The following is a 72,089-nucleotide window of genomic DNA, read 5'->3' as shown; positions in this document are numbered from 1 at the left end:
CAACACCCACCAACCAGTCCACTACAACAGTGTTCTTGAAAATTGGGTTTTTACTATATTTTATTATATGAAAAAGTGAGGAGTATGTGTGCATCGTAAAGAGACAGCGAAGAATTAAAAAAGTTAAAATAAATTTCATTAAAGAAATGGCACAGCCTCAAATGTTCCCTCAAGGTTAAAAGGAAACAGACACTGCCTGAATTGAGTTTTTAAAATTTCTGCTACATTGCAAGTGCATATAGATAAGAACAAGCTATAATAATAATAATACATTTGAAGATATTCTAAAATATATTACTATTGTAGACAAACAGGACTTTGATTGATTCTGTTTGTATACTTAAATTTTCCATCAAGAAAATTAAAGTCATTTGTCTTTCACAGCAAAATCTTTAAATTATCAGTGGATGATGATGTTTACTTCTCATAGGGAATTTTTCAAATTCAAAGCAATGACTTTAAAATGTAATATTGATCTAACTTTTAACAGCAACTGTTATCTGTAGCAGTTCTGAATAACCTTGGTTATGCAGCCAATTTGCATGCTGGGCTTTTGAAGCAGACACTGTTGGAGGTAAGGCAACAGCGAACCATGCTAAGTTGATCAGTGAGAAACTATAAATGCTGCTTTTTGGTTATGAAGGTATTTGTGCATGTTTTACATTAGGCATTACAATTTCAATTAAATAAAAGATATTTGTTCTCTACTCACAACACTTCATTCCTGGCATGGGGTATCTTCTGCATCAAATCTGAATGTTTTCCGTGTGTCTAAAGAAAATATTGAAATAATTTGTTATTAAAAATCAGCACAAATGATGCATTTGTATTTATTTATAGTACACCTTTGTTTATAGAAAAGCACAGAATATATATAATATAATTACAGTTGCTGAAGTAAAATGGCTTTACTTTTAAAGTTGGGAGCATGCACTGATGAAAGTGTGTTGCCACACCCACCACTAAAGACAGTGGATTTAACGATAAAAAGCAACTGGCTGACAAACTGTATAAAAATTATCAGCCAGTGATGTCAGTAGATTATTAGCAGCGTACATGGTAGATGATTGACATGCACCTCTCCCACATTCTAATACTTCTGGTGCCACTAATAAACATAATGAATTTTATTTTTCATTTTAGAATACAGTAATCCCTCCTCCATCGCGGGGGTTGCGTTCCAGAGCCACCCGCGAAATAAGAAAATCCGCGAAGTAGAAACCATATGTTTATATGGTTATTTTTATATTGTCATGCTTGGGTCACAGATTTGCGCAGAAACACAGGAGGTTGTAGAGAGACAGGAACGTTATTCAAACACTGCAAACAAACATTTGTCTCTTTTTCAAAAGTTTAAACTGTGCTCCATGACAAGACAGAGATGACAGTTCCATCTCACAATTAAAAGAATGCAAACATATCTTCCTCTTCAAAGGAGTGCCTGTCAGGAGCACAGAATGTCACATAGATAGAGAAAAGCAAACAAATCAATAGGGTTGTTTGCTTTTAAGTATGCGAAGCACCGCGGCACAAAGCTGTTGAAGGCGGCAGCTCACACCCCCTCCGTCAAGAGCAGACAAAGAGAGAGAGAGACAGAGTTTGTTTTTCAATCAAAAATCAATACGTGCCCTTCGAGCTTTTAAGTATGCGAAGCACTGTGCAGCATGTCGTTTCAGGAAGCAGCTGCACAAAAGATAGCTACGTGAAGATAATCTTTCAGCATTTTTAGACGAGTGTCCGTATCGTCTAGGTGTGCGAACAGCCCCTCTGCTCACACCCCCTACGTCAGGATCACAGATAGTCAGCGCAAGAGAGAGAGAAAAGTAAGTTGGGTAGCTTCTCAGCCATCTGCCAATAGCGTCCCTTGTATGAAATCAACTGGGCAAATCAACTGAGGAAGCATGTACCAGAAATTAAAAGACCCATTGTCCGCAGAAATCTGCGAACCAGCAAAAAATCCGCGATATATATTTAAATATGCTTACATATAAAATCCGCGATGGAGTGAAGCCGCGAAAGGCGAAGCGCGATATAGCGAGGGATCACTGTATAGGAATTTGTCATTTTCAACCCCCCCCCCCCAAATTATTTTAGTTTTACCACCTCCAAAGATAGTTTGGATATTAGTGACAAAGTTGTTTTGAACAAACAGGAAATATCCCATGTTTAGGTGACATGTTGAATGTGAGTAGAGGAAAAGACATAGTGGTGTATGTATTGATGCTACATGAAAAAAGTAAAATGCATTGCTGAAAACAGTCCACTGTTTTGACCTCAAAAAGAATCTTTACAGCACAGAAAAAAATAATTTCAGCTATAGTATGAGGTTTGTCAATTTATTTCCATGTAGTGTCGCCTATGCTAGAAAGTGCTACTGCAATGATGGAGCTGTTGAAAGTGGCATATTGCGAGGATGCTATAAAAAAGACGAGTGTCTTTGAGTGAATATGCCATTTGCCAAAAAGGGACAAGAAGATGTGAATGATGATTCCAGAAGTGGATCATGCATCATGACAATGTCATAAGCCATAATGTGCTCAGTATTTTCTAGCCGCAGATCACTTACCAAATTGGGCCTTCGACACTATTCATCCGCCTTAGCCCCTTGTGATTTCTGGTGCTTCCCAAAAATAAAAACTGGCATGAAAGGATTAAGATTTCCAGATATATCTGATATCGAGCATAACAAAGGAACTTAAGGGTATTCCAGAAACAGAGTTCCAGGTATATTCCCAGAAATGCTAACACCATCTAACCAAATGCATAGCTGCAAAAGGCGATTACTTTGAAAGTGACAGTAGTAACTGTTAGTACACACTAGTGCTGGGCGGTATACCGGTTCATACCGAAAACCGTTTTTTATTTTTTTTATGATATGGATTTTTCTTATACCGCAACACCGGTTTAAATTGCCTAAACGACGTTCGGAACGTGGCAAAGCGGGAAACTGTTCAAGTGGGAACCTTTATCACTGCTACACCGCTAAACACAGATTTGTTGCACATGGGCTCTTTTTTCACTGCTACACCACCAAATAGAGGGCGGTAGCATAGGTATGCCGCGTGGTGAAAATGGACAGAGAGCATTCCGAAACTGAAGCTGACGATAAAGTTAAACATAATGACACAGAAGAAGTTTTGCCGAAAAAAAGGAATCACGTCCGTCGCCTGGAGATACTTTGGTTTTAAAAGGTCAGATGTGTAAATACTGTTTCTATACTACTCGATAACACTGCAAGCCAAGTTGTACTTGTTTTTGTACTTGCTAGTGTATGTTTTGTTTGTATTGATCCTGCGATGTGCTGGCGACTCGTTCAGAGATAGGCGCAACTCTGAATGGATGGCATAATTAAACATGTATAACGAAGATATTTTTAAAGTTCTGAACACTCCGTCGGCTAAGTTAATAACTAGTTTTAATTTCACAAAGATGTTTATCTGTGTGGTGATTGCTGCAGGCGCCTGCTGTTAGTGTGGAGGAAGTCAGTTTAAGAAGCGTAGTGATTAACGACTGGGTCGGGGAACACTTAACACAAAGTATTTGATGTGCTGCATTAACTTGTGACGGGGTTTGAGAAAATCTAGTAAATTAAACATTGATTTTAGGATGAAGTTTAGTTTACAACATTCTACTTTAATTATAAAATAAACTATGAGAATAAAGTGGAAATGTCGACTTTAATCTTGACATAGTCAACATGTCGAATTTATTCTCGACATATAGTTTGTTTTTTTCTTCCGTGTCCATATTTTTTTTTCTTCACAGTGGCCCTAATGCGCTTCCATAGGGCTATACCACAAACAGCATTATAAATGCAAGTTGCAGTTTTTACTATTTATGTATATAGCTTAGCTTGAAGCAAGGTCCATATTAATGCAGTTTGCCTAAATGATGGTACAGTTGGTAAGATGTCATCACCAAGTTGCACTTGTTTTATTTTATTTTAATTTGGTGAATACTGTGTAATGCACCTGGGCTTGAAGCCTTGAAGTAATGGTGCAGCTATCAGTAATACTATTATGCATTTTATTGTTGTCTGCGGTGGGTTGGCACCCTGCCCAGGATTGGTTCCCTGCCTTGTGCCCTGTGTTGGCTGGGATTGGCTCCAGCAGACCCCCGTGACCCTGTGTTCGGATTCAGCGGGTTGGAAAATGGATGGATGGATGGATTTTATTGTTGTTATTTATTAGTTTAAATATTATGCAGTTTAATGATGGTAAAATTGTTTAAAAAGTCACTTAAACGTGTCAGTGGACAGAGATTGTTAACATTAACAGAAAGTGTAGTTGTACAATTCTCATAACAGTCTAATAGGTTATTCTTAGCCAGTCTACTGCAGTAATTGCAGTGGAAAATGTGGTTAACATCCACTCATGCATGGGGAAAAAAATACCGTCTAATACCGTGAAACCGGCAGAATTTAGAAAAATACCGTGATATAGAATTTTGGTCATACCGCCCACCTCTAGTACACACACATTTTTTCTACAGGTTTATTTCAAGAATCCATCTGCCATACCTCAGAAGTTAATTAGCAGCCCAAAACTAGTCAAACTGGGAAAATCCAGTGAGTCAGAATGGTCATTAAGATGGCTATTAGGGGATAGACATATAGTTCAAAGGTTCAGTTGCTTTTAGTGCTTCTCTTCTTTTTATGGTCATTCTAATTGTGTTACTATGTTCCATTCTACCTGGAGATATCACCTTCAGAATAGTCAGTTAATAAGTAATTGATAAGCTATTAAAATTCAAAAAAGTTGTTTTTCCCAGTTATCAGATTTGTTCAATGCATTCTTTAAAGTTTAAAAAAGTGCTCAAGATATTAAATTTACTAGTTAGCCACATATATTATAAAGGTCCTTCCCATAGTAGTACCATACAAATCTTTACAGATGTAATAAAGCATTTGCTATAAAGCCTTTTTTATTGTCTTTGCATGTCTGTTGTATCTTTTGATTTGGATAAGGTTTGTGACAGAGTACCACATAGAGAGGTCTGGAGGTGCAAGAGAGAGAAAAGAGTGCTAGAGAAGTATGTGAGGATTGTCCAAGATATGTATGAAGGAGTGAGGATTCAGTTTAAAAGCAGTATTGGGGTAACAGACAAGATATCAGTTAGAGTAGGTCTACTACTCTAAATGTGGTCCATTCAGTCTCAGCTTTTAAATCCAGACTGAAGACTTACTACTCCAGATTAACATACCCTGACTAGAGCTGCTGATTAGCTGTGCATACTGCACCTCTGTTGTGAGTTATTTGTACTAAAATATAAGTAATATATTTTCAAACTGTTACTAACCCTACCCTATTCTTTTTCTCTTCTCAGTATCCTCATGTGGTGCTTGAAATATCTACCTTATTGCTGCATCTCGGCACTAATGATATTTATTTACAGCAATCTGAGGTACAAATGAGGAACTTCATCTCTCTATGCACCAAAGCTTAAAGAAAATGTCAGAATTTAGTTGTATCTGGCCCCTTACCAGATTATACGGACGGGATGTGATTTATAGCAGATTACATTCCCTTCACTGTTGGCTAGAAACCTGGTGTGCAAATAAAAGCATAGTGTTTGTGAACAATTGGGATGATTTTTGGGAAAGGCTTGGATTTTTCAAAAGAGATAGTCTTCATCCTAAATGGAGGGGATCTTATGTATTATCCCAAATAATGGCAGCAAAACTGCCTGGCTGACTGATTAAAGCACCATCCAGCCTGCAGTCATGCGATCTTAAATCACAGGCTGTTGTTTATCCCACCTTTTACTATCCTGAAGCTGTTACCCATACTCCCTGTTGTGGGGCATCCAGTAAATTTAGTCTTGATGCAAACCTTAAATTACTTCATCCATCCATCCATCCATTATCCAACCCGTTTTATCCTAACTACAGGGTCACGGGGGTCTGCTGGAGCCAATCCCAGCCAACACAGGGCGCAAGGCAGTAAACAAACCCTGGGCAGGGCGCCAGCCCACTGCAGGGCTTAAATTACTTGATAACCAAAAAATAAGGTGTATAATTAGACCAAGAGATAAAACCAGACCCTCCACCAGGGGCATCTGTAATAGAAATTTACTTCAAATAAAAACTAAAAATATATCACCAGTTCAGAAAGAAGCATGCAGTCTTAAATGCTGCTTATTGAACATTTGCTCTCTTGGCAGTAAAGCATTTTTGGTAAATGATATTATATTAAGTACAAAATCTGATCCGTGTCTTCTCACTGAAACCTGGCTTAGTAAATGTGACACTGTTCCCCTAGCTGAGGCGTCACCAGACGGATACTCGTTCCTTCATAAATCTAGAAATTCTGGTCGAGGAGGAGGCCTTGGAATAATTCATTGTAACAAAATGCAAATTACTTCTAAAAGTTTAGGCGACTTTACATCCTTTGAGGCATTCATTTTAAATATTAAAACAGATTCCAACATAATTATTGTGCTAGTCTACAGACCACCAGGGCCATATTCATTGTTCATGACTGAATTTAGCAACCTTTTATCTGATTTGGCTATAAATTATGATCACGTAGTATTGATGGGGAATTTTAATGTACATATTGATGTGGAAACTGACACTTTTAGAAAATGTTTTACTTATTTGTTAAATTCAGTAGGATTTTGTCAGATTGTCAAAAGTCCAACTCATAATCATAATCACACATTAGATTTAATTATAACTTACAAAGTTGAAATTCTAAATTTAATTATTACTCCATTAAATGAAGTTATTTCCGATCACTACTTAATTACATTTGATTTAGTTCTGCCCTTGCCAACATACTCACAGATTAAAACAAAGACAGTGCGACATCTAGATTGTAATTCTGCTTCAAAATTTATAGATACTTTGAGTAAGTCGAGTGTAATTGTGGAAAACCATTTAGATCATTTAACATCAAATGTAAACATGGAAAACAATTTAGATCAGCTAAGTGTGACCTTGAGAGATGCTCTAGACGCAATGGCTCCCCTTAAAACAAAAGTGATCAAAGCACATAGAAACCCTCCCTGGTTTAATGAAAACACTCGAGCTCTTAAATTAAAGTGTCGAAAACTGGAGCGCAGATGGAGAACAACAAAGCTACATCTCTTTCAAATTGCATGGACAGAGAGTGTTAAAAAATAAAAAAAGCTCTCTTTAAAGCTTGCTCAGAATACTATTCTACAATAATAGATAGCAATAATAAAAATCCTTGGGTACTGTTTAGAACAGTGGCTAAATTAACAAATGGGAATTTAGATCTACAGTGCAAAATACCAACAGATATTAGCAGTACAGACTTTATGAACTTCTTCAATGAGAAAATTAAAAATATAAGATCCCAGATCTCAGCATCACAGTACAAACCGCATACTAGCTTAGCAGACCCTGTCTCACATTACATTCAGCACTTTAGTAATTTTAATCCTATAACTGAGCAGGAAGTCTTAACTTTAATTTCTAAAATGAAACCCACTACTTGTTCCCTAGATCCAGCGACAACAAAACTAGTAAAAAGTGCAATGGATGTTCTTGCAGCATCTATTCTAAACATTATCAATAGTTCATTATTGCATGGCACAGTACCTGATGCACTAAAAGTGTCAGTCATTAAACCATTACTTAAAAAGTCAGACCTAGACCCATACACACTTAATAATTACAGACCTATTTCAACTTTACTCTTTCTCTCTAAAATACTAGAAAAAGTAGTCGCCAATCAGCTTCAGTCACACCTTATGCATTACAATTTATTTGAGAAATTCCAGTCTGGTTTCCACACTGGTCATAGTACAGAAACGGCACTAACGTGGGTTGTAAACGACATTTTGATATCCTCTGATAAAGGAAACTCCACTGTAATTATATTGTTAGAGTTAAGCACAGCATTTGACACCATTGACCAGTCTATTTTACTGCACAGGCTAGAAAATGATGTTGGGATTACAGGCACTGTGCTCGCCTGGTTTAGTTATTATTTATCAAATCGATTCCAATATGTACAGAAATGTGCTGACAGTACTCCATCATTATACACAGAACTGAAATATGGTGTCCCGCAGGTCACTACTGGGACTTTTACTGTTTTCACTTTACATACTTCCACTGGATCTATCATTAAGAAACATAACGTTAATTTTCACTCATATGCAGATGAGTGTACATTCTCTTACGTCTATATGAAATAAATGCTTTAAACATTGGCTTTCCTAATCTGAGTAGCATAGTGCTCCTGTGGTTAGTGTTGCAGCCTAATAGCTTCAGAGTCCTGGGCTCAAATCTTAATTCCAGTTGCTGTCAGTGTAGAGGATTGTCTTGAGTCTTAATTTTTTCTTCAGGAACTCTGGTTTTCATCATATATCAGAAAAAAGAAGCATGTGGATTCTAAACCAGGCCAATTCAAGTGTGGGTATGTGCATGTTTGCACGCGAGCGCGGCAATAGACTAGCTAGTGATGCTGCTAGCATAGGCTCTGCCCTCCTGTGAGGTTGCATTTGATTTTTTTTTTAGGTTTAAGAAAGTTATGTTCAAGAGGATAATTTAAAAGTACTTCCTGTATACTTGGCAATAACCATTTATTGCATGAACTAAATTTATTTATGCCTACAGCATTAACAAAACGTGCATTCCACATTTCTAGCTTTTGTCACAATTATTTTTCTATGGGTAAATTCAATAGAGTGATGCTGGTATGTTAATAAGAACAAATAAACAAACACATAAATAATACAGATTACCTTTTTCTGTACAGTACTTGTGGTACTGGAAAAAGTTCAGTGGTGTCACTGTAAAGCAGGAACTCTGTGAGTGACAGAAAACTGGATAATTCAGTATGAAAAATGCAAACCAATGAGATCTAGTAAACACAGTTTAGAGCAAGAGTGGTCACTTGTTCACCCAAAAATTAAAGTTATAGACATGTCAAGCAGAAAAACATTCTCATAACTGAATTTCACAGAAAATACAGTATAATATTGTTATTTGACAAGATAATAAATACTGATAGATTTGTATCTAAACACTGTACTGTAAAACTGAGGTCACTAAAAAGTACATTTTAATTTCAGGTCTGCCTTACTATGGCAGGCACTTGTACAATTTAACCATGTCCACTAGACAGTTGAGAATGGCTGATAAGATCAAGTGTTGCTGTAATGGCAAAGTCAATCAGAAAAATTACACTATGAGTTCATTAAAACAGAAATAAAATTTTAGGCCAAGATAATTTTCTCAGGTGTATAAAAAAGAAAGTGGTCATCCATAGTAAGTGCATTGAAGTCCATCCATCCATTTTCCTGAACCGCTTATCAATGGCAGGGTCATGAGATAGCTGGAGTCTATCCCAGCATTCATTGGGTTTAAGTCAGAAACCACAATTCTAAAACATATAATAAAGGGATCTCAGCAAAATAATTGCAACCCCTTCCTTGATGATGTCTACACAGGCAAACTCTCTTTTTTATTTTTTTGTATTTTAGATACATAAAAGAATGCCCAGCAAGACATGGATGGGTTTTTGGTTGCAGAGTCCCAGAAGTTTTATCTCCATTGTATTTTTTTTTCCAACTGACCATCTGACCCTTAATATAATACTTTATTTGATTATTGCTTTTTCACTTACTAGGGGGTTCTGCCCCCTGCCTGCTTCGCTTGCCCACCCCTGGGTTTGGTTAACCGGATATACAATTTTAAGAGATTGTTATTTTCATGGGAATTGTTACATATGAATTATTTGCACTTTTACTTTAAAACTTTAGTAAAAACAATATTTGGAATTAATTTTTCTTCAAGATCGCATTGAATTTTGATTCTGTGTTTGGACTTACATCATAACAACGCAATGTTTAACTGCCTGTGAATGAATATCGTATCTTTCTCTCTAATAAATAGTACAACTTTTTTGAACGTTTGTTCATGCTCTTTCTCCTTCACTTTGTTGTTGACATGTCATCTAGAACTTATAAAATTATTGTCCTGATAAAACTTATAAGAGCTGAGAGCGCAGGAAGTGTGTCTGACAAAAGCATTCACACGACTGAGGTTAGATGACCGTGGTCTTATTTGAAAATAGTTGTAATTAGGGAGTTACTTGAAAGAATCTCATGTTAAAAGTCTTCGTCTCACAGGACTTCATACCACGCCAATGGTTTAGAATCTTTTAATTCTCGCTGACAACATGAATTAGATGATCTACAAGTCTCTGACTTAAAGTTTAAATCCGAACAATATATTCGATCTCTTTTCGCTGTTCTGTTATTTCACCAAGTAAAAATTTCTGTTTGTTTGCGCCAATGTGATCTTTCCTATCCTTTTTTTTAGACTTTCAAATTTTCGTACTTCCATTATCTCTAACCTGCTCTGCATGTGTACCGCACCAACATTTTTGAATTCTTTATGATGTTCTACTTTGTCATCTACTCTTCATCCTTTATTTCCGGCCCCGGGCATGGACTCGTCTCGTGGGATGTACAAGTGCCTCTCCGAGAAAATCACGTCTTGTCTCCTTACAAGATTTTTTTTTATAATAGAGAGACTACTATTTGTGGAGAACACACACTACCATTTGAAAAGCACCTTGAATTATACTAAGTATTGGTAGGTGCTATATAAATAAAGGTATTTGTTGTTGTTCTCAAAGAAAAATAATTGTATTCAGGCTGGAATTAAACTTTAGCATACACTACCAGTCAAAAGTTTGGACACACTCAAAAATGTTCATTTTTTTTTTATTGAAATTGATTCCTTTTTTATCAAGATACCATTAAATTCATTTAAAAATAAAGCCAAGACATTACTAGTGTTGCTAATGGCTATTACTGCCAGAAATGACTTCTTCTTTAAATACACGCCAAATACCAGTGTCATCTGAAACAGTGAAAAGATGACTCTGGGATGCTGGCCTAAGAGGCAGAGTTTCAAAGAAAAGGTCATATCTGAAACTGACAGATAAAAAGAAAAGATTGAATGAGGAAAAGAACACAGGCATTAGATGAAAGATGATAGGAAAATAATATTATGGTCAGCATCATGGAGTAATCCTTTTGATGTTGCAGGCAACACTAGTATTTGGCACATATTTAAGGAATAAGCCAACTGAGCACCTGTAAGGTGTTTGTTCCTCAAACTACAGACTCTGCTTTACTTGTCCTCGTATTCATCTGGGCCTTACCCCTTTTTTACTATTCTGATTAGATCCAGTTTGCTTTCTTCTCTCAATAAAGTAACAGACACCTTGTATGAAATCTTCAGTTTCTTGGCAATCGGTCACATGAAATAACCTTCATTCTGCAAAAAAACAATAGACAGACATGTCCCTTGAGAAAGCTGTTTCTTTTTGTTCATTTTTGAACCCAGAACTGAACTTTAGAAATGGCAGTACCTTGCAACCCAGGTGAACAGAATAACAGGATTCAGCTTCTAATACAATTAGAAAGGATTCTCTAATAGCCAATTACCATCTAAAATGACCAATTAAGGATAAGTTAAGTGAGTTGACCATTAGGACACTGAAGGAATGCCTCTGCTGTAAACAGGGCTTTGCAATCACATACTGTATTAATAATATATTAACAATAGGTCATTTAAAGCAGTAATTGCCATTAACAACATTAGTAATGTAAAAAGGATATCAATTTCTATAAAAAACTAAATTTCTGGGTGTCTAAAGTTTTGACTAGCAGTCCCCTGTGAAATATACTGCAATATACCACAAATTATGTGGACAGATCTTTCAATACAATGTAACATATACTGTATGTATTTCAAAAATATTTTTGTAAGATTGTATTTGAAATATAAAGAATCATACAGTTCCCCTAAAATACTGTAACAAGCACATTTCCAAATATACTGTGTATAAGACAGGCAATAAACTTTGCATCCAGGTCCTTGGTAGATATTTCATGGCCTATGTTTTTACCTTGAAAACCCTAAATGCAATCTTCCCAATGATTCTAATTTATTTTTACCTCCTGTAACTGACTAATAGTTGTTCAAGTCAGTTGCCCCACCACAGTTATGCTAGGCAGAATGACCACTGGGGGCTGGTGGTCTTTTTGCCTTGTTTTTGTCTACAGCTTATCTGGAGTTTTTTTTTTTTTTTCTCTCTCTTCCATGTCCATCTGACCTTATCATTGTACGCATCTCTAGAGACTTAAAAAAATTATTCTGTACATAAAGACTCTACTTCTCCATTAACTTCATATCTATCTTATGTGTGTATTATTATTTTTGTATGTAATTTATTAATTATTATTCTTATCTAATTCTATTTTTAATTTGTGTTTGAAGGAATTTCTTTGACATCTTGTAAAGCACTTTGAGTTCATCCTGTGTATTACCTTGTACTATAATGAGAAGTCAACCAAAATGCCACCTTTTACTGCCTAACTGAACATATTACCATAAGCAAGCTTTCAAGGCAGCTCAGGGCGCTTCTTCAGGCAGGTTGTAACACAGTACAACACACACACGTTGTACTATACAAATAAATATTGCTGTTGCTGTATTTGGTTAATAAGTTTATAATTTGTGCTGTGTTTCTATGTGATTTGGTGTAGAACACATCTCAATATCAGAAGGACCTTGGAGATACCTACTGGCTATTTTCAATCTCAGGTTAATATATATTTTAAAAGTATTTAAAAAAATAGATTGTGAAATACACTCTGAAATATATTGTGCAGTAGACTTGATAGTATATTTAAAAATATATTATAAATTTTCTAAAATATATCTTTCATCATTCCTATTATTTAAAAATATAATATGCAATATATTTTTATATTTTGGAAATTACAGTACAAAAACGGCAATAACGCGTATTTTACAATACATTTCAGTACTGTATACTACAAGAATTGTGTAATATATTTACTCTTTAGGTATTTCATAACATTTTTTAAAATTATAATAATCTAACATTTTTTTTAAAATATATTTTAGATTATGTCATTTTTGTAAGGGGTGTAAGCCTGCAAAATATGGGTTAATTATTTTTATTTCAGTTTTTCTTTGTTTTGTTTAATCATTTATATAAGCATTCAATTACTTATACTGTATATTACTCTTTCTATTTCACTTCTACATCATGTTTTCCTAAGATGTAATTTGTAAATGATTATAAAAAGATAATCTTCAGGTGTCAACGCAGTACCAGTTCGCAACAGGGTGCAGACGTTCATTTCGTCCGACAGCGTGGACCTTATTATACCGCAGTTTCCCATTTCGTGAACGTGCCTGTCAAGCATTGTGTCGCCGATACTTTGTTCCTTTTTCTTAAATCTTCACAAGGGAGCGGCCCTGTGCCAAGAATAGACTCTCACGCAACTTTGTATTCTCCTTCACTTCTCTTCCCTCCCTCCTACCGTTCAAGCAGCCGTACCCAATTGCTCCCTCCCCGCCTCCTTCCAAACTCCCATGATCCTCGCTGTCGAATGATGTCATTATTTTTTAACCCGAGAAAAGGGGTGGAGATTTAAGTAATTTCAACAGCTGCACCCCGCCCCTCCCCTTCGGACCCCTGCGGTAGCGAAAAAGGCAGGAGGGCGGGAAGGCGTGAGCGTGGAAAGAAGACGGGGAGGTTCCAAGGAGCGCGAGAGTCGTGTGTGCCTGGTTTCTGTGGTACTCTGTCACCCCAAGAGACTGCACCAGCGGGAGACATTGAAGTGTGAGCTGCCGTAGGATCCCAAGGAGTACAGGTAAAACAAGTCTTGGTCTTGGATGGGATAGTGTCTTGTGGGAAAGGACCTTGACGACGCCCCAAGCCGGACAAGTTTCCGTGTACTTTCGGGTCGTTTGACTCGTCATGGTGTACGGCGCGGAGTCGAGCAAAGTTCGCAAATAGGGAGCGTCACAGAGGTGTAGTTGTGCCGCCCAGGCTCGCATGGATTTGGAAGGAGTAGTGTCGGCTCATTTCTGATCCTTCTCCACTCGCCTGTTTCTCTTGTGTTTTGCTAGCGGGGTGTCGAATGACTTGAAAGGTTGGTTTATCGCGATTAATGTAATAGCTGTCCGCGCCCCTTTCCTTGTCCTTTCTAGGTTCCTCTTACTATGTTTCTTTTTTGACCGGTTGATTCACAAGGTTGTCCACCATCTGCGCTGGCTAGATAAAAAAAAAAAAAACACGCGTAGTGCTTCTACTGATAAGAATATATCCGCTTTTTATAGTAAAAAAAGTTTTGTCAGCTGTATTTTATTTTGAGCACTGTGTAATCCATTTCAAAACCGAGTAAAGGCTAGCGATGGTACGTTGCCAACCACCCCCGCCCCACACCGCCACCGCATATACATAGTTGGTCATTTAGTTACCCAGTGTGTTTCAGAACTCTCCAGTACGCTCATGAGCTTGAATACCAGAAGGACGGGGTCACTTATCTCATTAAGAAGATTTTCTTTGTAGATCATCCATCCATTTCCTTAAACCGCTTAATCCTGTTATAGACCACAGATTAATTTTTCTTCTGGGTCGTATTTTATTTTAAATCGAACATCGGTGATATTTATTTGAGAACTTTTACTGGGACTGCGGAATAATTACATCTGCTGTGTAAACCCTTATCCAGTTTTTGAAGCCGGGGCATCCTGCCAGGCAGAGGAGAAAGGAAAGGAACTGAACCTAGACATGGCCCCCGTTTATCCTAGACATAGTTCTTGGTTACACTAATAAATCTGGGTTAAAGTGGACGATTGCAAGCGGTTATTATATACCAATGACCAAGCAACATTGGTTATGTATAACAGTACTAGTAATTTAATATGGGAATATTGATTCATTAATACAAAGTATGATCAAGTTGTAGTTACTGTTTTGTTCATTTTTAATTTGCTTTGCCTGTGCATGTTACAATGACAACAAACCTAATTGGTCCGCTAAGATCTCCAGATCTTTTTTGAATTTCAAGTCTCCCTAAAACAATCTGAGGTAGAAAATCTTTTAAGAGTGTCCTTAGCCTGTTGCAGGTCACTTGCTACTCTGTTTTGCTCCGTCCTCTTCCCATGGCAGGTACTCTGAGCATTCTCTGGACTCTCCAGTGATCTCATCAGACTTTCCTGTTTATGGTAAAGCAGTAACTCTACTTCATAGTCCTCTCATATTGTCAAACCCCCTTTCCCTCCTCACAAAATCTTAAAGATTTAGGCCAGCAGCCCAGTATTACACTCTCATTTTCATATTTTCTATATCTGGTTTTTCATCTGTGTAAAATTTGTAGCAGTGGAAAAGTAGATTGACCTGTAGGCAGAAGGATTTGTCAAAGGGCTTAAACTTCTGCTTCACCATCCAGCAATAACTTTTTTTTTTTTTTTAAAGTCATAGTGTTCAGTTACTTGTAAAGAGAAAACGGAACTAGAGAATGGAAGCTTTCTTATTCTGTCCTTGAGAAAATCTTTCACCAAGCGCTTCAGTTGGATGATTGTAATTAAAAAGCGATGTAACATGCCCAAACACAGACTGCCATGTATTATCTATATTGACCTAGGCAGATGCTTTTAATAAGTTTATATTAATTAAATGGGATAATTACAATATATTAGAATAGCTAGAAAGGTAAATAAACAAAATTCCAGTCTGTACTAAGAACTTTCAAAGTTGTGTTTAACAGTCTGCTCCAGCTACAATATTAAAAAGATACAATAATGTGCAATAAAAATTCATTTTTCCTTTTTTCTGTACCCATTTTGTTCAGTTTATGGTATCTGGGGCTGAAAAATATCCCCACATCAACAGAGAAAATTATGAGGAAAAACGGTCCTAGATGGGGCATTGTAGGGCACTTTTTGTTAAACAAGGACAGTTTATACTTGCCAGTTACCTTAAAGTGCATGACTTTTGGATGAAGAAGTGGTGGATAAAGGCTTGTGCAGAATGGGGACAATACATAAACTGTGTACAGATCATTACCCCGTGTTTAAAATTCAGTCACTTAACAGCTGTTAAACTGTTTCATTTTTTTTTCATTTTTGTTAAGGTTACTTTGAATTTCCTTCATTACAAATTTGAATTTTCACTGATTGTTAGTACTTGTCACCATGTTTATTTCTTACATTATGATCAGAAAGTGATGGTTCTGTGTTGCCATTATGATGCCTTAGCCCCTCAAGAAAGCTCTGCACAATGGTTAGTTAAAACTGCATAATATTTCTAGCATTTTATCTCTCTGTTCAAAACTTTACACTCTGTATTCTCATTTGAAAATCCTCACAGCCAACTCTGTACTGTTTTCCTGGGCTTGCTGTTGCCTCATTTATTGCACTGTACTTTTTCTGGTATTCTTCTTTCTACTCTCTTATGTCATTAAACCACATTCAGAGAGAACTGTTAGGTAAGAGCATAAAAAACATTAGGTTTAAAGACTTGTGTCAGGTGGACACTATCAGGAAGTGAGAAGGGCTACACAATTTTCGTTTTAAATAAACAAAATAAAGTGTTTCATTAAATTCAGAGGACCCCTTGCCACTGTATCTCTGAAAAGGATGGATGTGTAATGATAACATCCATCAATCTAGGGATGTGCCCATTGTAGCATGCATCAGGCTTGAGGCCGAAACAATCCCTAGACAGGGCTTCAGCTCATTGCAGGGTGAGTATAAGCACACACATACACTAGTCATTTTAGCATCAACAAATCCCCAAACTTGCATGTTTTTGGAAGGACTCCAGAGCACACTCTGGAAACCAGGAAAACATGCAAATACCAGGCCGGGAACACCAGGGACATGACTCCCTGCAAGGCAGCAGCGCGATCACTCTGCCACCATGCCACTCCTCAAGTGTAATTATTAACAGTATTCATTATTTAAATGAAGTTAATCATTTATCTGTAAAATGTAATATACATTTAATGCATTTCATCATGAAAGTGATATCAAGTGTACATCTAAGGATTCTAAATGTGCAGAGAGCTAGAATATCATAAATTGAATGTGTTCTGTGTGGCAATTGCTGGTTGTGGCTGCAGTCAGTACAGGAGGAAGCCTCAGAAGCACGTAGCAATTAACAACTGGGTCAGTTTTAAGACAACGTTTACTATGTTGTACTTTAATGACAAAATAAACTACAAGATTAAAGTGGAAATTTCGAGTTTAAAGCCAAAATTTCCACTTTAATCACAAAACAGACCTTTTCTCTGTGTCCCTTATTTGTTTTCGCTGCGGCTCCAGTACACTTCTGTACTTTCTGATGCTGCTGTGAAGGTTTTAAAAAAAAAAAAAAAAAAAGACGGCACAGCAGATGGTATATGAGACCTTTAAAATGTATCGTGTGATTACGATGGGGAATGTGTGATGCTTAAAAAGTACCACAAATACATTTGTATTTCGGCATTTTGCTTCACCATGTCGAACCATTCATCAAACATCAAAGCACGCACATTGATCCTGTAGGATGTGCAAAGTGGCTCGTTGTCATGTTGATAGTAAACGGATACAGTACTCTGACGTCACATTCCAACTTGAATACACTGTGCCCCCCACTTTTTTGTTGGTACTGCCACTCACGCACACAACACGTTAATTTCTGAGGACATGCTCAGAGGACGCGTCAGATGAATGCTGGGAGTGTGTGGTAGCCAGTATCTATCTATCTAGCCATGATATGTGCATATAAGCATTCTGAGCATAAAGTATAAACCGGCCCTAATAAGAAGACTTAATGTTCTGTAATAATCATGACAAAATTTATAAGACAAATTTTAGCAAGCTATTAAGGTCTAATGATCACAATATAATAAGTTTTGTAATATTTTGTAAGAATATAAACTAAATTTTAGCAGTAATAATGTCAAGCAAATGCAACAAAGTCAAAATGAGTACTAAGGTATGTTTTACGAGGATATAATGTAGAACTCCTTACTAGGAGAATAAAGAGTTAAGAAGCAATAATTGCAAAAGAAAAAACAACTATACAACATGTAGCTTATACTTACTCACAGGTGGCACAGTGGTAGTGCTGCTGCTTTGCAGTAAGGAGATTGTGCGTTCGCTTCCCGGGTCCTCCCTGTGTGGCGAGCGCTTTGAGTAGTGAGAAAAGCGCTATATATATATGTAAAGAATTATTATTATTGCATGCATGAGAAGAATGGTTAAAAGTAAAAGTAGAGCTAAAATGTGTTTTCTTCAGAGTTCTGCTCTAACTGTAAGAGTTTATCTGTGGAGGTTCAGTGCTTTATTAGTAAATGAATGGTCAAAGAGGCAATGAAGTGACATTTTGTTTATTACAAATGTAACTGTAGACACAATATACTGTAAAGTAGTGCTGCTGTAATTTAAAAAAAATAAATTCCAATTCACACCTCTAAAGTCATTGGTGTTCATTCCAGTATGGCCTGCTTAGAATAGTTATTTTGAGACAATATTGTTGCAAACAACAGCATAGTAGTTTGTATGACATTTTATTTGTTGTTCTTTGAATTAAAATTAAGGCTAGAGATCCATTATTTTAGCACAGAGGAACACACAGATCATGTTAACAATAATAGGTAATTTTGCACGAAATAACTTTCCATTCCATGTTCAACTAGCTGTAAAATTCCAACAAGTCAAGATAAGACGGTCCCCAAAGTACTGTCTTACTTTGTAATTTCTTCAGCATAATCTTTATTCACCATGCGAGTCACTAGGTTCCAACAGAAACTTCAATCAACATGTCCTCATAACCTCAACTTGCTTAAATGAAAGATGTTCAACCCATATCCTTTCTCATAAGTCATAAAATACTGGTCCTGAAATAAGCCTATAAAGAACTAGAAAGTTTTTGGAACATCCTCTGTCTCACTAAATGTTTCTTATAATATGGAAACAATTACCTTTCTCTACACTATCTGCTTGTTGATGGTTAACAATACAATACACTACTACTCCCAAGTCCGTTTCATGAGGCGTACTTTCAGACTTTTCAAGTTTGAGCTTCACTTTGCATGTTTGACACTTTACTATTGTTTATATTAAATTTTTCTGCCTTTGTCAGCATTCTATAAAGGTACGTTGTAATAATCTGACTCTAGTCTGCTCCTCAAACTAGTTTAATGTCATCTGCATACTAAATCAACCTGTTAGCTACAGGGTATTTACAGAAAAAAAAAAAAAGTCTGAGAACTTACCTTTCAGGGTCAACATTTTTAACATCATTTAATTAAAAAAAAACAAACTTATTTGCACTATTGCAGTTTTTTTGTGTTTTACTTAGTTTTGTACTTATTTAAATAGTATGCTTTGAACTTTTAGTTCTTTCAGTTTGATCAATAGCCTTTTATACAGTACCTTATGAAAAGATTTTTTGAACATCCACATAAATATTGTTTCTAGCCCTTTGGTCAAATGCTTTTGTTGCTTCCTCATTGAATTCAAGAAAAGTAACTCTCCCCATATAAAACCATAATGGCTGTTCTCCAGTACTTTTGTATTGGTGGGATGTTTAGTCTTTGCTTTAATAATTACTTACATTAATTTCTTGGTGAAGCACCTTACTGATAGATGTGCTGGTTGGCCTGATCACCTTTTTTAAATAACAGGTTAAATTGCTAGCTTCCAGTAGGCACTGATTTCTGAAAGGTTTTGTATGCAGATCGGCCACAACATTAAAACCACCTGCATAATGTTGTGTAGGTCCCTTTCATACAACAAAAAAAGTTTTGACCTGTTGAGGCATAGAAGACACCTTCAGATGTTTTGTGGAGTCCATCTGACACCAAGTTTGCAACCGATCCTTTAATCTGCAAGGTGGGGCCTCCATTGATTGAACTTGTTTTTCCTGAACATACAACAGATGCTTGGTCTATTTGAGATGTGGGGAAGTTAGAGGGCAAGTCAACACCTTGAACTATTAGTCATTTTCCTCAAATCATTTCTGAACAATTTTTACAGTGTGACATCATGCTGAAATAGGCCACTGCCATCAGGAAATACCATTGCCACAAAAGAGTGTACATGGTCTGCAATAATTTTTAGGTAGGTGATGCATATCAAAGTAACATCCGCGTGAATGTCAGGAGCCACGGTTTCCCAGCAAAACATTCCCCAGAAAATCACACTGCTGGTACTGGTTGCTTTCTTCCAATATTGCATCCTATTGCCGTCTCTTCCCCAGGTAAACAATGTGCTTGTAACTGGCTGTTCTCCTGATCTGAAACAAAATATGATTCATCAAACCAGGTAACCACCTTCCATTACTCTATGGTCCAGTTCTGACTCTCAAGTGACCACTGTAGATGTTTTTGGCAGTAGACAGGGGTTGGCGTGGGCTCTCTGTTCTGTGGCTACGCAGAAAGCTGCAAAGCCCTGTGAGCTCTGATACCTGTCTGTCATGCTCAAGATTTTTTTTTCCTTTTTCCTCCTCTACTGCGGAATCTTACCAGACCTTTAAAACTGACTCTTAACTTTTGCTGTAAAATATTCCGCCCCTTGACAGGTGCCTTTGTAAATAGATAATGAATGTTATTCACGTCATCTGTCCATGGTTTTAACATTGTGGCTAATTGGTATATATTGATGGTAATTATTGTAATTTGAGTTAGATTCTTTATAGTACAAAGAATATTCATATTAAATGACAATTTTGGCTCTAGCAGACCCCCGTGACCCTGTGTTAGGGTATAGCGGGTTGGAAAATGACTGACTGACTGTTTCCATTCATTTTCTTAACCCTCCTATCCAAGGCAGGGTCACAGTTTAACTGGAGCCTATCCAAGTAGTAATACTTGTACAGTGTACTGGCCCATAATAGGTTGAACACATGTACACATTCTAAGTTCAATTAGTGGTAAAACAGCAATGAGAATAAGAGTCCATAGTAATGCAACATGTTAACAATTCTATTTACAGATCATAAACTTGGATATAGTAAATGAAAGTGTTACTTGATAAAATATTAGCAATGCTGCCTATAAAGAATAATGATGTTGTCATTATTTTTTGGGTAGACTGCAGCAAAATAAGAAGTAAAGGTTCAAATATCTGCAATGTCATGCTGACCTGATTATTAGACAACATGCATGGATTTCTAATCCCTGTAACACTGCATAAACCATTTCACTTCACTAAATATAGCACTGCACCTCCCCAGAAATGTTAAAGTGGGATAATCACATGTAAAGTGCGGTGGTGCAATAACATCTGTAAATTTGGCAGCTATCATTTGTAAGCTAGCAAAGATAAGGAAACAACTTATCACTGGATACTCTGCGGGAAAGAAAACAAACTTTTGTATACCACGCCTACATTCATTTTTGCTGAGCTAAGTTATAGACCATGAAGCTTGATTCTCACCCACCTCTCTTTTGGTCATGGTCAGCTTATCTAAGACCAGACCAGCAGGTTCAGGTATCTGAGAGCAGCCCTTTGCATCCAAATATGTTTAGCTTATATTGGTTAGGGGGGAGATGGTGGGAGTAACGTAAATGTGTACCTTTGCAGGATGACATTTGTTTTCCTATCCTCTACTACTTGTGATCTCTTATCAGAAAAATGTTTATTGCATCAGAATACCTAACTGATCCTGTAAAAAGAAATGACCAAGTAAAATGAATACATAGATTTAATTATGAAATTCTTTGAAAAGGAGAAGATTGACTAAAAAAAGCAGTGTGATACCTTATTTTTATATCCAACAAGCTTACTTGTCCATGGTTTGGATGAAGTTTTATAACTCTAATTGCCCAAATCATAGTTCCATATATGTTAGCCATGTCTATTCCTTCCAAATGAGTAATATCGCTATCTTTACGTTTTTTGACGGCCTGTTTTTTTGCTAACCGCACATAATTATTTCTCAACAGAAGAAGCCATGAAGCCAATTTAATTTTTTTTTTTTTTTTTTTTTTTATGCTCTTAGAACTCATGTCATGCAGGGGAATAGTAGTAAAAGTCAGTATTGGCAATTGAAATGGAGCCCTTCAAAGTTGTTTTACATGGGCCCTAAAAATGATTTTATTTTTTTTTTTTGGTTAATTCAGTTTTTCACCTGTATGCTCCATTATAGTAAAGTCACTAACCAACAGTACTTGCCGATGTAACGTTTAGATGCAAGTGCAATAAATCAAGCCACCATTGATTTGTGGAGTTGGAAACAAGATAAAAATGACACCATAAAAGTAATATTACTGTGAAACAGCTTCTGCAGATTCATGTAAAATATATAGGTAGCAAAATATTTCAGGTTGAGGAAAAAAGGTGGGGATTGACAGTGTGCCTGCTTCAGTAGTGATGTTTTAGAATTCTTCATTCAGTAGACAACGTTGGTAACGACCTGGAATACCTTATTTGACTAGTTGTCTATTTTGTGTTAGCAGGTTTGGCTGGTCATAGTGTCACTGAAGAAATGCATGAAATTTTACCAATACACTGAATGGCTGGAAAGCCACCAGAAGAGGTTTACAAACAAGGCCAACACTTTCTTCCAGTAAAGACAAATACTACAGTGGGTACGGAAAGTATTCAGACCTCCTTCAATTTTTCACTCTGTCATATTGCAGCCATTTGCTAAAATAATTTAAATTAATTTTCCCTCATTAATGTACACACAGCACCCCATATTGACAGACAAAAAAAATAATTTTTGAAATTGTTGCAGATTTATTAAAAAAGAAAAACTGAAATATCACATGGTCCTAAGTATTCAGACCCTTTGCTCAGTATTTAGTAGAAACACCCTTTTGAGCTAATACAGCCATGCATCTTCTTGGGAAAGATGCAACAAGTTTTTCACACCTGGATTTGGGGATCCTCTACCATTCCTCCTTGCAGATCCTCTCCAGTTCTGTCAGGTTGGATGGTAAACGTTGGTGGACAGCCATTTTTAGGTCTCTCCAGAGATGCTCAATTGGGTTTAAGTCAGGGCTGTGGCTGGGCCATTCAAGAACAGTCACAGAGTTGTTGTGAAGCCACTCCTTCGTTATTTTAGCTGTGTGCTTAGGGTCATTGTCTTGTTGGAAGGTAAACCTTCGGCCCAGTCTGAGGTCCTTAGCACTCTGGAGAAGGTTTTTGTCCAGGATATCCCTGTACTTGGTCGCATTCATCTTTCCCTCGATTGCAACCAGTCGTCCTATCCCTGCAGCTGAAAAACACCCCCACAGCATGACGCTGCCACCGCCATGCTTCACTGTGGAGACTGTATTGGACAAGTGATGAGCAGTGCCTGGTTGTCTCCACACATACCGCTTAGAATTAAGGCCAAAAAGTTCTATCTTGGTCTCCTCAGACCAGAGAATCTTATTTCTCACCATCTCAGAGTCCTTCAAGTGTCTTTTAGCAAACTCCATGCGGGAGTTGACCTTAATTCTAAGTGGTATGTGTGGAGACAACCAGGCACTGCTCATCACTTGTCCAATACAGTCTCCACAGTGAAGCATGGCGGTGGCATCATGCTGTGGGGGTGTTTTTCAGCTGCAGGGATAGGACGACTGGTTGCAATTTCAAAAATTCTTTTTTTTGTCTGTCAATATGGGGTGCCGTGTGTACATTAATGAGGGAAAAAATTAATTTAAATGATTTTAGCAAATGGCTGCAATATGACAAAGAGTGAAAAATTGAAGGGGGTCTGAATACTTTCCGTACCCACTGTATATGTGGTACAAGTGGGATGATCTTCCCACAGCAGCCCAAATTAACTTCATCCTGACAAGGATAGCTAATTAAGTTTGTGTCGGAAATGGTAGTCCAATTCTAAAATGCTGGACTAAACTTGGCCTCTAGACCCATCATTCTATTTGTAAAATTTTGAAGGCAGGATCTGCTGGAGGGCATTTAAAACCTGAGCAGATCAATCTATAGAGGAGCCATTACATCAAAAAAATGTGAATGTTAATGAGATTTGGATAACATTCAAAACAACACTTCTTAGTGTAATAGTGCCAACATAAGATAGGGACAGAAAAAAAGACAACTGCATTATGTAAGGATACTGTGAAATAGGCTGTAAAGCAAAGGAAAACCCTTTTTAAGATGTGGAAGTTCAAGAAGGGGGAAGATTGTAGGTTAGTCAGGCCAGAAAGATCAGCTAGCTTTAAGTACAAGCTTCAGAATAATGGGTATTGTTACGAGTATTTGGCAAGATCTGTCTAAACGTTTCAAACAACTGCCAAGTAAGTTTTACAGAAGTGTGAGAGCAATTGGGGATTGAGCTGAATTTTCTGATTCAACAAGGAGGATAACCCCAGATATGAGGCTTGCAGGATCAAAGAAACTCTTGACTCCAGTGGCGGGCCAGCAACATCAGCCTCTGTTCATTCTGAGACATCCAGACCTAAAATAATCAAAAATTCTTAAGACAGGTAATAAACAAAAGTGCCGATAATGAAGCAGCAGTAGTAGATGCAATAACAGGAAGTTTTAAGCTGTGACGAGGCATTCTGCGGCTAACAGATCTCCCAGAAGGCCTGCACAAAAGAAATGAGTACTGGAGGACAGGTAGCTAACCTTGGTTGTCCGAATTTGGAATACAAAGAGAAGCAAAATAAGAACCGGTTGGTTCTGAGATTTCTGTACGCTGTAACAACAATTCTAGTGACTATGAATTTGGGGGGGGGGGGGTGGTTATTGTGGTTTTTTGGATATTCTCATTGTGGGCTATCTGTCAACATTCAAATACAATACAACTGACATTTTATGTCTAGTAACTGAAAAATTAATATAGTTTAAAATAAGTGCTAAAAAGAAACATTATCACTGCCATGTGAATTAGTGATTATCAAGATAATTTAAGATATTTTCATTTGCATAAATTCTTTTAAGTTGCTCTTGTAAGAATACAATTTTCAAGTCTGGTTTAGCCGAAAGCCATTTTTTCTAATGTGTAACTTGTGCTGTTGTGAGATTTATATTTACATTGGCATAGGAGATTAAGAACACTGAATAATAATAATATTTAATAGACAAGTCACATTCAAACTTCTGATGCTTTCATTTTCTAAATCTGTCCCTCTTTGATTCAGTGTTTCCCGCAAATAGAACATTTTGCTGCAGGGTGTTTATAGATTTGTGTTCAAATGCCAACACATCTGAAACTTTATTACATGCAAACTGTTTAGAAACTACAATTTTACAAGTAATTTACCAGTGGCATATGTTATGCAAACTCCAAATGTGCTGTTTATTTTTGAAATTTATAAAATCCTGCTGCATCTTTATTTCATTGTAACATTGCTCCTGCAATGCCAATTAAACAGTCAGAGATGTATTTATTATATTCATAACAAGAGAGAAAATGACACTATGACTTATTACTGCATCAGCTTTTCAAAATGTTGCACCATTGGCAAACATACCTGCTGTATCAAAACATAACTTTTTAGGGTTTGCTTACCTGCCGAGAATGAATGCTGTTTGAGTATGCACCTGCATATATCTGTTACTCACTTTTTGTGCATCATTGTAGCTACAATTTTTAAATTGCTTCTTGTCAAATAAAAGTATTGTACACATACAAAATGACTTTGCAGTGTCAAATTTGATTTCTAAGCTGGGTAAGTAAATTAATTTTCTACTAGATTACTTTTAAGTTGCAAGTTAGCATTTTCCATGAAATAGAAAAGTGTGCCAGTGTACTGTGCACAATGGCTGCTGGTGTACCTCAAATAAGGAAAGAGTTCAGGTTCTGTGTATTATATTTGTTCATTTGTAAGGGTCATATTTAAATTCTTTAGAGAAACAAACGTTTAAATTGAAAATTCCTTTTTGTTTATTGGTTATTAATTATTATGGATTTGTTAGTGGTGCAAAAATCTCTATTTTCTTCTTCTTTTTTTTTTTTTTTTTTTAATTACATCATGATTTACAGTGGGGCAAAAAAGTATTTAGTCAGCCACCAATTGTGCAAGTTCTCCCACTTAAAAAGATGAGAGAGGCCTGTAATTTTCATCATAGGTACAGGTGCTGGTCATAAAATTAGAATATCATGACAAAGTTGATTTATTTCAGTAATTCCATTCAAAAAGTGAAACTTGTATATTAGATTCATTCATTACACACAGACTGATGTATTTCAAGTGTTTATTTCTTTTAATTTTGATGATTATAACTGACAACTAATGAAAGTCCCAAATTCAGTATCTCGGAAAATTAGAATATTGTGAAAAGGTTCAATATTGAAGACACCTGGTGCCACACTCTAATCAGCTAATTAACTGAAAACACCTTGAAAAGCCTTTAAATGGTCTCTCAGTCTAGTTCTGCAGGCTACACAATCATGGGGAAGACTGCTGACTTGACAGTTGTCCAAAAGACGACCATTGACACCTTGCACAAGGAGGGCAAGACACAAAAGGTCATTGCTAAAGAGGCTGGCTGTTCACAGAGCTCTGTGTCCAAGCACATTAATAGAGAGGTGAAGGGAAGAACAAGATGTGGTAGAAAAAAGTGTACAAGTAATAGGGATAACCGCACCCTGGAGAGGATTGTGAAACAAAACCCATTCAAAAATGTGGGGGAGATTCACAAAGAGTGGACTGCAGCTGGAGTCAGTGCTTCAAGAACCACCATGCACAGACGTATGCAAGACATGGGTTTCAGCTGTCGCATTCCTTGTGTCAAGCCACTCTTGATCAAGAGACAGTGTCAGAAGTGTCTCGCCTTTGGACTGCTGCTGAGTGGTCCAAAGTTATGTTCTCTGATGAAAGTAAATTTTGCATTTCCTTTGGAAATCAAGGTCCCAGAGTCTGGAGGAAGAGAGGAGAGGCACAGAATCCACGTTGCTTGAGGTCCAGTGTAAAGTTTCCACAGTCAGTGATGGTTTGGGGTGCCATGTCATCTGCTGGTGTTGGTCCATTGTGTTTTCTGAGGTCCAAGGTCAACGCAGCCGTCTACCAGGAAGTTTTAGAGCACTTCATGCTTCCTGCTGCTGACGAACATTATGGAGATACAGATTTCATTTTCCAACAGGACCTGGCACCTGCACACAGTGCCAAAGCTACCAGTACCTGGTTTAAGGACCATGGTGTCTCTGTTCTTGATTGGCCAGCAAACTCGCCTGACCTTAACCCCATAGAAAATCTATGGGGTATTGTGAAGAGGAAGATGCAATACGCCAGACCCAACAATTCAGAAGAGCTGAAGGCCACTATCGGAGCAACATGGGCTCTCATAACACCTAATCCAGGCCAAAGGAGCCTCAACTAAATATTGAGTGCTGTACATGCTCATACTTTTCTTGTTCATACCTTTCAGTTGGCCAACATTTCCAAAAGTCCTTTTTTTGCATTGGTCTTAATTGATATTCTAATTTTCCGAGATACTGAATTTGGGACTTTCATTAGTTGTCAGTTGTTATCATCAAAATTAAAAGAAATAAACATTTGAAATACATCAGTCTGTGTGAAATGAATGAATCTAATATACAAGTTTCACTTTTTGAATGGAATTACTGAAATAAATCAACTTTGTCATGATATTCTAATTTTATGACCAGCACCTGTATACCTCAACTATGAGAGACAAAATGAGAAAAAAAATCCAGAAAATCACATTGTCTGATTTTTTTTTTTTTTTTTTTTTTTTTTTTTTTTGAAGAATTTATTTGCAAATTATCGTGGAAAAGAAGTATTTGGTCAATAACAAAAGTTCATCTCAATACTTTGTTATATACCCTTTGTTGGCAATGACAGAGGTCAAATGTTTTCTGTAAGTCTTCACAAGGTTTTCACACACTGTTGCTGGTATTTTGGCCCATTCCTCCATGCAGATCTCCTCTAGAGCAGTGATTTTTTGGGGCTGTTGCTGGGCAGCACGGACTTTCAACTCCCTCCAAAGATTTTCTATGGGGTTGAGATCTGGAGACTGGCTAGGCCACTCCAGGACCTTGAAATGCTTCTTACGAAGCCACTCCTTCGTTACCCCGGTGGTCTCTTTGGGATCATTGTCATGCTGAAAGACCCAGCCACGTTTCATCTTCAATGCCCTTGCTGATGGAAGGAGGTTTTCACTCAAAATCTGACGATACATGGCCCCATTCATTCTTTCCTTTACACGGATCAGTCGTCCTGGTCCCTTTGCAGAAAAACAGCCCCAAAGCATGATGTTTCCACCCCCATGCTTTACAGTAGGTATGGTGTTCTTTGGATGCAACTCAGCATTCTTTCTCCTCCAAAAACGACGAGTAGAGTTTTTACCAAAAAGTTCTATTTTGGCTTCATCTGACCATATGACATTCTCCCAGTCCTCTTCTGGATCATCCAAATGCTCTCTAGCAAACTTCAGACGGGCCTGCACATGTACTGGCTTAAGCAGGGGGACACGTCTGGCACTGCAGGATTTGAGTCCCTGGCGGCGTAGTGTGTTACTGATGGTAGCCTTTGTTACTTTGGTCCCAGCTCTCTGCAGGTCATTCACTAGGTCCCCCCAGTGTGGTTCTGGGATTTTTGCTCACCGTTCTTGTGATCATTTTGACCCCACGGGGTGAGATCTTGTGTGGAGCCCCAGATCGAGGGAGATTATCAGTCTTGTATGTCTTCCATTTTCTAATATTTGCTCCCACAGTTGATTTCTTCACCCAGCTGCTTACCTATTGCAGATTCAGTCTTCCCAGCCTCGTGCAGGTCTACAATTTTGTTTCTGGTGTCCTTTGACAGCTCTTTGGTCTTGGCCAAAGTGGAGTTTGGAGTGTGACTGTTTGAGGTTGTGGACAGGTGTCTTTTATATTGATAACGAGTTCAAACAGGTGCCATTAATATAGGTAACGAGTGGAGGACAGAGGAGCCTCTTACAGAAGAAGTTACAGGTCTGTGAAAGCCAGAAATCTTGCTTGTTTGTAGGTGACCAAATACTTATTTTCCATCATAATTTGCAAATAAATTCTGTAAAATCAGACAATTTTTCTGGATGTTTTTTCTCATTTTTTGTCTCATAGTTGAGGTATACCTATGATGAAAATTACAGGCCTCTCATCTTTTTAAGTGGGAGAACTTGCACAATTGGTGGCTGACTAAATACTTTTTTGCCCCACTGTATTTATATAGCACATTTTCATACAAACAATGTAGCTCAGAGTTCTTTACATGATGAAGAAAGAGAAAAAAGACAAAGGGCAGGGACGTAATCCATGCGAGCGTATGACCCGCACTTACTGGGAATTCCCCGTTCATGGGGAACAATTGCAAGCCCCGGTCTCCATCACGATGGGGTTCAACAGCTTACCCACACCTCTCGGTGCCGGGTAGACACACGTTGATCCATTCAGTGTAGCGTGCGTGCAGTACCGGACATCCAAGGGCATAACAGACCTGTTAGTGCTCAATCTCACGTGGCTGAAAGCCACTTGTCCCTCTAAGAAGTCTTGGGTCGCATAACTATTTAGCAGGCGGGAGTCTCATTCGTTTTCGGAATTAACCAGACAAATCGCTCCACCAACTAAGAACGGCCATGCACCACCACCCAGAGAATCGAGAAAGAGCTATCAATCTGTCTATCCTCTCCGTGTCCAGGCCGGGTGAGGTTTCCCGTGTTGAGTCAAATTAAGCGGAAGGCTCCACACCTGGGGCTTCATGTATAATGCCGTGCGTAGAACTCGCACTATAACATGGCGTAAGCACAGAAAAATCCAGATGCAGGAATCTGTGCGCACGCATACTTTCACGTTCTTCCACTACATAAATCCCGATCAGCGTGAAAAGTAACGCACGTGCACGCGCCTTCTGTCCCGCCCCAACTCCTCCCAGAATTACGCCTCTTTGAATATGCAAATCAATATACATAGCCTTCTGTGAAAAGACAATGGGAAAAGCACAGGGGAAAATATAAGAATTTCAGCGAATACCAAGTGGAGGCAAAGGAGAAACGTTCTATTTGTTGGTTTAAACAGTGGTATAATCAACAAAAGAAAGTTGATCGAGTGACAGAGTGTGAATTTGATCTTTCGAGTTTTTCCGACAAAGTCGCACAGTGCCCGAAATAAAAAAGAAATCACATATCAAAGTCGCTGTGAAAAGGCGAGTCGTAGCCCACCGTCTGAGTGTCATATGAAAGCGTATTAGGGTACAAACAAAAAACATAGGCACACAGTGGGGAAAAAAGCACGAAATGTCAACTTTAATCTCGAAATTTCCACTTTAATCACGTAGTTTATTTTGTCATTAAAGTAGAACATCATAAACTTCATCTTAAAATCGTTTATTTTACTAGTTTCTCAAGTAGCATGTTAAATGCTTTGTTCTGTGTTTGATCTTCTATGTGCTCTATGTGTGTGAATCACTACGTGCTTCCGTTCTTTCTCTTTCTCCGACAGGACACAGAATGCATTACATTCGAGTTATTACAGCTCTCTGAATAATTAAAATACTGAGATGTATACGTGATATCATTTTCATGATGATAGGAATGAAAGCATGTTATTAAACATGGGAACACGGTGGCGCAGTGATTGTTCATATCTCACGCATGAGGCTTGCTGCACCATGTGCGACCTTCGATGAAATAATTTATTACAGAAGTACTGTCTCTTTCAAATGTACTAACCTCCAATTCCTGTCCATACTTTTCTTTCTCCAATCGCCACACAATCAGCTCTGTAATAGACGTTAAGCCATTTGTAAGCTTAGAACGCCGATTCTTCGAAACTTTTAAGGAACATTGAAATATCTTTTTAGTACATGTTTAATTATTCTATTCGTCTATCCTTCCAGTGTCGCGTCAGCACCAGCAAGAATACAGCGCAAGGCAGGAGCTATCCGTGAAGTAGCTAGCGCTGCGGCACCGTGTCCTCACATGTTTAATTATTAACAATACAGATTATTTAAATGAAGTTAAAGTTTTATCTGTAAACTATAAGCAACATATTTTGTTGCATTTCATCTTAAAAATGATATTGTCATGATACGCGCTTTATAAAGTAGCGCTAGTTGTGCAATATTATAACTGTAGTGTAAGTTTACAGTGAGGTGATTGTACTTATAAGTACAAACAGTTCTACAAGGAGCACTTGATGGACTGATTGAGTGCGTTTATAGTTCTTGGGATGAAACTGTTTCTGAAACGCGAGGTCCGTACAGGAAAGGCTTTGACGCTTTTTGCCGTGATTGAGGTAGTGTGTACTTGAAACTGTATACCGATAATTCTCTTTCCGATCAGCTGCTGCTGTGATTCACACTCAGATACAGTGATATAAATACTCCGAGTGGTGCAGTGAGAGTAATATGGAAAAAGATGATCTGCAGTGGCAACCCTTAACGGGAACAGCAAAAAGAAGAACAAGATGCAGTGAGCGTAACAACGCTAAAGCAGTTATGGTATTTGGAATACTATGGCTATTCCCTGGCCCCTTATATTGCTAGAGGTTAATTACAATCAGATGCATTACACTAATAAACAATATGCAGTTAATTTCAGTGTATTTATAAAGCCGCGTCAGGAATGTGGAGCTAAGAAAGAAAGGATGAGCACACAGGAACAGTAGTTTGACCATTCTGTGGACCATTATATTGTTACAGGTTAATTACAATCAGATGCATTAAATTTATGAACGATATGCGGTTAATTTCAGTGTATTTGATAAAGTCGCCGGCGTGCATGTGGATCTAAGAAAGGGTAACCACACAGGAACAGTAGCACTGCTTTGACGCTGGGTGCCGCCAGTCTGCAAAATCGAGCGGAGAAATTGCGTACGCCAAGGTATGAGTTACCGTGGAAATGTGCGTGGCTTTACGCCAAGTTTAGGTTTTATACATCGCGATTTGAGCGTGGAAAGGTTCGTACGCAACATTTCTGTGCGTACGCACCGTTTATACATGAGGCCCCTGGTGGTGCCCTTCTGTCAATTCCTTTAAGTTTCAGCTTTGCAACCATACTCCCCCCGGAACCCAAAGACTTTGGTTACCCGGTTGGCTGCCCGGCGGGTCATGAGAATGATGCCGCCAGTCGGCATCGTTTATGGTCGGAAGTACAACGGTATGTGACCGTCTTTGACCCTCCAACTTTCATTCTTGATTAATGAAAACATTCTTGGCAAATGCTTTCGCTCTTGCTCGAATTGTTGGTGGGCGTGGCTCTGTAGTGCGTGTGCCATGGTCAGCTGCTTAGTGAATTGTTGGTGGGCGGGGCTCTGTCTTGCGTGCGTCTTGCTTGCCATGGACTTCGTGAATTCTTAGAGTTGGTGGGCGTGGCTCTGTGTTGTCGACGGGCGTGGCTCTGTGAGGGTCACTGTGAGTTGGGGGGTGTGGCTGTCGTGCGTATCCCATGGTTGTCTTGCTTGTTCTGTCGGCTTAGTGAATTATAAATATAGATAATTAATTGAATATACAAAGTATTAGGATTAAACTAAAATGAAGCTATGAGAAAGCCATGTTAAAGTAATGTGTTTTCAGCAGTTTGTTTGAAGTGCTCCACTGTATTAGCCTGGCGAATTCCTCTTGGCATCTATTCCAGATTTTAGGTGCATAATAGCAGAAGGCCGTCTCACCTCTTCTTTTAAGTTTAGCTCTTGGAATTCTAAGCAGACATTCATTTGAGGATCTAAGCTTACGATTTGGAATGTAAGGTGTAAGACATTCCGAAGTATAAGATGGAGCAATTAGCACACCCGATACTTCTTTGAAAAAACTTGTTGCTATTGGGTCAAGGATGCAGGTGGAGGGTCTCAGTTGAGAAATTATTTTATATACATCAGGCAAATCTATCCTGGTGAAAGAATTAAATTTGTTTAAAATGGAGTATCAGGGTTTAAGAGGTTCAGTATTGGGGAGATGTACTATATTATTTCTAATATCATTAATTTTTTGATTAAAAAATACAGCAAAAGCATAACAAGTTTCACTGGAAGTTTTTTGGAGGCATTCCATTGAGTGACCTGGGTTTAGCAGATGATCAGTTGTAGAGAATAAGACTCTGGGATTACTAGCATTGTTATTTATAATACTAGAGAAATAACACTGTCCACTGTGAAATATTGAAAACAACAACACAGTCCATCTTGAGAGGCAATCGGTTTAGTTTTCTCCATTTATGCTCCACTCTCCACCATGTTCTCTTTAGATCAGACACTTTTTGGGTCTTCCATGGTATAACAGTGCTAGAAGATTTTTTAACTATCTTTTCATGTATGTATAACATTCGATAATCTTGTCAAAGGGGTAATTTTTTCTTTGCCTTGAAAGGGCAAGAGATCTTCTCTTTTGATGAAGTTAAACTATGTGGGATTTTTTTTGTAAATAGCATACCTCCATTAATCCCATGCTGAAATTCAAGCCTTGGGTCCAATCATTGTCATATACATATTTCATTGGAAACCATTATGGTTTGCTTGTTGATTATATAGGTGTGTGGTAGAGGAGCCATGCAGTGTGGGTCAGGGCTGAGTGAAAGAGAGCTCCTCTGATGTCACCAGGAAGCCCTCCATTTTGCATTGCTCACCACTTGTGCTTATGTGAACAGTTGTCCTTTAGCTAACAGTGTAGAAAAACTGCTTTTAAGGGCCGTTTATTCCAGTTGTCATAGATTCATGGTTGATTACCTCAGTACTAAATGTGTTACCTGGCATGCATCATGGTGTGATCCCATGAAAATATAGGTATGTCAAATATCAAGTGTCACAATCGAAGTGTATATTGTACATTGTTTGTTGTCACACCTGTAGTAATGTTGTGTTTTTTTAATAATTATGTTATACCTGTTTGTTTTTGTCAAGAGAGCATGCAACGTCCTTGTTAATTAGTTGTTACTACTTTATCAAAGGCTTCTGAGATTAGAGATCTTTGTCACAAAAAATACAGTGAGAGCATAGTGGAATTCTTGTTCCACATTTGTAGTGATGTATAAATACAGTAAAGTATGGCCTGAGGAAAGAAGCCGTCCCTTAAGTGGGTGGAAAGAATAGTGAGGATTTGATAGTGCTTTCCAGAAGGCAGAAGTGAGAATGGGATGAGCTGGGTGGCTGTCATCAGAGATGATGGATTCAGCTCTCGGACATCTGGTTGAGTAGATGGTATGAAGCTTTTGAAGGGAAGCACCGATTATTTTAGAATTTATACAGACAGTCCTTTGGAGTAGTTTTTTATCATGGAAAGTGAGATTACCAAAATATACCATGGTGCACCTGGTCTGAATATTTTGAATAGTGGAGCAGTAAACGTTCATTACTGTTTTGGTTTTCATCTGAAAGCTCTATAGCTTCCTCGGGGGGAGAGCCTTTTCTGAGACTTTTTCAGGATGCCTGAGTGAGCTTCTCGGAGGCAGGTCTCTGTGCTTTAGTACCAGGCTGGTGGCAAAAATGTTGTGGAAATAGTCAATGAACAGCATACTGACATGGGTGGTTTACCTTTTCTGATATCGCAGAGATGTGTCCAGGTCAAGGGAGATGGCATCATCCGCACATCTGTTACAATGGTATGCAGACAGGGCAGCAGGGATGTTGTAATTAATATGGATCGTGACCAGTTTCCCCAGACACTTCATCACTGTGAAGTTTAACACAATGGACTAATAGTCATTCAGGCAGGAAACTGAAGATTACTTTGGCACAGGTGAAATTGTGTGTGTTTGTTAAAAACACTGTGGCACTGTATATAAAGACGGGTACAAGATGAAGACGTCTGGGCTCACCTGTAACAGTTGGGTGGTGTATGCCTTCAGGTCGAGGGATGGAATGCTGTCTGGGCCAGCAGCTTTGTGGGAACCACTCCACTTGCTGGTACCACTGGAAACATTGCAACACTCATCAGGTCTGAGCTCTGAGGCATAAAATGCTCAAGGCAGTCATTCAGCTCATCCGGGAGTGAGGAGATGTCGTCTCTGGGCATGTTTGGTGAGGTTTTGTAGTCTGTGGTTGCTTGTATACATTTCCACATTCTTCTTCAATTGCTGCTGCTGTACTAACTTTCCAGCCTCCTTCTGAGTCTTTGCCTCTTTGATCGGCCCCCATTGTTTGTACCTGGAGCTCTTGCCATGGCGGGTCATTTGAATTTAAAGCAGCAATCCGGTTCCTCGGGTACATTTGAACAGCGATGTTCACCCAGGGCTTCTGATTAGGGTAGGAACATGCAGTACGGGTAGGCACACACAAGTTGATATAAAACCTCACTTAATCTGTCACCAAGTTTGCGTATTCATCCAGATTCTTTGAAGGATCTTTAGAAGTGGACTAGTAAGTTAAACTCCAAACAATTTTGCAGTTTGGATTCATGCTTGGGATGTTGGTTTTTGACTCTTCAACAGGGATCCATACTATTGGAGCTTCTTGTATTCCTCAGTTTGTATTGTATTCCCCTTATCCCCCTCTCAGCTGCTACCAACTCTTTACTTTTCTCTTCCTGCCTTTTTATTAATCCTATATTCTATAGCCTTTATCATTTTTGTGTTAACTTTTTAAACCACAAAAAAATGTGATGGAGTTGTGGTAAAGTTCCTGGCTGTATGTGGATTTTATTTAGTCATTAGGACATTTTTTGTTTTGATGCCATGAAAGTGATAGTTTACTAAAAAAAAAAAACACTATGAGCTTCAGTAGGCTTAGATTGTCTTTGCAGAACAGTTTATCCTCTACTGTCCTGGACTTTGCACTGCTTCATACCCACAAAAATTATGAATACTTAAGATACTGTCAATTTTTTAAAGGTTTATTCCTTGCATGTAACGGTTACCACACCTAATATGCTTAAAATCATACTAAATAGAAGTTAGTTTCTGTATAGATAATATGGCAATAAACTGTATAGGTGTGTACATTACTCAGCTGTAGTTTTCATTTCAAAAAGCAGAGGTGTGATGAGCAGATCTCTGCTATTTATGAATTATCTGATGTGTTTAAATTTTGGTCCCCTATTTTCTCTCATTGTCGCTGCTTAATGTAGTAGATTGACTTTTGCCAGCCATTATCCCCTGCTCCTGATTCATATTCAAACTTTAGCAGTTCCTTGTTAATGAATCAGGCTTTGAAAAATGCTGTTGTAGGGGGTAAAAATTGTCATATTAAGCTTTTTGCAGGTGTTTGCTTAAACCGGTGATTTTTATACTGATAGATCCTGTATAACAAAAATCTATAAAGCATAATTACAAACATAAAACGTGAAGACAACAGTAACAACAATAAATAATCATTCCCAAAAACTTGCAAGCAGCCAGTTTTTCAAAAATATGTTGAGACTGATGTATTTTTTTGGACTTGCACCTTGTAGGTAAAGTCTGTTGGGAAGCCTGGTGGCCTTGATGTTGATTGACTTAAGCTTATTGGTTGAAAGGAAACTGGGGACAGGGACGGATGGACTGGAAAAGATGTTTACTGTTCCAGAATGAAATGTTGAATGAATCCACAGTGAGAAGGTGTCAGTCCTTGATTTTATTGTGGTAGATACCACTCTGTCTAGCTGCTTTCAGAACTTTGCAAGCATTGAAATATTTAACCTTAATGGAAAGTGTTAACATTTTACTGAAGAGACTAGTTAAAAAAATGGTTACTGCTTCCTGTGATACTCAAATCTTCTTTAGCACGGCTGAGCTATCCTAACCATAAAAGATGTTCTGTAGTGTTAGTGCTAGAAATGGTGGTGGCCAGTAACTTGAAATTCTCCTTTACCTCTGCCCCCAGCTATTAATGTATAGAGGGTAGAGTGATATTTTGCCATGTTTAAAATCCACCATGTATTCTTTTTTCTTAATCTACATTTGAAAACCATTTGTTTGTGGGTAAGGGGGAAAAGGAGCCTTGGTGAGATAGAATACTCTTGTGAATTCTTAATAATTTGGGGGGGGGGGGGGGCATGGACAGAGTCATATACATATTTATTGAATGTTTAAAAACTTAATAGAATAGTTTTGTTAAGGTAAACATAACATAATTAATATTAAGTATTGTGCTAAGAGCCAGCTAAGGTGGTTTGGGCATGTGGAAAAAAAGGCAGACAACTGGGTGAAGAATTGTGGAGGTGAAGAGGATAAGGTTTACACGGAGGCCAAAGATAAGATTGTTGGAGATGGAATGAAAAGAATGAAGTACACAAAGAGAGAAACTTTTACAGGTTAACTGGCTAAATTTAATAAACTATGAAAATATCTGTTAAACCAAAGGCAGTGATGATGGTCAAGATAAAGAACAGCACTGTAGTCAGTAAAGAGTGTGTGGATGTACATGCTGGTTATTGAGTGTCTCAGAGCCTCTTGAACACTGTGTACTCCACAGATTTTGTTAGGTATGAGTCATTCAAATACTTTCAGTATAAGAGTCAATAAAGCAGTACAATGAATATTTTTTTAAACAGATTTTCTAGTTGTCATCTTAACAATTCATGAGTATAGAAACCAGTTGGCTTGTTCAGGACTTAAATACCCATATAGAAATGTGATTGGTTCCTGACAATGTTGTGTATGCTAAAAAGCCACCTTATATAATTTTCTTAAAAAATAAAAGTGGCTGAAGGAACACGTCAGATTATTCCTGGTCCATTCACATCTTCATCTTGTTTTTCACATACAGTAAATCCTGTCATTAATTGACTGTTTCACCTTGTACTCTGTACTTAAGAGAAGATTTTGCCCCCAAAGTCTTGCTAATGGTCCTCATTTTATTTTTTCATTCCTATATTTAACCTTTACCATTTGATATTGGAAAAACACTTTTTAGTGTTTGCTTTAGCCTTAGTATTTTTGAGAAACCTGCTTTTTTGGAAATGGATCAGCTGTGCAAAAGCAGCTGTTTTAATACTATTTTCTAGTAATAGTGATGCCAGTAATCATTTAGTAGTGATCCCATTTCTTCCAAAAGAGAAGAAGAATCCTTCTCTTTAAAAGTTATTGTCATGTAAACACATGAGGGGAAGAGACATGTTTTAATATTGTAAATTGCTAACAATTCTGAGGGTACAAGTATGGTTACATAAAGGATGCATGACATGAACAAGGAAACATTACATTTGGTTATTAAACTGTCATCATCATCAAATAGATTTACACTTCACACTGAGGTGAACATTTGGCTGTTTATTGCAGGACGAATGCACTATCAGTAAAATATGAAGTGCTTGCTCACTGTTTGGAGGATGCCTGTGTATATACTACTTATATCTCAACAGTGCACAAATGGAAGAAGTGGTTTCAGATAATAAATGAGTAGAATTTTTTTTTTTAATATTCTTTCAAAAGAGTGTACTTTTAACTGTCTGTCATCAGTAATTTTCATTCATTTGATTTAAATTCATTTTATAGTTGACACAAACATTTAATGAGTCAGACATGTCTGTCATGCACATAAAAATAGAAGCATTCAGATGGCAATATGTTGTATGACACAGCTTAGGTGGAAGACCTGGTCTATGACAGTTGAATAAAAGAGGTGGTGACTTGCTGTGTGTTCCAGAAAATCAGGTCTAGCATTTTGTACTGAGAGGTCTAATTAATGCCAGGGAGCACATTTTCATATACAAATGAACATGTCTAACTATACCAGCTGTCACACCCAACATCCACCCATTTGTAAGCTCCACAAAAAGCCATTCCATTTTGCTTGTAAATGTTTTATTTTGGTAAGCTATTATCTGTTAAAGATCTACAATGTCCAGTTTAAGTAATAAACACTGATTAGAGGATATGAACTGAGTTATCTGATTTCCTTGGAGCTCTGAATTTTTCAGTACAGTGTTAATGATGCCGAGCATGGGATTTATCAGAAAACTGTAGTAACCAAAAATTAGCTTTTTTCGCATGTACACAGATTTCAGACTTTACAAAATGCAATTTATATGCATACAGGTAAGTAACACTGCAAGTGCAGTGGAAAGAAACTTTTTTAAAGCCTGCGATGTTGAAAACTGTTTTTCTTCCATGAAGAGTGTCAAATTAGGGAATTAGCCATTTTAATGAACAGGATTCAACACATTAGTGTGGACTGAATCTGAGTGCAGGATTATGACAATCATGCATTTTATTTGAAAGTTGTTAGATTTAGCTTAATAAAATGCATTCAAGACTGTTGGAAAAAACACCACATAAACCATCCTAAGAGCTTAAAGCTTACCTGGAGCCACCTAGAATGATAGTTTCAACCCACACACCATTGTTTTGGTGAAGGCCAAGGATTACTCCACTGTTTAAAGACAAACCTAAAACAACACAACTGATCTCTACCAAAGCCTAACTACAGAAACTAAAGTCATTATGACAGAACATTTTGTGGAATGATGAAAACAAACTGCTCTTTAGCAATGTAGACCAGTTGCTTAGTGGCTACAAAATGAAGGTTGTAAAGAAACATGCACTTTATCTTCAATTAAATACAGTGAAGGTTCCATAATTTTGTTTGATTCCTTTTGTGTCTTTGGTGTTAGAGGTCTGGAGAATATTAAAGGAATCATGGAATTGGAAGATTATCTGGGCAATTTTAGAGCAGAGTATGACACCAAGTATCAGATAACTAGGCAAGTGTCAAAGATCCTCTTTCTTCCAGTTGGAAAATGACACAATGATTTAAATTTAAAAAAAAAAATCTGGTAATCTGAATCAAATTGAAAACCTTCGGAAAAAGAGGAAATCTGCAGCTGGTAAGAGATATCCAGCACACATTTAAGAGCTAGGACAATTTTCAATTGAAGTTTGCACAGGCAAACTTGATCTATTTTGAAAAGTGTTACAAGAAAAGATTGAAAGAGGTTTTTGTAAATGAGGTATTGTAAATTAAAACATTGTGCGTAATCTTGGTATTTAGCAATTCATGTAGCACTGATATTTTGTTTATATTTAGTTTTCATTGTGATTTAAGAAGTATTTTTTATTAATGACAGCAAAATGTCAGTGAATATACTTGGTTTGTTCTAAAGTTGAGATCATTCATGATGGTGATAATGTTTCCAAAAAACACTATACAGTATCTCACCCATTTTAAATCAGTAGATTGTTTTTGAATTGGTGCCTCATTTGTTTTGATCAGGAGTACATAGTTGCAGTGAGAACCCCTTTCAGATTATCTTACCTTAAGGTAGATTTTATCCTTACAAAATAAATTGGCCTTAGTTGTGTGCAGGAAGTTGAACTGCTGTAGTGTGTGTATGTCCATCCATTATCCATCCCGCTATATCCTAACTACAGGGTCACAGGGGGCCTGCTGGAGCCAGTCCCAGCCAACACAGGGCGCAAGGTAGGAAACAAACACTGGGCAGGGCTCTAGACCACTGCAGGTTTGTGTGTGTGTGTGTGTGTGTGTTTGTCTGTCTCTGTCTATCAAGTAATTACAAGTTGGGTCTCCCAAACTCTGGATCATTAACTGTCTGGGATGTTACGTTTTAATGGTTATCTCAGTCAAGAATGATGCTCAATTTGTAGGTGTTTGGGAGTTTCTTTTTTTACAAGTTTATTTTTACGATCAATGTAGCCTGTTTAATGCCTTAAAAAATATTATCTCATCCAGGACCAACAATGAGGCAAACGCCTCAGGCAGTGCTTTAGTCAGGGTAGCAAACAATGATACAAAAAAGTTAAGGGTGTACCTAAAGAATTACATGCACACCCAGTACCGTATTTATTTACTACCTTTTGAAATTTTATTAAATAAAATTTTCATTTAAAGGTTTAAAATTTCCTATTCTGCAGTTAACAACGATTTGCCACAGGTCAATCTGTAGCATTGGTGTTCATTTTCTTGATTTATACATGCTGATGTAGGTCCATGCAAGTGGAAGGAAAGTGGGTAGGGAATGGAGGGGCAGTTTATGGCAGTACTGGTGCAAAGCCAGAGAAAGATCAAATCAATGCCATATCCTATAAGTGCTACATAAGTCCTTTATGTGCCACTAAAACCAAAATAAGCCTGTAGTAGCTTTGTATTTAACAGTGTTCATGTCATCTTGGCAAAATTACACAAGTAATTTGATTTTTTTGTGATATTTCATTTTCAGGTTAAACCAAATCCATTTACTAACATTTAGTTATCATATATAAACTTTTTATCTTGAATTAATCATGTAGCACTTGACACAAGCAATACTATTTTATGATAGAATAGCAAAGTATTCTTTATTTTAACCAATGTAGGAAGTATTTTAAGATAAAGAAGCTCTGTACATGTACTCTGTAGACATCTATGCGTAGACAATGTCTTTGCATCCAACAAACAATTACACTCCACATTTAACTTTCCAGCAACACATTTCTTTCACTACCATTGAATTAGAAACTTTGTTAAACAAAACCTGCCCAATTTTTGTCACCTCCCACCTACCTCTATGCCGGAAAAAATATTAAATCAGCCTTTTGGTCTCGGACAGCATCTCTGAAATGCATTAAAAGGGAGGGACTGTAAAATGTTTTTAAGATCCCAAGAGTACAGTGGGAAAAGGATCTCTTACTCAACATCTCAAAAAAGGAGTGGAAGGTAGCAATGCACAGAATTTACTTGAGCTCCATATGCACAAAGCCTACAATTACTTAACTTAAAATTATATATCGACCACATCTGTCTCATTTAAAATTGTCCAAAATGTTTCCAGGGCGAGATCCAACCTGCGAATGTTGCAATCAAGTTCCAGCCTCATTGGGCCATCTGTTTTGGGCTTGCACCAAATTAACACCATTTTGGACCAAAATCTTTAAATGCCTTTCAGACAACCTTATCCATTAACAGCTGCGTTTGGTGTACTTCCAGATGGGCCTAAAGTGGAGAAGGACAAACAAACTGTGATTGCCTTTACTTCACTATTGGCATGTAGACTTGTCTTGCTCAACTGGAAGAATCGTAACTCTCCTATTTTAAGTCAGTGAGTAGCTGATGTTGTTATATACTATTTGAAATTGGAAAAAATCAAATTCTCACTTAGAGGATCTGTACAAAACTTTTTCAGAACCTGGCAGGATCTAATCAATAACATTTTAGAATAAGCATTTTAATTGAGGAAACGGATTCTCTCCCCTCTTTTTTTTTTTTTATTCTATTTATTTTTATTCATTTATTAATTAAACTAGTAAAAATAAGAAAATAGATAAAAGTTTTACTCTGCTAACCTAGCTCTCTTTCTCATGGGTGGAGGTTAATGTGTTTCGAACCTAGTTTTGTTAAACTTGACTTGCTTGTGTGGAATGTTATTTGATTTTAATGAAATGAATAAAATGCAAAAAAAAAAAAGCATTACTTATTTTTTTGATTTATTTTCCATTTTATTTACCTTCATAAATAACAGCAGCTAGTTTTAATGTGAAGTAATGTGGTGGATTAATATCTGGCAGTTTGACCCACTTGTTCTTCTTTTAACATTGAAGATTTTTATATTCTGCTTTTGAGATAAGAAGAGAAATTGTTGCTTTTATGTTGATTAACTTCCCAGTGTCTTGGAGGACACACTATGCCTAACGAAAGTTGATTGTCTCTTTTAAGTGCTGTTTCCACATCTTCCTTTAAATTCTAGGCATTTGGTGAGACAAAAATTAGATAAGAAAGATGACTTCTACTTAGCCAGATTAGCTGAATCAGCTGTAACGAGCATAATGGAAAAAGCAAGTTCAGATAGTAATTGAAGAGAGTTAAAGTTATAATTGTTAATTCTGTTTCTCTCTATCTTGTATACACCTTGAGGTTAGGTTTACACAAACAAATATGCATTATATGTTTGCTATTGTCTGGAATGTAAATGCACTGTAAACTGGGACTTTTCTGTTTTTTTCCAAAGAATCAGAAAAGTTGTCCCAGTGTCTGTCTTTCTCGCTCTCTCTTTCTTATTCATGAAATAAGTTATTAGCATTAGTTTAGTTTCAGAATAGATCCTTCTTTAGTTCCTCAAAGTTATGACCTGTTTTCTTGTGTTGCTTGCCTCCTTTTGTTTTGAGTAGGAAGGACACTGGAGTAGATTGGCCTGGAATGCAAGCTGTACAAGGAGGAGATGGCCGAGAAATGACGCATATGCGGCTGTTTCCAGCTTGTCCTGTTTAATCTCCCAGGGATTGGAATGCTAATGAGCACTTCCTTTGTTCAGGCTCCTGCTCACTCACTAAACTTGCTGGTTGTGGGATACAACACAATATCAAAAATGAAAACATAGTTAAGATTTTTCCTCAACTTCAGGGTTTTATTTTCTCCTTGCAAGATTTAGGATTACACATTGTAAGTTAGGTGAAGTCACAAGTTTACAGATGATTGCTTTCTGTTTCCTTGTTAAAGAAGCTGAGTCTTTTAACCAGGTATGCCATCCCTTTACCCCTATCATCCATCCATCCATCCATTTTCCAACCCGCTGAATCTGAACACAGGGTCACGGGGGTCTGCTGGAGCCAATCCCAGCCAACACGGGGCGCTAGGCAGGAAACAAACCCCGGGCAGGGCGCCAGCCCACCGCAGGGCACACACACCCACACACCAGGCACACATTAGGGACAATTTCGGATCACCAATGCACCTAACCTGCATGTCTTTGGACTGTGGGAGGAAACCAGAGCACCCAGAGGAAACCCATGCAGACACGGGGAGACCATGCAAACTCCACGCAGGGAGGACATGGGAAGCGAACCTGGGTCTTCTAACTGCGAGGCAGCAGCGCTACCCACTGCGCCACTGTGCCACCCTTTTCCCTATCAAGCAGAAGTTATTTCAGTGTATTGCTGTGCCCTATCCATATCTTGCTTCCAGTGTTAATTAGTAAACAGTAAGGTGGTGTCTCTTTTATTTGCAGTGAAAATGTACGATCTTAACACTTTGTTCATTTTATCCCATAGTATCCCTCATTGATAAAGGTTATTGTGGTGGTGTGCACTGTAACAGGTACAATATAAGATTGTACATAGGAATAAGTTCAAAGATGTTTGTGAATATTACCACACATAATCAAAGCTTGTACTCGTCTTGCTATGGGATGCAGTGCCATGCTGAGTTATTTTCAGCATGTTTAAACAAAGTATTAAAAAAGAGTTCAGTGGACTTTGGAATCCACTGTCTAATAGCCAGGAGACAAATGATGATGCCAAAATTGTGTAATAAGTAACATTTTAACCTGTTCAATGTATTTTCAGGTGTCATTATTTTCTTTGGTGTTTTTATTATATAATATATATTTTATTTATATATATATATATAATAAATACTTGTTCTTTTCCATTCTGCTGTCTCCATATCCATTCACTTTTTATAAAATTGATCACTTTCACAATATCACAACCAACTACTCTTAAATCTATTGCAAACATGAAGAACAATTACATCACCACCAACATAATGCTCATAACTGTTACTCAGGCCAGTATCAGCCATTTAAGCACAAAGTTGCATTGACTTGGTAAAAGTGCATAGTGATAAAAATACATAAAATATATTAAAACACCAGGGCTACAGGTGTTTATGTGATGCACAGTTGAAACAAAAAAATGACGCTTTTAGGTACCAATTCACTAGCCATCAGATGGAGAGTGATGGTCAATCTCAGTGGTTTATAAATGGCTTCATTTATCTAGCTAGCAGTTTAGCTAATGTGAGCGATAACATCTATTTTTGTAAAACCACTTTAGGAACTTATGTCCGTAGTTCTTAAAGTGTGGGTCATGGAACATCTTTGGTCCACAAAATTGTGGTTGACAAGGTGACAATCCTTGTTTTATGCACTTTAGTCTAACTATTAATTTATAGTACCCATGTCTGACATCGGCTGTATGGTATGACCTGGGGACTGTGGGGAACGGATTGAAAAATTGCCAAAAAATACTTCATTCAAATTTGTCAGTGGCAAATACTGTATATTGTTTCATTAACTCTGCCATACATGGACATGTGAAAAAAGATACATAGTGAGCCCACAATATTAATGAACAAGTGAGAAATACTGCACCTTTGCTCTCTCTTGACACTATTCCACATTTCTGTAATTCTTTTTAATCAACTATGGGCTGTAATGTTACTGGTACTACATGTGCATGCTTTGTCATGAACTACTGAAGGGGTCCTCAGAGTGGTATTGATGGGTGCAGGTTTTTGTTCAAGTGCAGTTTCTTAATTTTACTGTAGTTATTGCTACTGAAGCAGTAATTGCTGATACAAAATTTTAGTGCTTTATTGCAGCGAACTCTTGATAAGATTGAAAACTCTATTTAGGGGTGTGGAAATCCAATGCCCGACTCGTCCGACATGGGTAAATTAACCGTCGGACAAGCGTGTTTTTCTAGTTTCAGTTGTCCGTGGACAAGTGCAATTTTCTGGAGAAAAAAGAATTATATGTGCTGTGCAGGGCACATTTTTACCACTACTTTCAAATTTTAAACATTTGGGTATGTACTTCGTGTGGAAACAGTCTACTTAGGCATGTTCTTCAGTCTTAAATTGGTCTTCAATATTGTTTACAAAATGACGGCTGATTTTTTCAAAGGGGAAGCACTCTTACGGTCTTACATAAGTATTTTACCCTACTATTTACACGCGTGGAGATGTGGTCATTTTTTTTCATGCCGACATTACAATGTAATCTGATGATTTTTCATTATAATCGATAACTTTTATATATTATTGATAAAATTCATTGTTTCTACATTAAAATGCAGTCCTTTTACTTACAATGCAAATGTTTTCACCACATAACAAAGCTTGTTAGGCAGTTAATCTTTCCTGAAGTTTGTGATTTCGCTTAGGTTGTGATATAGGAGGAGTTGAGAAATTTATTGCGTGACAACATCAATTTTGATGAGCTGTCTATAGATCGTTTTTGATTAGAGAATTTTTCATATAAAACAAGTTGGTTTTGCGCTGTCAGAATGTTTTCTTCTTTATTTTCAATAAACTGTTTCCAAATGTTATGAAATATCTATAAAAATGTTCACTTAGATGCGATTTTATTTTTTCCCCCGACAACATCGGTAATATTTACTTCTTTGTAAATGTACCATCTTGCGGAGTTTTGATTACGTCATTAGGAATTACAGTGCGTAGCCTCCTGTGTCAGATATGACGGTGTTTGATTTCAGAATCTAGTCACATACTCTGTCTGAACTGAGCATTTATGGAAACTATGAAATCAAGAACTTGTGTCAGCAGTACAGTAATCCCTCACTATATTGCGCTTCAACTTTCGCGGCTTCACTCTATCGCGGATTTTATATGTAAGCATATTTAAATATATATCGCAGATTTTTTGCTGGTTCGCGGATTTCTGCGGACAATTTGTCTTTTAATTTCTGGTACATGCTTCCTCAGTTGGTTTGCCCAGTTGATTTCATACAAGGCACGCTATTGGCAGATGGCTGAGAAGCTACCCAACCAGAGCATGTATTACCTATTAAATAAAACTCCTCAAATATATTGTGACAAGGGGGCTGTTCGCACCCCTAGAAGATACGGCCGCTCCTCAAAAAACGCTGAAAGATTACCTTCATATTGCTCTCTTCCTTGCTGGGCTTAAATGTGGCTGCTTTGTCAAGCGATATGCTTCCTGCATGGTGCTTCGCATACTTAAAAGATCAAACAGCATGTATTGATTTTTAATTGTTTGTTTTTCTCTGTCTCTCTCACTCTCTCTGACATTCTCTGCTCCTGACGGAGGGGGTGTCAGCAGGGGGGCTGTTCGCACCACTAGATGATACGGGCGCTCCTCTAAAAAAATGCTGAAAGGCTACCTTTACATTGCTCCCTTCCTAGCAGCTGCGTTGTCCGGCGGTGCTTCGCATACTTAAAAGGCCAAACAGCCCTATTGATTTCTGATTGTTTGCTATTATCTCTTTCTCTCTCTCTGACATTCTCTGCTCCTGACGCGCACTCCTTTGAAGAGGAAGATATGTTTGCATTCTTTTAATTGTGAGACGGAACTGTCGTGTCTGTCTTGTTATGGAGCACAGTTTAAACTTTTGAAAAAGAGACAAATGATTGTTTGCAGTGTTTGAATAAAGTTCCTTTCTCTCTACAACCTCCTGTGTTTCTGTGCAAATCTGTGACCCAAGCATGACAATATAAAAATAACCATATAAACATATGGTTTCTACTTCGCGGATTTTCACCTTTCACGGGGGGTTCTGGAACACAACCCCCGAGATCGAGGAGGGATTACTGTATAGTGATTTGTTGACTGATGAGGAAGTTAAACATGCATCATCTGAATGGCAAGCACTTAAAGTGCAGATATCAATGCAACGGCAGTACCATCCACTTGCTGTCTATACCTCAGTTCTGCAGTGGAAGGAAGAGTCTCTGAAGAATGTTAGTGTGCTGATCTCACTGTTTCTTAGTTTCTCCTTCCATTCTCCAATATGAATTTAGTAAAGAGTTCTCTAAGAACCCGCCTGACTCGGGAAAACCTTCAAAACCAGATGCGCATTGTTGTTGTTGATGGTAAACCTTTAGAAGAGTTTGACTCACTACCAGCTGTGGAATTCTGGCTGTCTTCTGGCAACAGGCACATCACTCATAAAAAACCTGAAAAGTCATCAGCATCCACTTCTGCAGGACCATCAGTCCAGGAACCATGCAGTTCAGCTCAAGCAGAAATGAACAGCATTCAGCCCATGCTATCTGAGATGGTAAAGATTCTTGGGGGAGAAGACGTTGCAAGACAAAAGCTGAAGAACATGGCAGAAAATGAATCAGGACAGTGTTCTGTTATGTAACTGTAATATGTGAAACAGAACTAGTGTAGCTTTAATGAAGGCATTGTTTATTAGTGAGTTAAAATGATAAGGGAATCTTTTATATAATATAATGTTCTAGAGCAAGGTGGCAAAATACTACTCCCTGAAAGAACTTTTTTCAGTTTTTAAATGGAAGGCAGTTTTGGTATCAATAAAAGAGATCAGAAAAAATTAAACTATTTTTCACTATTGTTATTTGTTTATGGGCAAGTGAATTTAACTGGCGGACAAGTGGATTTTCTAAGTTCACTTGTCCATGGACAAGTAGGAAAAAATTTGATTTCCACACCCCTGCTATTTATTTAGCCTTACAGTTTTTCTCGGTTGTTTTTGACAAATCCACAAGTGAAAATGGTACTACTTACTACCACATACTGTATGCAAACCTGCACACCCTTAAGTCTGTTTCTCAGAACAGAATGTAATTACTCATTGTTCTTATTTGTTAAAAAAAAATATATACATATAGTAATGATTTAGATCTGGTCCTAAATAGGATTAAGTATATACTTGATCTTTCCAAAATAACTACCTAAAATACAGTGTATATTTCTGCTGTAACATTTAACTTCATTTTTTTTTTTTTTTTAATATTAAACCAGCTGCTAAATTAAAATGAGATGCAGATGACAAAGGAGCCAGCAGTTCTCCTCCTAACTCATAACATTTGTGTTGTTCTGCCCAGAAAGGTGTGTATTCCTTCTGCACAAGGGTACAGAAGATCAATTTGTACCATGAATGTAGGGTAATGTTCATAAACATTAATAACCTCATTAACAGAAATTAAGGGTTGGTGAAAATATTGGTCGTTTGGTATTTGGGGATTTTTTTTTCTCATGGGCAAGTAATAAAGTATTTAAAGTAATGGGAAATGACAATAAACACAATGAATGTAAAGATTTCAGTAGCATGCTCATTAATAAATAACAGCCTAAATAATTACTCCAGTAAAAGTGGAATGACAATCGTGAGGTTAACAGAACACTGAATTATCCTAGCACAACATACATAAATGCTGGGTACATTCCAATATAAGTTTAGCAAACCCAATTGTCTAATTTATGACTAGGCACCAAAACATAGCAACTGGGCAATAACAGCTTGATTAATTAAATTACTAGTCCAGGTAAAAGTAGAAGTTGGATGGGATGTAAAATCATCCACCAAAGTGTGCCATGGTGGGGCCTGCTAAACTAGAGAAAAATGATCTTAGTCCTGTTTACAACTGTGTATGCTCATTGTAAATTTTGTTTCAATAAAATATTTGGTGGAACAAATGTAGCTGTTGTGGTGTTAAATGATTTTTTTTGCTGTTTTTCCTTTTCTGTTTGCTTGTCTTGATTTCTCCATTTTCTTTCTCTTGCTTAACAGTTCAAGTGCAGGCTTCTCTAGTCCAGACTTTTTTGGTCAATATGCATGTCTTTTCTGAGTTCACTTTGTCAACCTGGAGAACCCATGTGTAGCCTTTGCTGTCCTTTTAATTCCATGCACTGCTTCTACTGCATCAGCGCTGTCAGGCCGCCTATTATTCCATTATTTTCATTGTTGTCGGTATGGATCACTGGTTGAAATTTGGGGTATTGAAACACATTGTTATATACGCAACAATGATGGATTTGAATTTTATCATGTTTCCAATAAGTGCCTTACAATTTGCTAATGTGCCATTATACTAACAAGTGAGTGTTAACCATTGGCTGTCCTCTATTTTTTTTGACTAAATTAAACTGGATCTGTATACTGCTTAATTTGTATTTTATTTTTCTTCTATTGAGGAGACTTGAGTAGTCACTTTCAATTAAGGTGATTTTTGTTTTCTTTTTTTTTTTTTTTGTATTTTTTGCCAAATGGCCTATAGAAATTCTGAGGGGTACTTTATTGTTGCTGGGGACTTCAACAAAGCAAGTTTACTAAATGTTTATCCTTTAATATGACAATTGTCACCTGCCCCACAAAGCTTGATAATAACTTGACGCCAGCCCATACTACGCATACACCTTGGATGGTCCAGTTACCTGGCCGTACTCCTGCTAACCGCTTACAACCAGAGCTTGAAATATAAGGACCTGGCAAAAAAGTTGGAATAACGAGGCACAAATCAGGAAATACTACAGGATGACTTTGTTTGTGTAAATTGGGACATAAGTAAATTCTTGTAATCAGATCTGAATACATATGCAGATGCTATAATGGGTTTTATCAAAACGTGTGGATATCTGTCTGCCTATGAAAACAATTCACATATTTCCTGATAACAAATCATGGCTCACTGCTGAAATCAGGAATTTACTGAAGGTATGCAGCAGTGCATTTTGAAGCAGATATGGAAGCGCTGAAATCCAGGTAAAACTTAGAAAAGCCATCAAAGTGGCTAAACATCTGTGATTTTAAAAAACTAGAAATGGAATATAGCAGTTGTAATTTTCACAAGTTTTTGGTAGAAATCCGATGTAGTTACTGACTATAATTTAAAACCTAATCCAATCTCCTCTGCATTTTTCCCTTCCTGATATAATTTGTGCTTTTGATGCCCGTTTTGATTCTGTTAACAATCGCCCAGTCATTCAAATACCTGTAGCAGCATATAATTCATTCTTGTTTTGTTTCTGTTTCTGATGTCAGGAGGATTTCTAAATAAATTAATGTTCATAAGGCATCCGGTCTGGATAGAAAGGCAGGACTTGTTTTAAAAACTTATGAACTCCAATTGGGTGACCTCTTCAGTGACATCTTAATATTTCAGAGGAAATCTGTAGCCCCTGCCTTCTTTAAAAAGGCAATTGGCTATGTCTGAGAAAAGAAAAATGATCTGTCTGAATGATTACATACTGGTGGAACTAACTGTCATGATGAAGTGCTTGAGAGTTTCAAGTCACAGTAAACAGATATTTTTGTTTATGCAAACTGGACTATTATTGCAACAAGTCAATACAGGATGCCATATCCCATGCACTTCATGCTGTCCCAGCAAATCTGGATAATTAAAAAAAAAAAAAAAAAACCTGTTTTGCTAGTCTCCTGTTTATAGATTACAGCTAAGCATATAACAGTGACCACAGATCTACTCAGTTTATTACTTTGCACCAGCCTATGCAACTGTATTTTGGACAGATTGGCAGAATCATATCCTTATGATCATATCCACACTAATCTTTAACACATGCACTTCGCAGGGTAGTGTGTTGAGCTGCCTCATCAACTTGCATACAAAATCGGATTACAGGAATGGAACTCATTCAGATCCTGAGGGCTTTGTGTGTGGTTCATGTATAAATTGTTTGTGTTGCATGCTGTGTATATTGTTCGAAACCCAGCTGGAATCACCACCTGGTTAACTACAGTCTGACAGCAATGCATATGTAATGAATTGTTATTATCAAGCAGCACATTTATTTAAGTATTCTACCAACATTTTTCCAAGTACATTTTTTTTGGGAGCAATTTGCCTCAATGATTGGTGTTGCTGCCTTACAGATCCAGTTTCTGGGTTTGAATTCCAGGCTCGGGCATTTTCTATTTAGTGAATGTCCTGCACTTGTATTCTCAAATACTGTACATAGACATTTTTATTCTCTTCACTATTCAACTAAAATCAAAAAGTTCCATTTACTAAAGTAATACAGCTTTGGTGAAAACGGTTTCAAACGGTAAAATAGCTAGTTTATTCGGCATCCTTCAAAATCCAAGCCAATAACTCGAGCTAAAGCTTCAACCACCACATTCCAGCTTTCTTGATTTTCAAGATAAGTGAACTAAAGCCAAAGGAAAAAATTGATGTGTTTAATATATGGAGCAAAGAATAATATATAGATTACTCAATTTCAGTGGTTATACTTTCCTAGATTGAACAATTTAGAACAAGCATTAATAATTAAGGCAGTGGAGATAACCAAGTGAATGAAGCTCGATATGGCTAAAAAAAGGTATCATTATTTCAGAGGATTTCTATTTTGAATGAATGGTAACTTTGTCCCCTTCCCAACACTTGCCCATGTGAGTTGTAATTTCACTGACAAACTGCTCCCCAGTTTTTGAAATCCAGGAGTAATCATTAAAGCACAAGTTTTGTATTTTTCCATAAAAGCATATTTCTTCACAATATTGGTATTCATTAATTTGCCATGGAAAACTGTTTTTAAGCAAGCATTTTTGTATTTCAAGAAAATGCTGGACCTGTTTGTTTGGTTTAGCTGTGTTTAAAAAGCCTTAAAACTTACTGAATATGTCTACTTTCAAGCCAGAAATGGTCCCAAGCATTGATCCACGTCTTGAGATTGCTCACATTGTAAAACATATCTATGTAGTTTTTAGTGGCATAAACTTCCTTTTTCAGAGATTCAGCCATTTTAAAGGCAGTTATAATGTATTCACTGCCTCATTATCTTTCTCAGTCTGTGGCAACTTTTCATCCACTAGAACATGGATTCCTGTGGCTCGTTTTGTTAATGCAGCAATTGCAAGAGTAATTTGAACTTGGATTTTTCTCTGAATTTAAACAAAAGCAGCTGTCATATTATACCTAGTCACACGCACTCATCCACACTCCCACTAATTTGGAATTGCCACTTCAACTAACCTCTGTGTTTTTGTGAGTGTATAAAGAAGCCCAGTACTCATTTTAGAAGAATATGCAAACTTCACACACGACACAATTGGGCACAAGATTCTGTCAAGAACTAACACTACCAACTGAGTTACCATGCCACCCTAAATAAGAACTTTATCTGTACAGTGTTCAGTTTGCTAATATTTAAGGCTGTGTTTTTCACCATGCTTCACTTTTAGCTGCAGTGCAATGACTCATCGATAACATTTAAAACTGCCGTAGTAGGCTTTAGAAAGACAATTGGGGAAAATGCTCTTTTCATCTTAGGCTGCCATGCACTACCTTGGACTGTGGACAATTTGAAGTCCGCACCCATAAAAATAGTCTTCAATGGCATATTGTGTTGTCTTTTTAGTTCGCCATTGGAACTCTTCATGTGCTTTTGAATGTTTGGTTCTGTTCAACAGAGATGGGTTTTCAAATATTCTAGTTGCTATAAAATTTCTGACCTTCAAACCTTTAACTTGAGTAACTACCTGTAACTGTGTCTTTGCTGTATCTGTTTTTTTTCTCACTCATGTCAATATTTGGCACATAGTCAATCTAAACCATTATAATTATAAATGCCTAATTGGCTAATGGCAGTGTGTTCTGTGGAGTAAGACATTACTAGTAGTATGGAGGTTGAAGGAAGGAGTATTGGGCCAGAGGAGCTGGAATGAAAGAGCAAGAAATAGAGATCACTTCCAAACTTAGGGTGTAAAAGGTATTGGTTACCTGTAATTGTAGAACTAGAATTAGAACTAGAATTAGTAGAAGAACTTTTTGTTGGTAGGATGAATATAAAATGTGTGTTTGCTCTATAACATATTCACAATAAAAGTTATTTTAATGTATGTTTAAAGCGGATTCCTGTAGCATCTGCATAATTTTTTTTTTTTTTCTTTCTTCAGGAATGGCTGCCATCCGGAAGAAGCTAGTGATTGTGGGGGATGGAGCATGCGGAAAGACATGCCTTCTTATTGTCTTTAGTAAAGACCAGTTCCCTGAAGTTTATGTTCCAACAGTTTTTGAAAACTACATTGCTGACATCGAAGTGGATGGCAAACAGGTTTGAACTGACACTTGCTTCTGTCATTTGCCTGGTTCTGTTTCCAGCTTTGTTAATTGTTACCTTTTTCTCTTTATTTGGGATTTGAAGAAATGCTGGTTAGCAGTTAAGTAGCTAAATTGAATTGTAAATGGAAGATCTTTTATTACACTATTGTGAGATGGTATGTTGGAGAAAAGCAAATTTTCATGAAGGAAAAAAAAACACCAGTAGGTTGAAATGCTGATCATTAAGCACTATACCAAGGTAGAGGCAGGAATTGTAAAGGAAACTTTATGGTTTAAAGTCCTGTTACTAAACCACTACACTGTACTGACTACTTGGTTGGTACATATCTAAAGTGACAAACCTCTGCTGCTCTTTAAAGGTTGAGTTGGCCTTATGGGACACAGCAGGCCAAGAGGACTATGACCGCCTGAGGCCTCTTTCCTATCCTGATACAGATGTGATCCTCATGTGTTTCTCAATTGACAGCCCTGACAGCTTAGGTAAGTTTTTTGAGAGTTATGGTGTTACTAATTATGTTGCCTTTCGAAACTTTGAATTTTTAAAAAAATTCTGGTGTCTTATTCATTTTATGTGGCTGCAGAGTTGTCATGACTCAGCTATAGTTAGACAGTGGTGAGATATTAATACAATTTAAACAGCTTTGTGTTTTGATTCCTGGTTTAAGTCACTATCTTTGTAAAGTTTGCTCATGTTCTTCATATGTACATGAGTTTCAACGAATTACTTTATTTTCTTAACATCTACCAGATATGCACATGGTAGGTCTATTGATGATAATGAGATAAGCACAAGAGTGGATATCTATTTTTACCCAAATTGATAGGTATGACATCTGCAGTTAAAAGACAAACCTAATTCTTTTGAATATACAGTAAAATGCAGGTATTTTTTTTTTTTTTTTTTTTTTTACTTCATTTGGAATTGTTGACCATAATTTATAAAATTATAAATAAAGTAGTGGATTTCCTTTTATATATAAGATTTAGATTAATAAAAAGCTGAAAATTATCAACATTAAATATGTACAATTTAAATAAATGAAATACCCATGTGTGCATGTGCACAATAAAATTTATTATGAAATTCTGAAAAGGTCTGTATGTGTATTAACTGAAGGACAGCATTAATTTTTGTCAGATTCAAAGAAAAGTCCTTGTTATATGGATTTTTTTTTATAATTTGGGTAGGGACATTGTTTTTCCATTGGAATGATATGTATGTTAGAATTGTTACAGTTGAATAAGACAAGACAATTTGCTAAAATGAAGAAAGGTCAGTATTCCTTCAAATACATGACTAATACATGTTTAAATCATGCCTTGTGTATAAGGTTTTATTTCACTGTAATCTGTACTACTACTGCAGCTACCATTTGATTGGGAGGTTTAAATATGTTACTGGTAGAAATATGTACCATAAATTACTGTACCATGTATAATGTGTAAATGGATTTTTATGCTTACATAGATTGAACTGCCAATAACCTTGCAATGTAGTATTTGCAAGTTTTTTTACATTGATTGGTCATAGTTTCAAATTCTGATATATTGTGGCTCAAGATGTTAACTGTTGCTGATATTTTGAAGGTGTGATACATTCATAATTACTGATCTTCAGTGATTCAAGTGTCTGGTTTATGTTGCCTCTAAGTTGCTGTGCCAGTAAATGCATTTGGTTCTCCTTTTCCATAAAACCAAATGCACATGTTCAGTACACCCAACTGAAATATGCAGAGAATTGGTGTAAGGCCGAGTTACAAAGATTGAAAGGAGCAATAAACTTGTTGAAAAGAAGGTCTCTATATTGGTTGCTACAACACTGATTGGATATGAAAAATCTATGTGCATAAACAGTAATGAGTAAGGCTTGTTGGGTTCTAGTTTTAGCCAGCATTACAGGCAACCTTTCCAGTAACCAAAAAACAATGTCTGCAACCATGAAGCCTGAGCAAAGTGGTTATTCCTTTTATACTACTTAGATATATTTTTATATATATATATATATATTAATATTAAATGTCACTAGTATTAGATTGTCACTTACCAGTCTCCAAAAATAAAGTATTGATAGTAGGATGCCAGATTACTGAAACGGTGAAAAACATGATATATAGTCACACGCTTATTGATTTGTGTTGTTGGTGGTTGATACCCATGTACAACTGAGCTCACATTTTAAAGGTGTTTTTTAAATCTCCCCATAACCACAAAGCCCTACCTTTAAGTTGACACAGTTGTTTGTATTTGTGCTGTTTTATGACCAATATTTTCCTGATTTGTATAGAAAATATCCCAGAGAAATGGACTCCTGAGGTAAAACATTTTTGCCCTAATGTGCCTATCATCCTTGTTGGAAACAAAAAGGACCTGCGAAATGATGAGCATACAAGGAGGGAATTGGCCAAAATGAAGCAGGTGAGTTAGGCAACACTTCCAGGCTAAGTTTACATGGTGAACTAGTACTGCAAAAGTATTGTGAAACCCAAATTTTAGAATGGTATGGTATTGGCATTTTGGGGGTTTTTGGTACCAGAACTTGAGATTTCTGAACTCTTTGAGACCCTCCCCAACAGGACAACATGCAGAAACACACAGAAATGCAATTGCCTCTTTTGAGACCCTCCATAAGAGGATGACACACAGAAGCGTACCGCGTCTGTTGAGGGTTGTTTGTCTGTCGCTGAAGCAACAGTAGATTCGGCCACAGAAACTATTACAAGCTGACCACTGCCACACGCAAAGCGCCAGTTGCCTGATGGGTGATGCAGGGAACATTATAACTTGGCCACTGACCTGGCCCGAACCTGCCTGTTTGCTGTGTCTGTCTATAGTAGAATGGTAGATCCTGCTACAATAAATAATAATAATAATAATTTTTTGCATTTATATAGCGCTTTTCTCACTACTCAAAGCGCTCAGCAATTGCAGGTTAAGGGCCTTGCTTAAGGGCTCAACAGAGCAGAGTCCCTAATGGCATTGACGGGATTCGAACTGGCAACCTTCCGATTGCCAGTGCAGATCTCTAGCCTCAGAGCCACCACTCCCATTGCTGTTACTGTTTTGAATTGAATAAAGCTGGTTTTACTAAAGTAATAATAATAATTCATTACATTTATATAGCGCTTTTCTCAGTACTCAAAGCGCTATCCACACAGGGAGGAAATGGGAAGCGAACCCACAATCTTCCACAGTCTCCTTATTGCAAAGCAGCAGCACTACCACTGCACCACCTGTACTGAGACTTCACCTAGTCTTTGGGTTGCAAGGCACCGACTCACGCATCACAAAGTAAACTCGTTATTGCAGTTGTGGAAAAAGTTTTGTTTTGTAGACTGAACACCCCTTTGATATAATTGGGACTTCACACCTATCAAGGGAGGACGTTGTGGGCCCAATGGCACGGCATAGTAGGGAAGCAAGCAATTGTGCTCCACTCCGGGGAGGCCAGAGTAAGATGAGAAGGGGGCATGGTTAGGAGTTATTTGCTTCTGAACCATTTTGGTGCCAGTACAGAGATCTTAAAGCTGGTATCGATAACTAAGAATTAAAATTTTAGTACCAAGGCGACACTATTCCACACTAATAAGAATTACCATATCAAAGGTTTAAATGAAAGCTATCAGAACTTTAACTCCTTAAAGTAAACAGTTCCATTTGATTGTCTTTGCCTTCTTATGGCTTTTTTTAAAAGACAGAAAAGCTAATTGCGTAGACAGTGAACCCAACTCAGTCATACAGTTAAAACCCAACAGTTTCTTGGAGATCCGTCCCACCTAATCAAATCCCACAACATCTGTTATTTTGTGGAATTCATACATTAAGAGGTAATTTACGCAGAGTGTGCATAGGACAGTCTTTGGATAATTCTCCTGCACTCCAAGCGTTTTAGACTGCTTTTATATCAACTCTAAATTGGTCTAATGGAGATGTGTTTTTTAACTGTCATCCTACAGACTCTGATGTTCTTACCTTTTATGCAGTTTTGCATTTGGGCCTTCTTTTTCTTTTTCTATCCTGGTTAGATGCAGTTTGCCCTCTTTAGACGGTAATGGACACCTTTGCATGAAATCTTCGGTTTCTTGGCAGTCTGGCACATGGAATAGGTTTCGTTAAACAACAATGCTTTGACATGTTTATTGGGAAAGCAGTTTCATTTTGGACATTTTTTAGCCCAGAATTGAACTTGAGGAATGCCAGTACCTTACAACCCTATGAAAGATGGTTTGCTTTATTGAACAGAATAACAGGTTTCAAAAGTGCTAACACGATAACAAAGGTTACTATAATAACCACGTAGCTTTAAACATGATTGGTTAAGGGTGAGCTAAGAGAGTTTGTCATTAGAACACTGGAGTAATGGTTGCTGATTAAAATGTGGCTTTGCAGTTTCATGTTGTTAAAATAAAAATTTTAAATGTACCCTGATTTTAAAAAAAAGTTGTCAAAAAACATGAAAACTTTTGGGTTACTCCAAACTTTTGAAGCTTGTGTAGGTGACTGGAGCTCCTTTACCAAAAGTTTACCAAAGTGTTGCTAGTGGTGATCGTCTCTAGCAGCATGACAATCCCTGAACCTGTGATTCTGGATATATTAATTTATTCTGAAAGTTTTAGCACCTAGTATTGGCAGAATTTCTTGAATGCTCTATCTTTTTAAAGGGCCGAATTGCATAATCAGCAGCATGGAGCAGTGCCCAGTACATGAGCTTGGCTTGCATTCTTTATCTCATGTTATTGGCAGTTGGACACTTCTAAGCAGAATTAAAATCCAGTTCTAATCATGGATCAATCAGCATGTTTGGTTTTGCTAGAACTGGTTTCATTTTTTATTTATCATAACAAATGTTTTAAAATAGTCTTGTTTTAATTGTAGTCCAGAATAAGATTTAAAATATGTGTGTGTATTTTAAATAAACTAGATTAACAAAACAAAATTGTGAATAGCATCGTAACATTTATTTATAGCAAAGAGAACACGTGTCACTGAATGCAACCAGCAATATTCGCTGCTGCTCAATAAGCTCTGTCACTGGTAAGCAGCTCTGTTTAGCGGAGCAGTGGTTTTGATTGTGGTCATTTGTTTTTGGTTATTGTTCCACCTGCATTTTTTGCTGTTTAGAGCATTGTGGTACATTGGTTATCACTGCTGCCTCACTATTAAGGTCCCATTGTCAAAATTCTTATGCATATATGCCGTGCTTGTCAGTAACCTTGTTCACCAGATATTTTCCTGAAAATTTGCCATGTAGTCGGCTTAGACAAACGTCTTATTTTCCATCACTGCCATGTTATGCAAGGCCTGCATGAAATCACAGGGCCGCAACAGAAAATCACAGAACTGTTTGTGGTTATTGTTCCACTGCATTTTTGTGGTGCATTGGTTATCACTGCTTTCTTGCTGTTAAGGTCCCATTTTTGGCCATAATAATCAGTCCAGGAGAGTTGTCAGACACTTCTCTAACCCTCTGGGATACTTAAGACCATAGCATCATTTATAACCCACTTAAAACTATATCAGTTCTGTAAGTGGGTGTGCTGCCTCGGGATGTATGATGGGGTGAGTGGTGCTATTTGCGTTTGCACAAGAGAATGGTTAGTTCCAATTGCCTCATGTGCTTCCCATGAGTTGTAATTGAGATACTGCAACCGCAGAGGGAGAAGAGGCAAAGTAGTTAGTAGCCCCACAGAGCAGCTAACGAGCAATCACTCCAGGGGTGCATCATCCCCTGATGTCTTCCTAGTGATCCTGAAGATGCTGAGAGAAGCACAGTGGAAAGCGGAATACAGTCAGCTCGGAGCATATTGGTGGGACAAGAACCAGAATGGCGCACCACAGCTGCTAAAGGCTTTAACAGCTGGAAAACTGTTGTAGTGAACTGGGGAAACAAAGAAGGATCACTATAACAAGAGAAAAAACATTTTCTCCCACCTAACATGCCTAAATACTAAGAGAGCATTTTTACAGGAGACTTGTTTAACAAGTAAGGACCAGTTTAGATGGTAAAGAGATTGGATTTGCCACGTTTTTCCACTCCAGCTATACAAAGAAAACTGAAGGTGTTGGAATCTTAATACATAAAACAATTTCCTTTGTTGTATCAATAGTACAGTATGAAAAAGTTTGGGAACCCCTCTTAATTCTTTGGATTTTTGTTTCATTGGCTGAGATTTCAAAGTAGCATCTTCAATTTTAATATATGACATGCCTTATGGAAACAGTAGTATTTCAGCAGTGACATTAAGCATATTGGATTAACAGAAAATATGCAATATGCATCATAACAAAATTAGACAGGTGCATAAATTTGGGCACCCCAACAGAGATATTACATCAATACTTAGTTGAGCCGCCTTTTGCAAATATTTCAGCCTCTAGACGCCTCCTATAGCCTTTGAATGTCTGGATTCTGGATGGAGGTATTTTTGACCATTCTTCCGTACAAAATCTCTCCAGTTCAATTAAATTTGATGGCTGCCGAGCATGGACAGCCTGCTTCAAATCATCACATACAGTGGTGTGAAAAACTATTTGCCCCCTTCCTGATTTCTTATTCTTTTGCATGTTTGTCACACAAAATGTTTCTGATCATCAAACACATTTAACCATTAGTCAAATATAACACAAGTAAACACAAAATGCAGTTTGTAAATGGTGGTTTTTATTATTTAGGGAGAAAAAAAAATCCAAACCTACATGGCCCTGTGTGAAAAAGTAATTGCCCCCTGAACCTAATAACTGGTTGGGCCACCCTTAGCAGCAATAACTGCAATCAAGCGTTTGCGATAACTTGCAATGAGTCTATTACAGCGCTCTGGAGGAATTTTGGCCCACTCATCTTTGCAAAATTGTTGTAATTCAGCTTTATTTGAGGGTTTTCTAGCATGAACCGCCTTTTTAAGGTCATGCCATAGCATCTCAATTGGATTCAGGTCAGGACTTTGACTAGGCCACTCCAAAGTCTTCAGTTTGTTTTTCTTCAGCCATTCAGAGGTGGATTTGCTGGTGTGTTTTGGGTCATTGTCCTGTTGCAGCACCCAAGATCGCTTCAGCTTGAGTTGACGAACAGATGGCCGGACATTCTCCTTCAGGATTTTTTGGTAGACAGTAGAATTCATGGTTCCATCTATCACAGCAAGCCTTCCAGGTCCTGAAGCAGCAAAACAACCCCAGACCATCACACTACCACCACCATATTTTACTGTTGGTATGATGTTCTTTTTCTGAAATGCTGTGTTCCTTTTACGCCAGATGTAACGGGACATTTGCCTTCCAAAAAGTTAAACTTTTGTCTCTTTCAGTCCACAAGGTATTTTCCCAAAAGTCTTGGCAATCATTGAGATGTTTCTTAGCAAAATTGAGACGAGCCCTAATGTTCTTTTTGCTTAACAGTGGTTTGCATCTTGGAAATCTGCCATGCAGGCCGTTTTTGCCCAGTCTCTTTCTTATGGTGGAGTCGTGAACACTGACCTTAATTGAGGCAAGTGAGGCCTGCAGTTCTTTAGACGTTGTCCTGGGGTCTTTTGTGACCTCTTGGATGAGTCGTCTCTGCGCTCTTGGGGTAATTTTGGTCGGCCGGCCACTCCTGGGAAGGTTCACCACTGTTCCATGTTTTTGCCATTTGTGGATAATGGCTCTCACTGTGGTTCGCTGGAGTCCCAAAGCTTTAGAAATGGCTTTATAACCTTTACCAGACTGATAGATCTCAATTACTTCTGTTCTCATTTGTTCCTGAATTTCTTTGGATCTTGGCATGATGTCTAGCTTTTGAGGTGCTTTTGGTCTACTTCTCTGTGTCAGGCAGCTCCTATTTAAGTGATTTCTTGATTGAAACAGGTGTGGCAGTAATCAGGCCTGGGGGTGGCTACGGAAATTGAACTCAGGTGTGATACACCACAGTTAGGTTATTTTTTAACAAGGGGGCAATTACTTTTTCACACAGGGCCATGTAGGTTTGGATTTTTTTTCTCCCTAAATAATAAAAACCATCATTTAAAAACTGCATTTTGTGTTTACTTGTGTTATATTTGACTAATGGTTAAATGTGTTTGATGATCAGAAACATTTTGTGTGACAAACATGCAAAAGAATAAGAAATCAGGAAGGGGGCAAATAGTTTTTCACACCACTGTAGATTCTCGATGATATTCAAGTCAGGGGACTGTGACGGCCATTCCTGAACATTGTACTTCTCCCTCTGCATGAATGCCTTTGTAGATTTCGAAATGTGTTTTGGATCATTGTCTTGTCAAGCTTTTTGTTAAGACCAAATAACTATATTTTTGTCTCATCAGTCCAAAGCACTTTGTTCTAAAATGAGTCTGGCTTGTCTAAATGAGCATTTGCATACAACAAGCAACTCTGTTTGTGGCGTGAGTGCAGAAAGGGCTTCTTTCTCATCACCCTGCCATACAGATGTTCTTTGTGCAAATTGCGCTGAATTGTAGAACGATGTACAGATACAACATCTGCAGCAAGATGTTCTTGCAGGGCTTTGGAGGTGACCTGTGGGTTGTCTGTAACCTTTCTCACAATCCTGTGCATATGCCGCTTCTGTATTTTTCTTGGCATGCCAGACCCGGGTTTAACAGCAACTGTGCCTGTGGCCTTCCATTTCCTGATTCCATTCCTTACAGTTGAAACTGACAGTTTAAACCTCTGAGATAGCTTTTTGTAGCCTTCCCCTAAACCAGGGGTACTCAAAGTTTTTGAATGCCGGTCCACATTCAGTTCACCACCAACCATCGAGGTCTGCTATAGCCAGGTTTACCGTGTAGGTCTGTAGGAGGCTAGTAATAGATTCAACGCAAATGATAAAATTTTTACAGAAGACCAAGACATGCACAAAACATGGAAAACAATTCAAAAAAGTCACATGACTACTTGCAATTAACACACCAATTACAACAGTTGGTACGTAAATGATTGACACTCAGTGTGAAGTGTGAAACTGTTGTTTCGATTTCATAATGGCAGCATAGGTCGGTGAGTAACCAGTCAGTGCAATTCTCATTGCATTCCTGAGGTTCTGGTTGGTAATTACACTTCGATGTTTCGTCTTGATAGTGTTCATAGTGGAGAACGCACACTCACAAGAATATGTTGAACCAAACATAGTGACCACGGAAATCGCCAGTTTCTTTGCAGCAGGATATTGAGAATCTGGAACAAACTTTGACCAAAATATTGTTCTGCCGACTTTGTTCAATTTTGCTTTCAAAACGTGAGAATCTTGCAAATCAGCTGCTTCCATTTGCAACAGTGACGGGTTTGAGTTCGAAGAAATTGAGGCAGCCACAGATGTCCATTCACCGTCAGGCTGGACAATGAAAGGACCAGCAACAAACAAAAACACAGGCTTCAGTTTTCTGAAATCCTTAAAACGTTCATCAAACTCGACCTTCAAATGATGTAGTAATGTGGAAATCAACTGAAAACATACCTGTTGATCAGCTGTCATGCAGCTCTTCAGGTTTGGGAAATGCAGCATCTTGCCACCTTCCAAGTCATTGGTGAAAATGCTCAGTTTTGTTTCAAAGGCACAACATTTTTCTTGAAATTCGACAACGTTTTTGTCTGCACCCTGAAGTGACAAATTCAGTGTATGTATATGTCCCATAATATCAACAAGAAATGCCAGCAGTGCGACCTTGTCACTGTCTTGAGTAAATGTTAAAAATTCTGCAGCTTTCTTTGTATTCAAGGACTGCAGGAAGTCAGCTACATGTTCACGGAGATTCCAGAACCTTTCCAACACACGGCCCTTGCTTAACCATCTGACGTCATTGTGAAGCAGCAAATCTCCAAATTCTGCAGACTTCTCTTCAAAAAAGAACGAAACAGACGATGCTGCAGAGACTAATTACATCGTAAAAAAATCACTAATTTCACAAGAGTAGACATTACTTCTGCCAGTTCGTCACAAAGTTTTGAACAGATGGCCGACTGATGAATGATGCAGTGATAAGCAACAAGGTTGGGCTGAAGTGCCTTCATACGAGTGACAAGTCCTCTATCTTTACCAGTCATTGCTGGTGCCCCGTCTGTTGTAAGGTAAACCATTTTTGTTACATCCAATCCAGCTGCATACATAAACTGCGATAATGCTGAAAACACGTCCTCGCCGCGGGTCTGTTTTGCTAGCGGTAGTAATGTCAGAAACTCTTCAACAAAATTATGGCCATCAAAAAATCTTGTGAACACACAGAGTTGAGACATGTCAGTTTTATCAGTGGATTCATCGCACGCTAGAGCAAACATTTCAGCCTGTTTAAAATCTGATATTAACTCACCACCGACATTGTCAGAAAGGTCATCTGCACGACGACTAGCAGTACTGTCTGATAATGGTATCTGCTGAATCAGTTCAACACACTTTTTGTCGCTAAACAGAACCGAAGAAGCAGACATTCTTTAACAACCTCTGCATCAGTAAATGCTTTCTTATGTCTGCCAAGAACCTAAACAATGCGTAGCGAAGCTTCTGTAACATTTGATTGTGTGGTGGTCGCTTTTGTCATCAGCTATGAACTCTCTACCAACGACGACTTAAGGGCGTCGATCTTATGCGAACGGAGCCCTGACTTTGGTGGATAATTCGCATTGTAGTACTCGGCATTTTATATGCCAAACAGCTTTCAAAAATGCCAGATTTCAGTTATTTGTAAAAAATGCCAGTTGGCAACCCTACTATAGAGTAAATAATAAAACAACAATCATTTTGGTGCTTTTATATTCGGACTTTTGACTTATGCAGAAGACAGTCGCGGTCCGGCAAAAACGTCTTGGCGGTCCGGATTGTGGACCGCAGTCCGCCGTTTGAATACCCCTACCCTAAACCATGATACTGAACAATCTTTGTTTTCAGATCTTTTGAGAGTTGCTTTGAGGATCCCATGCTGTCACTCCAGAGGAGAGTCAGAGTGAAACACAATTTGCAATTGACCACCTTAAATATCCTTTCTCATGATTGGACACACCTGTCTATGAAGTTCAAGGCTTAACAAGCTAATTCCAACCAATTTGGTGTTGCAAGTAATCATTGTTACATTCAGATCAGCAAAATTACAAGGTGACCCACATTTTTGCACAGCCAGTTTTTCACATTTGATTTAATTTCATACAACTAAATACTGCTTCACTAAATATCTTTGTTCGGAAAACAACCCAGTGCTTAGATGTTCCTAGGAAATGAAAGACATACCACTGTTATCTTTTTTTTTTTTTTTTTTGTTGTTGTTGTTGTTGAAAGTAGAGTAAATTATTATGCAGGCTGAGAGGGGTTACCAAACTTTTTCATGTGACTGTATCTTAACTTGAAGGTTGATATGTCATGGTGATGGGTAATGGTATTCAAATATAATGTAATTTTGATAAATATCTATCCATCTAATGTGGATGATAGATTTTATCCAAAATGTATTTGCATCTTTTCCCATTATGAACACTCATAAAATTAAAATAGCTGGATACTTTAATGGTGTTTTAAATCCAGACCTGGATAGGTCTCCAACTACTGTGGCAATAACATCTAATACCGCAAAAACAATCCCACAGTTTGTAATGGATCATAACTTACAGTATCACACCCATGGAGATTCTTAAATCCAAACTTGAGAATATTCCATCATCTCACCAATACATCATAGTTACTCAAGAATGTATTATCTCTTATCCAAAATTTAATGCCCACTATCAAGCACTTCAAGGCAGAAAATCTTTTATCTGTTGCACCTCTGCATGGTCACTTTTTCTACCCTGTCAAACCTACACAGTATATGTTTGGAAAATGTCCACAATTAAAATTTATTTAAGAGAATTGTATATAGATAATGTCTTTGCATCGTAATGAACAATTATGCTTCAAATTTAACTTCCCAGCATCACAATTGTTTTCACTTCTTTCAAATCAGAAACTTTGCTAAAATGAACCTACCCAATTTTCCACACCTTCCACCATTTTTTATTCCAGAGGAAATACTGATCAATCTTTGACTCTGACAGCATTTCAGTAATATATTCAAACATTTTAAAGTCTTTTCCTTTCAAAGATCGTAGGATATGGTGGGGAAAGGATCTTTCACTTAACATTTCAGAAAAGGAGTGGAAGGCAAGCTATGCATAGATTACACCTTGCATTTATTATTTATTGACTGTTTATTGGAGGCTTTATTAAGAGCACTGCACTTTGAATTTTGATTTGTTGAATAAAAGCATTAATGCACTTTCACCACCTCTTGCAATGCTATGGATCCTCATTTGCTCTGCTCATCCTGGTTGCATTATCGATGGTTTCATGTTCAAGTGGTGCCTGGGTGTGTGCAGCTAACTCTGAACTCGCATTTCCTTTTGACCTCCGTGCATTTTGCCTAGTTTTGCAAAGTTTCCAAACATTTCCTCAATTTCACTAAACTTGTGGAGAAGCAAACTCTTTGGAGTCACTCCATCATTACTGAAGTTTAGGTTTAAATTATTTGTATTTTATGATTTAAATTATTACTGCTTCTGTCTAATTGTAGTTTGAAATATTTGTTTTAAATTAACTAACAAAGCATTATGCTTTTTTTTGGCCTATATTTCCTTTCCTTTGATAAATGTTTTTAGTGCAAGGTCTATCTTCTAAATTTCTTTTTGTCATTACACTGTTTTTAACATTAAAAAATGTAAATCATTCGAATTTTAAATGGGATAGATTAGAGTGGGATGAGTGTTGTGGGTTTCATTTTTTCTTTTTAGTAATCATTACATGGTTATTCTATACTGACATAATTCTTCTCCTTGTCCATAAAATAGTTGTATCAAAAAGAAATTTTATCAGACATCATTAGTGTCCAGGTTTTTTATAAATTGGTATGTGCAAATTTGATCAGTATCAAATGAGGTACTGTGGTGTTTTGCTTTTTCTCACAGGGCTCATTTTATAAATATTTTGTAATTAATAGTTAAGTTTTTGATGAGGGAGAACATACTAGTTAACATTAGTCCATATTAGAACATATTAGTCCATTTCAATGTCCTCATTTGTACCAGTTTGGCTATACTTTATATTTTGTGTTTTTTTTTTTTTTTTTTTTTAAATAAAAGAGGTGATATTTGTATTCATGTAACATGGTCAAAGTCATTCATCAAACAATAAACTTATAATTTGCAACTGCACTGTTTTTCATTATTACATCATAAGCCTTGGGGTCCATACTGATACGTCATAGACCCTGGAGATTGAGTTTGATTCTTGCCTGGTTACTATGTCAAGTTTTGTATGTTTTCTCATGTATTTTAATATATATTCCAAGTTCAAAAAATTTGTAATATAAATTGAGTAGGAACTCTAAAATCCCAAAATTAGCATTAATATGTGCCCTGTGGTAAACAACCACATTCAGAGTTGTTGTCTGCTACATGCCTAACTTTGAAAAGAATGGATTTTTGACTCACGGCAACAGTGGGAAATGAATTTAATAATGTGAATGCAAGCCTAAAAAATAATAAAAGGGTCCACTGAAATAATCATGTCTTACGTTAGATTGTCCTTTCTTACAAAAGTACTAAAATAGTGGAGCTAAAATATAAAGTATATCTTGCTTCAAACCAAGTTCATTCCTTAGGACAGTCCTTCTAACCTTTCATTTCTGTTGATTTCATAGGAACCTGTAAGGCCAGAAGAAGGGAGAGATATGTCAAACAGGATCAGTGCTTTTGGCTACCTGGAGTGCTCTGCTAAGACAAAGGAGGGGGTACGGGAAGTGTTTGAAATGGCAACACGGGCAGCCCTACAGGTGCGGAAGCGCAAAAAGAGAAATGGGTGCCTGCTGTTGTGAAATGGAATGACAAAGAAGGTTAACAAATCTAGTAACTTTTCCAACAACCATCTGTACTGTATATTCTCCCCACTTTCTCTCATGCACATTTTTCATGGCCCAGGAGCTAATTTCACCTCTGTGGCTCACATTGTGGGATTCTTGTTTGTGGGTAGATGTGGGGACCCTAATTGAATTCAGCTACGCATCTGACAAGATGCTTTACAGAATGAAGTTTAAAAAGAAAAAAAAGTCTTATTTTTGGTTAGGGGAACCTGTCCCATGACCTACAGTTTGCCTTGGTCTTTTTTTGTGTGTGGAGATTATATATATATATATATATATATATATATATATATATATATATATATATATATATATATATATATATATATATATATATATATATAATAATTTTTGTCAGTCCCTTTCTTTCTTCTCTTGTACTACTTACCAATTTTTGTCTTCATTTGTTTCCTGGTTGACAAGGTGGGGCAGCATGCCATCATATTAGTGTGCCGTACTTGTGTTTTGAGGATCAGGGTGCAACAGAATTGGTTGCCAGAGCTGGCCAAATTGAATGTGTCTTTAAGATATCTCAGCTTGCTGACTTGCTGTGACTGTTGGAAAAATGGTCTAGATTTCTATATAAATATAAAGAAAGACAAGTATACTTGAATGTTCCTCTTTTTTTCTGTCAGGCCACGAGAGATAGCATTTTCATTTCTACAGAACACAACTACAAGAAAGTGATTTATTTGTCTAAAATGCACATAGAGGTATTTTAAGTTGTATTTTTTTTTGTAAAGCAGATACTTAAGTCTTGCTTCAGGAGATGGCTGGCTATTTCACCAGCACTCTTGAGGTTGGTTAGAGCAATAATAATGACTACAGTGAGATATGATAGTAAATTTACCATTTTTAAGCTATATAATGCTGACAAGCACACAAGTACTGGCTTGAGCAGTTGGTGTAAATAAAGACTCCAGAAATGAAATATATGGAACTGAGAAATCATCAAGCGCACCAGCCAGGTCTCTGAATCTGAGGCCTTAGTGTGCTACCTTGTTTATGATCATTTACTTGGTATGCTCTTCCTAAGCAGGAAAAGGAAGTGTGTGTCAAGTTTTGGGTTTTTTTTTGTTTTTTTTTGTAAATGTTGCCATTCTTTCATTTTCAAAATAAATCCTTTTATGTGAGTTGCTGTCAGATGAATATATGATAGTTTTATCTCATTACAACTCCAAGACCAAATCTGTTAAGCCAAGTGTAATAGAATGACTTGTTTTGCATAGCTTGATTTCAGAAAGTGATGGGCTTTTATATATTATAACCATTAGCCAAGTTCTTGATTTCAGTTTTACCTGGTTTTTCAGTTGTTTACAAGATCTTATTCTAATTTGCATTCTGATTTGATGTTTGATTAAAAAATAGAATATTCAGAGTTTTAAAAAAAAATATTGTAACTCTTCTAAATAATGCCTAAAAATGTTAGTCACTTGTTTCCTAACCTTATAATGTAAAAAACTTTAATTTTACATTACGTTTTCCATGCACCAAAGCTTCTGCTAGCAAGAAAAAGCAAAGGCGTTTGTAGGCAGCTCAGGGGCAGGCCCTAATGGAGCAGCTTCACAGGCAAGGGACTGAGAACAACAGAAAAGCTTGTTAGTTGCCGCCTTATTTTGCTTAACTTCTTTCAGTAGTCTACAAAGAGCTAAGACTGTTTTTCATTTACCATTTTTTGTAACCAGAAAGCTTATTTGAGTGCTGTGACAACAGTGGGTATGTTTATTGAGCATCATCTGTGGTCAGGCTCTGGTGACCACTTGCACCTGCCTTTTGATAAATTTTGTGAATACTATTCTTAAATCTGTGAAGCTGTAAGGGAGAGGTATGCACGCTTTCTTTTTTTTTTGTTTTTTTAAAAAGGCAAATTTCTACAAAAGCCCATTGTCAGTGCTTTGTAATTCAGTGAATTTTGCTGTAGTGAATGTTCAAAGAAATCAAACAAGGAATGATAATAAAAGTATTTTTTGCAGTTGTTTTGAGCTGGCTCTTTTTTTTTTTTAATAGTTGTCAGCAGGTGATGGTTATGTTGATGCTCCAAAATGTTTCAGTTATTTATAGCTGAGTACATTTTAAGACAAGGTAAGCAGTAGGCACAGTTTCATCTTAAACCAAAAACTGTAAACTTCTTTTGGCTGCTCCCGTTAGGGGTTGCCACAGCAGATCATCTTTGTCCGCATATTAATTTGCCAAAATTTTACACCGGATGCCCTTCCTGACATAACCCTCCCCATTTACCTGGGCTTGGGACCGGCACAAAGAAACACACTGGTTTGTGCATCCCCTGTGGCTGGGTTAAACCAAAAACTGTAAACAGAGTTTTCAATTTCTGCATGAATTTATGGAGTCGTGTCTTCTTTCCAGTAGGCTGTCTGTAGTGGTCTGTGTAGTGGTTTCTTTCTAACTACTGCATGAAAAGTAACTAATTGGAAGGACTTCTCTTACAGTTTTAACTTTCATGGCATATAAATAATTAATTTAAACATTTCTTATTAACAGAATGCAGCTATTTATCATCCAACCACTCTTAACTTGCACAGACAGAGTAAACAAAGTAATCAATGTAAAATTATTCCAAACAGTTGGAATCTTTTGATCTTTGCAAGGAGAACTGTGCATAATTTCGACATTCGAATAATTGTACATGCACTTACTGGCTCTTAAGGTAGCTGATGACATGTTAACGTGATATTTATCCTGGGACATGGTTTTGCTGAGTGTAAGCTTTGCCATAATTTAAGGCTACATATTTTGTCCTTTTGTCTCTTCAGTTCTGTTCCACCCAAAGGCTTTGTTCAGCTGTGGTAACAAATAATGCTCTGCACAGAAGTGTGGCAAGTGTCTGATATTGGTAAAGTTGTCAGTATGCTATGAAAATATCTGATTGGAGTTTACTCCTGTCAAGCCATTGCAATCGTACAGGATTCAAAGCTTATTTTTCATTTGCGTGCTCAATTTTTATTTTTTTTTTGTCTTTCAGCCATGGTGCAATTTTGAAAACTCATCCGCGTCAAACACATTTATTGTTGCATTTTCATACATTTAGGTCTGCCATCTCTGTAAAAATGTGTGCACCTTTCAGCAGTGTGTTCTTCACCTGTGGCTTGCCCTGTCTACTCTGTGCCATCTTCACTTCTCCATGTGGAACACAGTTGTATACTAGATGCTATTAGCTCCAAATGTATGAACAACATTATAATCCAATTCTCAATCAAATCATTACAGGATGGGTTGACTATGGAAGGGACAACTTTTCACCAATTTACATTCCGTTTTCTCATTTCACACAGCCTATGGAACACGAGTGGCAGCATGTTGTAGTATTTAGGGATGCAAATAGAGTTTCAATGTATTTTGTACGTGTGGCAGTACATCTGAACTGATTATAATACATGTTTTTTAAAATCTATACATTTTTGAAAGAGCCAAGGCTTGACTGTATGTTGCTGCAAAGTTCATGGTGCCAATTCACACTTGTGGTATGTCGTATGCATGCACATTAAAACAAATATTTAAATAAAAAATTAAATAAAAACTGGGGAAAGGAAAAAGGAGTTTGTGAGCAAGCTATGCTTGAAGCTGTTGGCCTGTGAGGTGCCTTTCACGCAAGTTGTAGACTTTCAAACTTCTGTTTTTTGTTGTGGCTTTGGGTTTGCCAGAATTGTTCCTGTCAGAGGTCCCCCAAGTTGTTAACCTATTACATTTTACCTGAAAAAGGCCCTTCGGTATAATTTTGTTTTGTTTAACCTTGTGAAGATTATAATTTACTGTGCCTTTGTACCACTTCAGATTATTCACTGGACAAAAAAATCTATTTGTTCTCTAATAATGCCTGTAGGTCTGTATCTTTGAATCCGAGAGATCCATAGTAATAAAGCAGCAACAGTCTTAAGTTAAAGCCAAACCTTGGGCCTCATTTATAAAACTTTGCTTAGGTTCCATAATAAAAATTTTGCTTATGCAAGAAAGGGAAAAAGCAAGTTCCTTTATAAATCTCAAATCAACTTAAAACTGTGCCCATGTACTTGTTGCCACTCACTGTCACTGCCTATCACTAACCATATATGGCTTTAAACAAAAAAAAAAAAGTTTTTGGATATGCATGACCTAATCCCCATATAAATTTGCCTGTGTTCCTGAGTGACATCTGTACTACAAACCATGGAGGAAAAAAGGAAACAAGGCAGAAACCGACTTCAGTGAATGCAAATTTGAAGTATAGTAGTGATCGGAGTGGAGAATCGCAAAAACATTGTTTCCTAGTCGCTCTGTAGGAGTTGCAAAGAAATGAAAAAAAAAATCAAGCGTGGGAGCAAATGAAAGCAGCAGTAATGGCAACGCCATCAGAACAGCACTCGGTTGCAGAAGTGAAGAAAAAGTGGTCAGTTACAAAGGTTGGAGTGAAAAGGAGAATTGCAGAATACAGCCATACTGTGCATGCTACTGGCAGAGGTACTGATACACCCGACCTCCGCTCCTTTGGCCTGTGAGTTGCAGTTGTCATAGGTGAAACAGCCATCAGTGGCCTTCTGTCAGACTGTGATGAGGATTCAGATGACAGGAGAGCACATTCTTTTTTTTTTTTTGCAGCATTCAATATCACAAAATTTTATAGGCAATTACGAAAATTATGGAAAATGAAGCACAGTATAATTGTGCAAGTTGTTAATGAACACACATGATCAACATGTTTGTATGTTTTATTTTACCATTTTGCAGATTGTAATTTGCCAAGTGGAGAGTGCAAAAGCAACTGCTGTCTGCCAGTGCAAGGAGCCCGACATGCCATGTTTTGAGTGATGAGGTGCTGTAGGAGTGACTGGTGCACTTCACAAAATAGATGGCATCATGAAGAAGGAAAATTCTGTAGATATATGGTAGCAACATCTCAAAGAGGTCAGCAAAGAAGTTGACGCTCAGTCGCAAATCGACAATGAACTCGAGCATACCTCCAATGGTTTACGGTATTGGAGTGGCCATCATAAAGCCCTGACCTAAATCCGATTAAAAATGTATGGTTAGAACTGAAAAGTCATGTGCAAGCAAGGCCTATGCACCTGTCCCAGTTACAAAAGTTCTGTCAGGAGGAATGGGCAAAAAATTCAAGCAACTT

The 72,089-nt window shown here is 37.4% G+C and overlaps 1 protein-coding gene across 1 annotated transcript; it reads left to right on the top strand.

The window, feature by feature from the left end:
* Positions 1-13,443: 13,443 nt before the first annotated feature.
* LOC114648818 (rho-related GTP-binding protein RhoA-D) lies at positions 13,444-68,817 on the top strand. Its single transcript, XM_028798083.2, has 5 exons — positions 13,444-13,680; positions 52,952-53,109; positions 53,477-53,597; positions 55,402-55,532; positions 66,758-68,817. Exons 2-5 carry the CDS (start codon positions 52,954-52,956, stop codon positions 66,929-66,931), a joined length of 582 nt encoding a protein of 193 aa, XP_028653916.1. The 5' UTR covers positions 13,444-13,680; positions 52,952-52,953; the 3' UTR covers positions 66,932-68,817.
* The last annotated feature ends 3,272 nt before the right edge of the window (positions 68,818-72,089 follow it).

The sequence above is a fragment of the Erpetoichthys calabaricus genome, chromosome 3 (assembly GCF_900747795.2).
Source record: "Erpetoichthys calabaricus chromosome 3, fErpCal1.3, whole genome shotgun sequence".
In the NCBI taxonomy this organism is placed as follows: Eukaryota; Metazoa; Chordata; class Cladistia; order Polypteriformes; family Polypteridae; genus Erpetoichthys; species Erpetoichthys calabaricus.
This window is presented reverse-complemented; position numbering and strand designations above follow the sequence as displayed.

Coding starts and splice junctions, on each gene's coding strand:
- LOC114648818 (XM_028798083.2), top strand. CDS start 52,954: ATGGCTGCCATCCGGAAGAAGCTAGTGATTGTGGGGGATGGAGCATGC. Junction 53,110..53,476: donor TCGAAGTGGATGGCAAACAG/GTTTGAACTGAC, acceptor TGCTCTTTAAAG/GTTGAGTTGGCCTTATGGGA. Junction 53,598..55,401: donor TGACAGCCCTGACAGCTTAG/GTAAGTTTTTTG, acceptor TGATTTGTATAG/AAAATATCCCAGAGAAATGG.